Source organism: Amblyomma americanum, chromosome 9, assembly GCF_052857255.1.
Source record: "Amblyomma americanum isolate KBUSLIRL-KWMA chromosome 9, ASM5285725v1, whole genome shotgun sequence".
NCBI classification, from domain to species: domain Eukaryota; kingdom Metazoa; phylum Arthropoda; class Arachnida; order Ixodida; family Ixodidae; genus Amblyomma; species Amblyomma americanum.
The window spans coordinates 135,078,313-135,144,763 of NC_135505.1; the positions used below are offsets into that span (position 1 = coordinate 135,078,313).

The 66,451-nt window shown below is 46.6% G+C and overlaps 5 protein-coding genes and 1 non-coding gene across 7 annotated transcripts in view; 3 read left to right on the forward strand and 3 right to left on the reverse strand.

Annotated features, from left to right (window-relative positions):
- The window catches only part of LOC144105565 (membrane metallo-endopeptidase-like 1), a 4,760-nt gene extending 2,161 nt beyond the window's left edge, over positions 1–2,599 (forward strand). The window contains exon 2 of one of the 2 annotated variants that reach the window (XM_077638685.1): positions 941–2,599. In XM_077638685.1, the coding sequence (XP_077494811.1) occupies positions 1,374–2,174 (801 nt within the window). In that variant the 5' untranslated portion in view covers positions 941–1,373 and the 3' untranslated portion in view covers positions 2,175–2,599. The remainder of the gene's footprint in view (positions 1–940) is intronic. The other variant, XM_077638686.1, reaches the window with a different exon arrangement.
- A 7,765-nt stretch (positions 2,600–10,364) lies between these two features.
- Positions 10,365–12,914, reverse strand: LOC144103701 (uncharacterized). The gene is made up of 5 exons (XM_077636358.1): positions 12,850–12,914; positions 11,016–11,849; positions 10,747–10,894; positions 10,505–10,678; positions 10,365–10,426 (listed from the first exon to the last, which is right to left on the reverse strand). The coding sequence occupies exons 2-5, from the start codon at positions 11,823–11,825 to the stop codon at positions 10,365–10,367; spliced, it is 1,194 nt and encodes a 397-aa protein (XP_077492484.1). The 5' UTR covers positions 11,826–11,849; positions 12,850–12,914.
- A 3,374-nt stretch (positions 12,915–16,288) lies between these two features.
- On the reverse strand, positions 16,289–21,173 carry LOC144103702 (protein bric-a-brac 2-like). Its single transcript, XM_077636359.1, has 2 exons — positions 20,774–21,173; positions 16,289–16,768 (listed from the first exon to the last, which is right to left on the reverse strand). The coding sequence occupies exons 1-2, from the start codon at positions 21,065–21,067 to the stop codon at positions 16,289–16,291; spliced, it is 774 nt and encodes a 257-aa protein (XP_077492485.1). The 5' UTR covers positions 21,068–21,173.
- Positions 21,174–24,715: 3,542 nt separating this feature from the next.
- Positions 24,716–31,267, reverse strand: LOC144103703 (uncharacterized). The gene is made up of 4 exons (XM_077636360.1): positions 31,076–31,267; positions 28,586–28,993; positions 26,057–26,343; positions 24,716–24,866 (listed from the first exon to the last, which is right to left on the reverse strand). The coding sequence occupies exons 1-4, from the start codon at positions 31,265–31,267 to the stop codon at positions 24,716–24,718; spliced, it is 1,038 nt and encodes a 345-aa protein (XP_077492486.1).
- A 16,014-nt stretch (positions 31,268–47,281) lies between these two features.
- On the forward strand, positions 47,282–53,505 carry LOC144103704 (uncharacterized). Its single transcript, XM_077636361.1, has 5 exons — positions 47,282–47,694; positions 49,367–49,889; positions 50,880–50,948; positions 51,574–51,663; positions 53,401–53,505. The coding sequence occupies exons 1-5, from the start codon at positions 47,282–47,284 to the stop codon at positions 53,503–53,505; spliced, it is 1,200 nt and encodes a 399-aa protein (XP_077492487.1).
- Positions 53,506–58,580: 5,075 nt separating this feature from the next.
- On the forward strand, positions 58,581–58,673 carry TRNAI-UAU (transfer RNA isoleucine (anticodon UAU)). Its single transcript is given in 2 exon segments — positions 58,581–58,618; positions 58,638–58,673. It is a non-coding gene; the product is annotated as a tRNA-Ile (tRNA).
- Positions 58,674–66,451: the final 7,778 nt, after the last annotated feature.

A 66,451-nucleotide genomic window follows, 5' to 3' on the forward strand; every position in this document is an offset into this window, starting at 1 on the left:
TTTTACGACCACAGCTGCTTTTGGGACCATTGTTCAATTATTCCAGCTGCGCTTCGCCAACATACACATTATTATGGTTTGGATAGATCAAAACATATTCGCCTTCCACGATAAGGAAGATTTGAATTTTCCAGTTCGTAAACAATCTCATTTAAGATTCCGTCTGTTGCCACGAGAAATATCCATGTCAGCATTCCAACAACCTCGTCAGCATAGGCGCATCTGCAAAAAGATAAGCAGGTGCTCCTCTATATAAAAAAAAGATTGGTTTATGGTTTATGGGCGTTTAAACGTCCCAAAGCGACTCAGGCTATGAGAGACGCCGTAGTGAAGGGCCCCGGAAATTTTGACCACCTGGGGTTCTTTAACGTGCACTGACATCGCACAGCACATGGGCCTCTAGAATTTCGCCTCCATCGAAATTCGACCGCCGCGGCCGGGATCGAACCCGCGTCTTTCGGGCCGGAAAAAAAAGGTTACTTTCGTCACTGAATGGCCACCACTGGCAACCATGAACCCTGTTGGTGTCAAAATCGTACATATGAAAAACGTCACACAGCGAAGCCTCTACCCATTGAACAAATATTTATGAGGCGGTTGTGAGTTTAGGAAGGCATTATATAAAATTCGAAATATAAAATTTCGCTACTATAACTCGGTTTCTTCAGTCATGCCTTTCCTTTCGCTTATTCTTTTTCCTAAACAGTGCAGCTCAGTATAAATTCGTGAACATCGATGCCGACGCAGTAAAAATCAATTCGTTACTCTTTCGTTATTTGGAAGCTACCGGAAAATTTGTGCTGTGCTGTCAGTTGACGCCACGAGCGCCAAAAAGCGGTTAACATCGTTTCTGTACTGCGACCAGAATTCGCATATGTTTCTTGGGGACAAACAGCAATAAAAATAATTAACTTTCCCCCGCGTGCGTCATATCTTTCAGGCTCTCAACCTGCCCGTGTCAAAATGGCTTGCCGAAACCAGATGGAGCAGTTCTTTCACAACGTCCTTCACCTCTCCGTTGTGAGCCGTTTCCACACACTTGTAAACATTGACGCAACACTCAGAGAAACCAAGAGGACAATCCAAATCAGGAGGCAGCCACCGTTCCACGGTTTGGTCCGACCCATGTACCACGACCACCTCGCCAAATACGTGCGCAACGCCGTCAGGATATTGGCAAAGAACAAGCCAGCGACGCGGTTATCGAGGAAGTCCTTAACTTGGACATCACGAGGGCCAAAAGGACCGGCCAGGACAGCACATCCCAGCAGCAGCAGCTGGATGATATAAACTGCCAGGGCTTCCCAGCGAAGCTCTGGAGAAAAGTTCTCGAGAAGGACCTGTCCTTACCAGAACAGGTCGATATCAAGATAATGCAAGCGGACCAAATTTGCAAAGACTTAAAGGTCGTTCTAGTGGATACCCATTCGGCTGCGAGGCCCGTGTATATTTTCACTCTTCTTGTTGGACACGTCTTAAAATACGACTATGAGCTCTCCGAGAATCGCGCTGCCAACGCCATCAAGGACGTCTGCTACCAGGCGACTTCCGAGGCCTACGAAGACATCTGGCTGCACCTTATGAGCAGCTTCCTGTCTCTTAACAAAGAGATAGAAGTGGCCTTTGACAACTACGTAGATTTCATCGCTGCACAGGCGAAGATCCTCGTGCGTAGCCGCTCCTGGATGAGCGAACGGGACAGAAGCACGACGCTGGGAAAGCTCGGTAAGATCCGCATGTATCGCTTCTACGGCGCCCACATGACGGAACAGGCAGTCGAGTGCCACAGTGGTAAACTCATGAAGGTCGACGCCTTCGTTTCCAACATGGTGGCGCTGAGGGCCCGGGACGTCAAGCACTGCCTTTTCGTGGCTACGACTAACAGCAGTGACTACAACGACCGCAGGATCCTCACGGGCTCGGACCTGGTCGTCGACCCCGAATCCTTGAAGGTCCACGTGCCGGCCTCCTTCGCCATTGCTCCTCTGTATTACCGACACGTAAAGGGCGACAGATTCATCAACATCGCAGTGGTAGTAATGCACTTGGCCGCAATGTCCTGTCCCTCCTGGACCGTAAGTCCTTCAACCCGGCGTCGACGTCGACGACGTCTCCAGGGATGGCAGCGGTCGACAACGAAGCGACCAGCGGCTCAGGCTCTCGGTGGAGCTTAAGCACGCAGGCAAACTATTCCTCCCTACAGCAGTGCTACTCCCGAGTCTCGGCCCACTTCCACGAGACTCTCAGGGACGACCAGTTCGACGACGCTTTCAGCGTCGTAGAAGCGATGCGCCTTGCGCACGATGCCAAGTGCGAATACGACCTCCACGCCGCCTCCAAGAACGAGGCTCGCGTCCGCTCCTCGAACGCTGTGTTCTTCAAACGCGCCTGCCTATCATTGTGCACGTCTCGCAATGCATCCCGGGATGGCGCCAACACGCTGGACTTCGCGACGGCCTACGCGTCCTGCCTGTTTGGGGTGGCGAACCTGCCGGAGTTCGCTGAGGCCTTTGGTTGCAAGCCGGGGGACCCTATGTGGAAGATAAACCGCTGCTGTGTTGACTAGAGAAAAGCCTGGCTCCACGGCTTAATTGTTGATAGGAAGCATCGCGTCATGCACTCTTGTTTGTATTGTACACAGTCGGGTTATGTGCTTGTTGATTAGGTTTCTGTCTGTTTAAATTGTCTGATAGATTGTTATAAAGGCTCCGGATAGTAACCGGAGTGTACATTTTTTTTACGTAGTTCCTGTGCAAAAGTAGTTGAAAAGATGGACAAATATAACACGCCCGCCTCCTTAACCTCTTTTGCTGCCACATTACAGAATGTGAATCGCAATCTGTCGTTGACCATATATTTCGTAGTCCACTGCATGGTTAGGGAATGTGGAGTGTGATTGTCTGGATTAATCGTGTGGTATATATAAATAATATTCAAGCTTACTCGAGCCAAGCGTTTTAAATAGTGATGAAGGGTACAGTAACTATATTATAACCAGAACAGCGCGCACTAAGACACGGACCGTCCGTGTCTTAGTGCGCGCTGTTCGGGTTATAATGAGTTACCAACTCGCCCGAGCATCTGTTTTTACAGTAACTAAATTTAGACGTTTGCTATCGCCGAAATCAAACATATGTAGAGGGTCGTGCAACTTTACAATGTGATGTTGATAATTGGGAATAATCGAGACAGAAGGTTAACAGACTGTACACTATAAAATTTTTCAAGCTTAGCAAGCGTGAGTGTCGATGATTTTTTGCACGCATGTTCTAAGCGTGATGTGTTTTCACGCTTAGTAATCGTGAGTGTCGATTGAGAATTCACGCTTCCTGAGCATGACTCACAGGAGGAATAACGCTTATTGCCAAGCGTGAGTGGAGGCAATTTTTTGCACGCTTGTTTTAGGCGTGGCGCGCTTTCAGCGCTCACGCTTGCCATGCGTGACTGGCGATCTCCCGAACGCTAAACGCGAAATAAATGTTTTTGACTTAATCGATGCGGCATTCTCCTGCTGTGTAGGCTGTCAAAAAACATTTAAAAGGAAGCTGAAAGGATGTAATTCTTGTTGTGCCGCATTTATGGGCTTGAAGGCTGCTTGTAAAATACTGATGATTACCATTTAATAGCTAATTACAAAAATTAACTTTCAATTTTCATCTCGCGGCTATATGTAAACAAGAACACTGCGCTTGGTGAACGTAACAGATAGCTTGCTTTTTATAAAATCAGATTTTCATTTTTAGTACAAGTAGAAAGCAAAAAAAATAAGGCATTACTTCATTAAATCGTTGGCTACTCTTACCATTTTGTACTTGAGGGTGCATATCGCATGCTTACGCACTGCTCAAGGCCGGCAATTCGTCATTGTGTGCTATGTAGCCTGAAACGATTATGCCTTCACAACGACGCTTTTTCTCGCTTATGCACTGCGCGTTATTACAAGCGGGTTTCAGAACACTTAAAAAGTGGCCTATCTACGCTTATTCACTGTCGTCGCCTTTCAAATCTTAGCATGAGTCTGAATGTTCTAAATGGTTGACATTTTGTTTTTGCTGAAGCTCTAGTCTCATGACATCTTCCTACATATGGACTGCGTAGCTAATGAAAGAAGTGCACCTCATTTCAATATCGTTTAGGAGCTGCATTATGAAAATACCCATTCCATAAAGTTGGTACGTTTTATATTATGCCAGAAAATAAGCTTAGAGATCGCGAATTTGTTTAGTTTTCTGATGACCCCAATCTCCATTGAAGGCAGTGCAGGAGAAATTTTTATAACGTACGTACCTTGCGCAAGTGCTCCTAGCCAGTCCTACAAAAAAAAACTTCCGATGTGCATTTTTACGATGTCATCACCTATACGTTTACAAAGAAAATTAAGTAAGGAATGTGGTTAGGTTTTACATGAGAAGCAAAGCTGAGGAGCACTATACGAACACGAATTAAAACGAATTTTAAATTTGAGCGCAACTTTCTATTGACAATAAATAACAAAAATGCTTCCCTAGAAGAACAATCCGAGAAAAAAATATATTAAGTAGAAAATAGGCTAAAGATGCATCCTTGAGGCCGTTTTAAAGGAGCGCATGAAACTGCTATGTAAAGCCATGCCGGAATGAAACGCGAGTACGCATACACCGTACTTTTCCACTTTGCAGGCAGATATTAATTTATAACTATTTTATGAATATATACTTCGGTACACCTTTCGCCCTTAAACATGAATCGGGCTTCTTGTGCGCAAGTACACAGGTAAGATATTTTGTTTTTTTGACACGCGCTGTTTGGTTTTCATTCCGGCCTGACTGTATACTTCTCTCAAAGTGGAGCTTCGACAACAAAATTCCGTAGCCCTTTTCGCGCGAATGTAATTTCGACTATACCGGCACATGTTACCACAGCTTGAATAAAATCTCCATATACGTAATAACCTTTACGTAATATACGCAAAAACAATGCACTAAGGTCTTTTCTGAGATGTGTCGCGTTGCAAGTTGATGATTCCACGGGCTCTCTGCAGCACACCAGCTGCTTCCTATCGCCCCGCGAAATGCACGGGCCAACGATGACGGCGGGTGAAACCTGGCAAGGATAAAATTAACAAAAAAGTGGTACCTGATGGAGCGAATTGTTGACAAATCTCACTTAGTGAAGTAACTGCAAATTTATAAAAACTATTTCACTGGCGCTGCCTAACATTGCGACTGCAGCGTTAAATCTTCGTTATAAACGGCTCAAAAATGAGTGTGTTGGCCGAATGAACAAGTTTAGAATTTGGCATGAAACTTCGGTTGTGACAAACGATTTTACTTACCGTTGAGATTGGGGCAGTTAATGCGAGCCTTGGACGCAGGTACGTGTCGAGGCCAGTGTACGACATCCGGTTTCGCCGCTGCTTCGTTTCACGGCTCATCACACAGATGTCCCTTGCAGATCCCTTCTTGGTCCCTAGCGCATCAGCTTGTGTGTAAAGAGTTCCACTTGACAGGAATGTTTCAATAACTTTAGTCGTCATCTGTGAAGAGAGCGCTTAGCTCTGTTAAGAAGAAATACCATTGGAAAAGCTGGCGAAATGCAGGCGTATAGAAACTTACTATCAACAGCCATGGTGGTTGCTCCCCAGTAATTCCCCCTCGCCGTGGCCTCAGAACCCTATTGGTCGCATTTTTCAGCATGTGGTGCAGACTAGTCTGGACAAAAAAGTACAATATTAGCTTGCGCCTTATCAGTTTCCGTTTATAAATGACTTTAATTGCATGTTTTAGTCTTCTACAGTTACGCACAACGTGGAGTTGTTTTGTGCGCACCACGTTTGTGAGTATGTCGTTGATTTGTGCAACCTGCCACGAATTTACTCACTACAAATAACGCCAGATTCTACGTCTGTTTCTAAGGCACCGAGTTGAATCGTTTAAGGACGCAATTCCTCACAGGACTGCAACAACAAGTCGGCAGCAAACTTCATGCTAAGCAGAAATTACGATATATACTACCATCGATTCCAAGCGGACGCTACCCAACGAACTGCAAGGAGTCGTCCCAGTTTTTCTTGACCTCTGCTCTGTTGCAGAGGCGAGGTGTTCGCTTCGTGCTCTTGTAGTCCGCTTTTACTATAGCTTATCATGTGGCTTGCCGAGGACGGTACAAGCGAAGTTTAAAAACATGTCGGTTCATTATAAATTATAAGTTTAGTAGTATAGGAGAGTTCATGACATCCAAGAAAAACAAAAAGATGGTCGCAAATTGTTTAAATGGTTGTCATAAAAGTCCCTATCTTGAAATTCATAGTAACTGTATTCACATCGAAAGAATATGCGTTCAGAACAGGGCCTGAAAAATATTAGTCAATCCGAAAAAATCGTTAATCTAGAGTTTGTTTTGACTACGTTTCGTTGTATCAATAAAGCTTTCCTCACGAATTTCAGGAATGGCATTCCAGAGATAAGCTATTAGTAGTAGCAGTTGGTACCAAACTAAGCACAGGCCGTTTGCTGTCACGGCATTTTTGTGGATTTGCAGTTAAATAAAAATTAATTAATTATTGGTTATGGGGGAAAGGAAATGGCGCAGTATCTGTCTCATATATCATTGGACACCTGAACCGCGCCGTATGGGAAGGGATAAAGGAGGGAGTGAAAGAAGAAAGGAAGAGAGAAGTGCCGTAGTGGAGGGCTCCGGAATAATTTCGACCACCTGGGGATCTTTAACGTGCACTGACATCGCACAGCACACGGGCGCCTTAGCGTTTTTCCTCCATAAAAACGCAGCCGCCGCGGTCGGGTTCGAACCCGGGAACTCCGGATCAGTAGTCGAGCGCCCTAACCACTGAGCCACCGCGGCGGGTGCAGTTAAATGTGCAAGTCCGAATTCACAGCTTTAACACGTCTGCTGTTGTTGAGCTGCTAAAAGAACAGCTTTTCTGCCCGTTCGTATGCTGTCATTACGAGAACACAGCATGACCGCCACGGTGCTGCATCTTTGCCACCGCGACAGCTAACACCACCGCCCGCAGCAGCACTGGCTTTACGTACCAGACCGCGAACCTATTTGTGCTGCCTCCCAGCAATGCAAATATCAATTACACACGACTGCGACTTCACCCAGCTGTCTGAAATCCGGAAAGGTAACAAAATATGCGTTCAGCACAGGGTCTCAAAAATATAATTGTAGGTTGAAGTGCCGTCCTCAGTCACATGCGGTTTCAATACAATACTATTAGATCAATGCGTCGCGCACTGTCATAAACCAAGCGAACTCCAGCCGCGATGTGCAGCACAAACAGACAGGTATTTTGTGTGGCCTTAACGCGCCGGTTCTGTGTAATGACAAGTTTCAACGCGTCGTAATGTTCGCTTCGGCTGGGAATTGAGGTATGCCCTAATTGTCTCATTTAATTTCTATGCTCTCCGCGGAGAACGGTGGGAGCAGGCGCTTTCTACACCCTCGCGCGAGCAGCCGGGAGACTCAAGGAGCGCCGGTGGTACTACCGTATGACCAGTATTCTGGTTCATGCGCCGATAGTTCACAAAGCCGCCACCACGCGCCGCATGAAGTTGAGCTCCTCCTCCTTATTTTCCCTCCCTGGTTGGGTAGAGGGACGCCGATAAGCTTCATTGTCCACTTTGGGCGTCCTCCTTTATAAAGCTATGCCTGGCAAAAGAGCCCCTCTTGCTCAATCACGCTCTTTCTCATTCGCCAGCGCTTGCCGCTCGTGGCGCTGCCAGCTGACACTAGTCCCGTCTGGCCCGACCATGCGCAGGCTTGCTAGGCGCGTTAGTGCGTTGGTTCGTGCGAGATCAACAAAGCTTTAATGCGCTGGTGTCAACGTGCGCAGGAATAAGCCGTGATGTTTGGTTTCCTTCCGTTTGTGTATTGACAGCGTGCATAATGACGTACTGCTGTGTGCCTATATATGGGCACATCAAGTGCAAAAAAAGAAAGACGCCGGGGTACCATTCCACAAGATTCCTGCCGACATCGAGTTGCGCCAGCGATGGCTAAAGATTGCAATGGCTGATTTCCTCGAATACATCGAAAGACTGGGAAAGGACAGCCACCATGACAAATTTTTTTTTACCAATGAAACATACGCAGCAGTGGTATTGACAACAACATCGGGTGTCGCATATGCATTCTTCAGCTCCTGAAGGAAAAGGAGTTCATATTTGTTCCGACTCGAAAGTTTTCGAGGGATCCGATTGAGGCACTGTTCGCGTTCCTTCGAAGGATAGCAGGTTGCAATGATGCTATGGATGTGAAGACTGTACTCTGTAAGACTGTAAAATAGGCGGTCATGGCCACTTTAATGGAGAATACCTAAGTAATTTGCGGTTAACGGATGACATTGCCTTGCTAAGTCACTCAGGAGATGAACTGAAAACCATTATAAATGAGTTAGGCAAGCAAAGCAGAACGGTGGGTCTAAATATTAACATGCAGAAAACCAAAGTAATGTTCAACAGTCTAGCAAGCGAATAGCAGTTCACAATGGGTAGCGAGCTGCTGGAAGTGGTAAGGGAATAGATTTGCTTAGGGTAGGTAGCGACAGCTAATCCGAATCATACTAGAATGATAAGAATAGGGTAGAGCGCATATGGCAGGTCCTCTCAGATCACGAATGGCATTTTAACAATATTCCTCAAAAGGAAAGTGTGAAATTTGAAAATTGGTTTTTGGGGAAAGGAAATGGCGCAGTATCTGTCTCACATACCGGCGGACACCTCAGCCGCGCCGTAAGGGAAGGGATAAAGGCGGGAGAGAGAGAAGAGGCGCCGTAGTGGAGGGCTCCGGAATGATTTCGACCACCTGGGGGATCCTAGAATCTTCCTGCCCATCAGCTTGGTCTGCTGTCGTGCTCGGCACATCACTCACGTGACCTTTTCGTCCGCGCTCCTGTCTAGTAGACCGTGGTTACCGCTCCAAACAAGATGATCAGACAAGAAACTTCACCGAGGTACGGCCACTTGGAGGGTACACAAATAATGGCAAGGTTTCACCGCAAGATTTTGGGCGATTTTCAGTGACAAATTATAAATTTTTGTTTCCTCCGATATCGCGCTGCTCCATTCTTACAATATGGTATCGTTTCGAATATCATCTCCTGACACGTGTTTCGGTCAGTTAAAAACGTCGAGGCAGGGCGTTCAAGTCAAGGCTTTCCTTCTCAAAAGCTGCTGTTTCGATGAAAAGGGGACTGGAGTCTACGTCTCAACTCCGTACCTCCCGATATGCGCGACGAAGTCCTCGCAGAGCAGCAAACCCGAAAGGGTTCGCGCAACTGCCAGGGAGGAGTACACAGGACGCAGAAGAATACCTCCAACAAGTTTTATTTTGAACATAACGATGCTTGGCAGCTTGCTCGTGGAAACAAAGGTCCGCCTGCACAGCACCTGCACATACGCCACCCCCAAAAAAGGGCACCCACCCACCCCCACGCTGCTGCTACGTGAGTAGCGAGTCAATGCGTTCTACGGCCAAATCCACCAGTCATTGACGCCGAGCGAAAGCCTGGCGATCGAACCGAACTAATGACTAGTGAAGCTGGCCGCTCGAGTGGCGCTAGACTGACAACCGCTATTCCCCGTGTAGTAGTGTGTATCGAGACGAGCAATCAAATTATTCGTGTTGGGAATCTTGCAGCCACACACACGCGCGCACACTAACATCCATTCACATTTGCTCGACACGTGTCAAATTCGTGTAAGAACACTACAAACCCCACCAATTCCCCATTTATTTCATGTGGTACAGGACAAATACAGAGCAATACAAGCACAACAAGTACACACGGTTAAGATTAAAACCCTAAGGTCCTAGCAGTTAACGTACACGAATAAAAAAAAGCAGGGAACTTCCAAGGGCGCTGACCGAAACTTACCATCGAAGAGGAGTCTTCACTGATGCTTGAACCAATCGCACGATGCAAAAATTGCGCGCGACGCGAAAACCGAGAGTGAAGACCGCAGGCTAGAAGTCATCCTCGACGTGGCCAGGCACCCTCAGAAAACCAGAACGCGAACGCAGCTTCTTCAGGGCCGCTCCAGGATCCAGAAAACCGAAAGCGCATCGCGACAAAGCGCCGATGATTGAACGACACATGACACCGGACAAATGACTGGGCGTCTTCTGGGAAGCCTCCGTTCCGGAAGCAACAGGCGAAAATAACTTTACTGCTTACCAATTTGTACAGAGTATGGCGATACGTAGATAAAAATGCAAAACAGTACGTCTAGCAGCTCCCCAGCAGAGTTACAAAATAAACGGCGGTCTCGATCAAAATGAGAACAAAGCGTCTCAGAGTGAAATTACAGCCCAAAGAAAGGGCAGTTTAACCAGAGACCGGCGTTCAGTGGGGCCCGATGCAATCATAGCAGCCGCACAGCGCCCGGCGTTGCAGGCAAAGCTGAACCCCGGAGCACCACGGAGGCTAGGATCACCGTGGGGCAAAAGTGAAGCAGAAAAAAAAAGTGGAGGCAGGTTGTGTCGTCAGGGGCGGGATACCTACCATGAGACGGCATCGACTGCTGATAACCTGACGGGCCGGCGATAGCAGGAACGCCAGACGCGTCCATGACCGCCATGGCGGTGGACGCACCGTCCCCGGATAACGCGGCGGCCACAGATGATTTCGTCTGGTCATCATATGGTATTAAACTAGATGGCGACCGCTTGACGTCTACTGCAAATAACAAGTTACGAGGCGGTGTCAGCAACAGGACCGAGAAACTTAAGCAAAACTTTGTTTACCTTGACTCGTGGTAGAGATGCTTGAAGGCAATGAAGGAGGTACAGGAACAAGTGCAGATTTGTAGGATGTGGAACCTGTGTGATGAGACGGCTGTGACTCGTCCCCTAGTGCTTGCGATGATGATGCGACGTCCGGGAACTCTGGAACCTGAAAAGAAATAAAGAAGGCGCATCGTAAGAACAGAGAACCTGTTTGGCATTCGTTACGGGAAATATGGAGTCCACCGCTGACTCTTAAACGTGGAGCACAGCAGCAAGCGGCCACCTACGTTTTCGGTCGTCGCAGATTGTACCGTAAGGTTCAAAGGCTCCACATCGAAGTCCGCATCTTCTCCCTCCCCCACGTCGTCACCAGTCGAGTCCTGAGTATGATGAGAGATGCTGGCCTGAACACCTGAACCATGACGAGCGCCTGAAGCCACGGCAGCAGACGACGACGCCGCCACATAGGAAGTCCGACTCGAAGCAGACGCGGCGGGAAGGTTGTCCACGCGATCACTAGACATACTACCGTCCTCAATAATTTCGGGACTATCGGGCCCCTTGATATGCGTCGCCGGCGGAGGTTCTTCAGAGTCGCTCTTGGAGTCTTTAGGTGAGCGCCGCCGAGGCCGGTATCTTTTCCGTTTATTGATCGGCGGAGATTCGGCACGCTGCGTGCCTACGGCTTTATCGTCAGCAGCACCGTCCACACTGGTAACGAGCCCACCATTCTTGTTCTCGTTGGTGACGACCTCGAGACCCTTGACCTTCAGAGTGTCGGCAGCCTTGAGGAGCGCCGTGAGATGGTCCTGCGACACGTTCACCTCACCGCGGTACATGAAATCGACTATCGCCTTCAATTCCATGTAGCGCATGTCCTTCAGTATCACAATAGGGTGCTTGCAAGGATTCTCCACAAAAAGCGCTTGTAAAAAGGGGCTGCAGGCGGAGAGGACCATCTTGTGCGCCTTTAGCGATTGACCTTCGCACGCCAGCGTAACGTCGACCAGCGCTTCGTTAGACAGCAGTTGCTGGAACGCGGCCAGCATGTTCGACTGGTGGTTGTTAAATTTCAAGCAGAACTGTTGGGATGCCATCTTGTCCCGAAGTGGTTGCCGCGGCTGCAAAGAAAAGAAACAATTGCTACACGCACCCGTAGAAAAGCCATTCCACACTCAAATCTGCGACGCGGAGCAACCTGTAAAACTGGCTGAATGCACAAAGTCCTCAAATTCACGTCGAAATTTCAAAGGAAGCCGACCCAAACACCAGTGTAGGCGTCAAACATTATAAACTAAATCGTAAAAAAAAAGTGACCTTAATACTTTTGTCGCAAGTCCGTGCGGTCTGGGGATAGTTCAAAATTGCGAACGCCAGGTTGACAAGGCGCCACGGGTGTCTTCCGCCATTAAGCTGGCCTCCCGGCCTTCCTCCTGCAAATCTGCACTGAATCGACCATATTGGCTTCCGAAGAAAATATTTCCTCCCGGCAAGTTAACGCACAAAACTTTATACAGCCGAAAAAAAAGCGCCTAAAGAGCTGAAACAATGAAGCCCACCACTCCAGATATTGCCAAAAATCTTGTAACTGGCCTACCAAACGCGAAATCCGAAAGCCAGACGCGGCGAAGGGCACGGAACTGATTAAAAGAATGGAATGTTGCAAACTTAACGAGTAGAACGCGACTAGGCCAAATTTCATTGAATATTCCAAAACGGTCGCTCAGGAGAGCTGAAAAACTCAGCATTCACCCAACGGAACAGTGGCGGCGAGGAGCGTCAGTCAACGGTCGGCACGAACGCAGTTCTCGGGAAAGTGTCGTAGATCTAAAAACAATACCTCACTGACACGAGAACTGTATTCCACTGCGCGGAATTTGTTGGAAATACTTTTGAACGGCAGTCTAGCTTCAAAGAAACCAAGGCGTGAAACTATCAACAGTCTTCCCGAGGAACAAAGCGCCCGACTGAAAAAAAAATCCCGCAAAAATGCCACAAAAACACATCTCAAAGGGACAAATAGCTGACTAAAGCAAGAATGATAATTGCACTAAGGCAAAATTCGTTAATGTTAGCTATGAACGCGCCCCAAGAGGAATCGAATATTTAAGCCTAACATACCTATACAAGACTAGGCGTTCGCGTTGTAGCGGCTCACCACAGTTGCAGCCTCACGGGTCGGCGTCTTCGATTCTACTGACGAAGAACGGGGCCGCCGGAGGGAAGCAAGCAAGCACCAGTAAGCGCCTCGGCCAATCAGCGTCCTCGACGTGCTGCCCTCTAATGGCGGGTACCTCAACCAACACTAAAAAATTGGAGGACGCATAAACTTCGTTGAACGCACGCTTAAGACGCGACAGCGTGTCGGAGCGTTGCCGAGGGGTATACAGATCATCACCGCCCGTTCGGCGCCACGCGTGGCCTGTTGGACGCCTGTCTCACATACCTCGGTGGACACCCGAACCGGGTCGTAAGGGAAGGAAATTTTAATGAAAATTGGTTTTAAGGAGAGGATATGACGGCTGTCACAATTTTTGTCCCTGCCCGTCGCGTTTTCTTGAAAAATTGAAAATTGGTTTTTGGGGAAAGGAAATGGAGCAGTATCTGTCTCACATATCGGCGGACACCTGAACCGCCCCGTAAGGGAAGGGATAAAGGAGGGAGTGCAAGAAGAAAGAGAGAAAGAGGTGTCGTAGTGGAGGGCTCTGGAATAATTTCGACCACTCGGAGATCTTTAGCGTGCACTGACGTCGCACAGCACACGGCCGCCTTGGCGTTTTTTTGTCCATAAAAACGCAGCCGCCGCGGTCGGGTTCGAACCCGGGAACTCCGGATCAGTAGCCGAGCGCTCTAACCACTGAGCCACTGCGGCGGGTGCGTCCCCTTAGCGCCGTCACTGAAATGCAACGCTTGTTGATCCTCGTTTTGAGCAAGTATCGTAGGGATTAATTGCACAACGTCCTCTCCGTGCTTTACCAACATTTGTTCTGGGACACACTGGTATAGATAGTATCGATTCCCCCTTGAGTACCGACTCCAGTGTAGGACTCACCGGCTAGGTCCGCGCCGATTGAGCAGTGGCTTCGGACGCGGGAGGATGTGACACGTATTCAGGCTCCGGAACAGCGAAGGCAGTGCGCGAGTATTCCACGGGATCCACGCTCTCTGCTTCCTGCTGGCGAGGATCTTTCATGGAGGGACGCGCTTCTGAGGCTTGTAGGGTTGTGGGCCCGTCGATAACAACCACCGCAGCTTGAGTAGGGAACAGCTGATCGGGAAGAAACAATGCGGACAAAGCAGAAGTCTCTGCTGGCCATCCTGCGCAGTGTCCTCGGTCAGCGTCCATGGCAGCGTGATGTACCACTACTGGTAAGCGCCGCCCCTGATAGCGACCTCTTCGATCACTGGTAGGATAGAATATAATGTATCAATGGCAATCGCTCGCGATCGGCCCTTAAAGCAGAACGATTTCAACAATTACCAGCGTACGTGCCTACTGCATGGCACGCGCAATGTGTGCAGATTTCGTCCTCCTCTTTGTAGCCAGTGCCAGACGTCCTGGTAACAACAGTGACACCCATATGACGGCTTAGCGCAATTAATCAAATCATGAGCCTTATCATCGTTCTCTCACTAGGTACGCCCAATCCAGGCAATCGAACAAAATCAAACATCACAACTGCGTGAGAAGTGACCTTTTACCTTTAGTGATTGTCAAGCGATCGGTGCGGGTACTTAGCAGTTGTGCGTCTCTCCACGGCACTGGTGAACGAAGCGACAGCGTTGAAGTCATTTGGAGTTGGCCATTCTTCAACGCGTTGCCGAGTTCGTCTGCAATTCGAATTGCCTTAGCGTCGCGTACCTGAGCATCAAAAGACAAAAAATTATAATTTTTTGTTCACGCAACGAATGGTCATTTAGGTGGAAAAATGCGTCTGCTTGCGAAAAGGTAACTCGAACACCATGGCGGTATTGACGACGATACTCTCGAAAGTTATCGCTACTGGCTCCGCCCGGAAAGTGTACAGCTGTATCTTACCGCTGCTCACCTATGGGGCAGAGACATGGAGGCTAATGAAAATGGTTCATCTTGTATTTAGGACAACGCAGCGAGCTATGGAAAGGAAAATTGTAGGTGCAACATTAAGGAACAGGGAGAGGGCAGAGTGATAAACTTTATTGAGCTCTAAATTTAGATGTCTTTTCCGGTGACTGTGGATGGGGTCCTCAGTGCAGGGTCCCAGCAGCCTTTGTCGTCTTGCGGACCCTAATAATAATAATTTTTTTTCTAATAATTGGTTTTTGGGGAAATGAAATGGCACTGTATCTGTCTCATATATCGTTGGACACCTGAACCGCGCCGTAAGGGAAGAGATAAAGGAGGGAGTGAAAGAAGAGAGGAAGTAAGAGGAGCCGTAGTGGAGGGCTCCGGATAATTTCTGCCACCATGGGGTTGTTTAAAGGGCACTGAGATAGCACAGTACACGGGCCTCTGGAATTTCGCCCCCATCGAAATTCGACCACCGCGACCGGGATCGAGTCAGCAGCTGAGCGCCGTAACCACCGAGCCACCATGGCGGCCGCCTTGCTAACTCACTCGGGAGATGAACTGCAAAGCATTATAAATGAGTTATGCAGGCAAAGCAGAACGGTGGGTCTAAAGGTTAACATGCAGAAAAACAAACTAATGTTCAACAGTCTGAAAAGGGAACAGCAGTTCACAATTGTTAGCGAGCTGCTGGAAGTGATAAGGGAATAGATCTGTTAAGGGCAGGTAGTGACAGCTAATTCGGATCATACTAGAAGGATAAGAATAGGGTGGAGCGCATATGACAGGTTCTCTCAGATCACGAATGGCATTTTACCAATATTCCTCAAAAGGAAAGTGTGAAAATTGAAAATTGGTTTTTGGGGAAAGGAAATGGCGCAGTATCTGTCTCGCATGTCGGCGGACACCTGAAGCACGCCTTAAGAGAAGGGATAAAGGCGGGAGAGAAGAGGCGCCGTAGTGGAGGGCTCCGGAATAATTTCGACTACCTGGGGGATCCTAGAACTTTCTTGTCCATCTGCTTGGTCTGCTGTCGCGCTCGGCACATCACTCACGTGACTTTTTCGTCCGCGTTCCGGTCTAGTAGACCGTGGTTACCGCTCCAAACAAGATGATCAGACAAGAAACTTCACCGAGGTACGGCCACTTGGTGGGTACACCAATAATGGCAAGGTTTCACCGCAAGATTTTAGTTGACTTTCAGTGGCAAATTAAAATTAGATTTTTGTTTCCTCCGATATCGCACTGCTTCATTCTTACAATATGGTATTTTCTTTTCGAATATAATATCATGACACGTGTTTCGATCACTTAAAAACGTCGAGGCAGGGTATACAAGTCATGGCTTTCCTTATCGAAAACTGTTGTTTCGCTGAAAAGGGGATTGGAGTCTACGTCTCATTTAACTTCGTACCACCTGTAATGCGCGTCCTCGCACAGCAGCCAACCCGAAATGTTCGCGCAGGTGCCAGGGAGGAGTACACAGAAGCCAAGAAATACGTCGAAGTAGTTTTATTTATTGATCGGCGGAGATTCGGCACGCTGCGTGCCTACGGCTTTATCGTCAGCAGCACCGTCCACACTGGTAACGAGCCCACCATTCTTGTTCTCGTTGGTGACGACCTCGAGACCCTTGACCTTCAGCGTGTCGGCAGCCTTGAGGAGCGCCGTGAGATGGTCTTGCGACACGTTTAGCTCACCGCGGTACATGAAATCGACTATCGCCTTCAAGTCCATGTAGCGCATGTCCTTCAGTATCACAATAGGGTGCTTGCAAGGATTCTCCACAAAAAGCGCTTGTAAAAAGGGGCTGCAGGCGGAGAGGACCATCTTGTGCGCCTTTAGCGATTGACCTTCGCACGCCAGCGTAACGTCGACCAGCGCTTCGTTAGACAGCAGTTGCTGGAACGCGGCCAGCATGTTCGACTGGTTGTTGTTAAATTTCAAGCAGAACTGTTGGGATGCCATCTTGTCCCGAAGTGGTTGCCGCGGCTGCAAAGAAAAGAAACAATTGCTACACGCACCCGTAGAAAAGCCATTCCACACTCAAATCTGCGACGCGGAGCAACCTGTAAAACTGGCTGAATGCACAAAGTCCTCAAATTCACGTCGAAATTTCAAAGGAAGCCGACCCAAACACCAGTGTAGGCGTCAAACATTATAAACTAAATCGTAAAAAAAAAGTGACCTTAATACTTTTGTCGCAAGTCCGTGCGGTCTGGGGATAGTTCAAAATTGCGAACGCCAGGTTGACAAGGCGCCACGGGTGTCTTCCGCCATTAAGCTGGCCTCCCGGCCTTCCTCCTGCAAATCTGCACTGAATCGACCATATTGGCTTCCGAAGAAAATATTTCCTCCCGGCAAGTTAACGCACAAAACTTTATACAGCCGAAAAAAAAGCGCCTAAAGAGCTGAAACAATGAAGCCCACCACTCCAGATATTGCCAAAAATCTTGTAACTGGCCTACCAAACGCGAAATCCGAAAGCCAGACGCGGCGAAGGGCACGGAACTGATTAAAAGAATGGAATGTTGCAAACTTAACGAGTAGAACGCGACTAGGCCAAATTTCATTGAATATTCCAAAACGGTCGCTCAGGAGAGCTGAAAAACTCAGCATTCACCCAACGGAACAGTGGCGGCGAGGAGCGTCAGTCAACGGTCGGCACGAACGCAGTTCTCGGGAAAGTGTCGTAGATCTAAAAACAATACCTCACTGACACGAGAACTGTATTCCACTGCGCGGAATTTGTTGGAAATACTTTTGAACGGCAGTCTAGCTTCAAAGAAACCAAGGCGTGAAACTATCAACAGTCTTCCCGAGGAACAAAGCGCCCGACTGAAAAAAAAATCCCGCAAAAATGCCACAAAAACACATCTCAAAGGGACAAATAGCTGACTAAAGCAAGAATGATAATTGCACTAAGGCAAAATTCGTTAATGTTAGCTATGAACGCGCCCCAAGAGGAATCGAATATTTAAGCCTAACATACCTATACAAGACTAGGCGTTCGCGTTGTAGCGGCTCACCACAGTTGCAGCCTCACGGGTCGGCGTCTTCGATTCTACTGACGAAGAACGGGGCCGCCGGAGGGAAGCAAGCAAGCACCAGTAAGCGCCTCGGCCAATCAGCGTCCTCGACGTGCTGCCCTCTAATGGCGGGTACCTCAACCAACACTAAAAAATTGGAGGACGCATAAACTTCGTTGAACGCACGCTTAAGACGCGACAGCGTGTCGCAGCGTTGCCGAGGGGTATACAGATCATCACCGCCCGTTCGGCGCCACGCGTGGCCTGTTGGACGCCTGTCTCACATACCTCGGTGGACACCTGGACCGGGCCGTAAGGGAAGGAAATTGACATGAAAATTGGTTTTAAGGAGAGGAAATGACGGCTGTCTCACAATTTTTGTCGCTGCCCGTCGCGTTTTCTTGAAAAATTGAAAATTGGTTTTTGGGGAAAGGAAATGGAGCAGTATCTGTCTCACATATCGGCGGACACCTCAACCGCCCCGTAAGGGAAGGGGTAAAGGAGGGAGTGCAAGAAGAAAGAGAGAAAGAGGTGTCGTAGTGGAGGGCTCTGGAATAATTTCGACCACTCGGAGATCTTTAGCGTGCACTGACATCGCACAGCACACGGCCGCCTTAGCGTTTTTTTGTCCATAAAAACGCAGCCGCCGCGGTCGGGTTCGAACCCGGGAACTCCGGATCAGTAGCCGAGCGCTCTAACCACTGAGCCACTGCGGCGGGTGCGTCCCCTTAGCGCCGTTGGTTGGTTGGTTGTGGAACTTTATTTCCAGCGGATATAGAGGAGCGACACGAAGTCGCCCCCCGCTTAAACGGCGGCCGCTATCCCTTGGGCAGCGGCGGCGTCTTCAGCCAGCTGGAGGAGCTTGATCTGTATCCCCGGGTCGGGGCTGAGCAATAGAGCCTCCCAATGAGCCGAGTCGGTAATGAAGTGACTCGCGGGTAGCGACTGCGGGCAGTTCCAGATCATATGATTTAGATCGGCTTTCGCATCACAATTTTTGCATTTGTTTGAGTAGAGTCCTTCCGAATAGAAGCTACACAATTGGGGATTTGGATAAGTGTTAGTTTGAAGTTTACGCCAGGCTTTGGCCTGTTGCTTGGAGAGCGTTTTATCTGCTGGGGGGAATCTGAGTCTTGCAAGCCTGTAGTGCTGCAGGATTTCTCTGTAAGAAAACAACCTGTCCTTGCCAGAGTATAGGGCGGGTGGGCTGCACGACCCAGCTCGGCGGGACAGTTCTCGAGCTAGGTTATGAGCCGCCTCATTACCAGCAAGGGAAGCATGAGCAGGCGTCCAGATTAGGCGAATGCGCCGCGTGGGCTGATACTTTAGCAGAATCCGTGCTGCTTGTGGGGAGATTCTTCCAAACGTGTAGTTACGTATAGCCAATTTTGAGTCGCTGACAATGGTTTCTGCCGAGGATCCCACAATGGCTAGAGCGATGGCTGTTTCTTCTCCAACATGTGTGTGCTGAGTGCGTATAGTGCCCCCAGTTATGAGTGTACCACGTTCCGTGGTGACCACAGCTACCATCTTGTCAGCCGAAGAATCTGCCGCATCTACATATACCACAGAGGTATCATTAAGAAAGCGTTTGCCTAATGATTTGGCTCTCTCTGTACGACGTTCAGCGTGGAAATCTGGGTGCATGTTCCGAGGTAGTGGAGGAATGACCAGAAGCTGGCGTATATGTTTGGGAAGGTCAGTTGTGGGTCCGCCTTGTCGTTCGTATGCTATGCCTAGTGTGGACAGAATGTGTCTGCCAGTTGGTGTGGCCGATAGTCGTTCGTACTGCGAGACGGTTACCGCTTCAATAATCTCGCTTAGGGTGTTATGAAGACCGAGACCTAACACTTTCTCAGTCGCTGTGTGCATGGGTAGCCCAACTGCCTGTTTGACGCATTTTCTGATTATGGCCTCCACTTTTTCTTTTTCAGCTGACTTGAGATGTAGGTAAGGGCATACGTAAGCTATGCGGCTTATCACAAAGGCTTGTACTAAACGGAGAGTATTGCTTTCCTTCAAGCCCGAGTGGCGGTTACTAATGCGGCGAATGAGTCGCATAATTTGCTGCGAGGTTCCCTGAAGCTTCCGAATTACTTCACCATTGAAGCCGTGTTCTTGTAGAATTAGGCCCAAGATTTTAATTTTGGGCACTCGAGGAATGGGGACTCCGCGAATACTGAGTTCGATTGCCGGTGGGGTTTGCGCAAGGGATCTGACGTGCGGAATATGAGAAATTCAGATTTGGCTGGAGAGCACCGCAGCCCCCTAGGGTCTACATAGTTCTCCACGATATCTATTGCATGCTGTAGTCTCTCCTCGATTTCGGCATCATTGCCCTCGGCGGTCCACAAGGTGATATCGTCAGCATAGAGGCTGTGGTGGAGTTGCGGAACCTGCGCTAATTGGTGTGGAAGTTTCAACATTGCAACGTTGAAGAGAAATGGTGATAGGACCGATCCCTGCGGGGTGCCCTTGTTGCCGAGGGGGAAGTCATGCGAGTGGAGACCTCCTACTTGAAAATGCGCCTTTCTACCTGAGAGAAAGTCGCGGATATAGTTGAAGGTGCGGGCTCCCACCCCGAGTTCATGAAGGTTCTCCAAGATCGCATCATGTCTGACATTGTCAAAGGCCTTTTCCAGGTCAAGTCCAAGAATTATTCTGGTGTCCCGCGTTTTTGCCTCAATAATCTGATGTTTGAGCTGAAGCATTACATCCTGCGTAGAAAGTTTTGGTCGAAATCCAATCATGGTTGGAGGGTACAGCTCGTTCTCCTCCATAAACCGGTTGAGGCGGGTATGAACTACGTCACTGAAATGCAACGCTTGTTGATCCTCGTTTTGAGCAAGTATCGTAGGGGTTAATTACACAACGTCCTCTCCGTGCTTTACCAACATTTGTTCTGGGACACACTGGTATAGATAGTATCGATTCCTCCCTCGAGTACCGACTCCAGTGTAGGACTCACCGGCCAGGTCCGCGCCGATTGAGCAGTGGCTTCGGACGCGGGAGGATGTGACACGTAGTCAGGCTCCGGAACAGCGAAGGCAGTGCGCGAGTATTCCACGGGATCCACGCTCTCTGCTTCCTGCTGGCGAGGATCTTTCATGGAGGGACGCGCTTCTGAGGCTTGTCGGGTTGTGTGCCCGTCGATAACAACAACCGCACCTTGAGTAGGGAACAGCTGATCGGGAAGAAACAATGCGGACAAAGCAGAAAGCTCTGCTGGCCATCCTGCGCAGTGTTCTCGGTCAGCGTCCATGGCAGCGTGATGTACCACTACTGGTAAGCGCCGCCCTTGATACGACCTCTTCGATCACTGATAGGATAGCGTATGATGCATCAATGGCAACCGCTCGCGATCGGCCCTTAAGGCAGAACGATTTCAACCATTACCAGCGTACGTGCCTACTGCATGGCACGCGCAATGTGTGCAGGTTTCGTCCTCCTCTTTGTAGCCAGGGCCAGACGTCCTGGTAACAACAGTGACACCCATATGACGGCTTAGCGCAATTAATCCAATCATGAGCCCTATCATCGTTCTCTCACTAGGTACGCCCAATCCAGGCAATCGAACAGAATCAAACATCAAACTGGATCAGAAGTGGCCTTTTACCTTCGGTGATTGTCATGCGATCGGTTCGGGTACTTAGCAGTTGTGCGTCTCTTCACGGCACTGGTGAACGAAGCGACGGCGTTGAAGCCAGTTGGAGTGGCCCACTTTTCAACGCGTTGCCGAGTTCGTCTGCAATTCGAATTGCCTTAGCGTCGCGTACCTGAGCGTCAAAAGACAAAAAAATTATAATTATTTTCTTGTTCACGCAACGAGTGGTGATTTAGGTGGAAAAATGCGTCTGCTTGCGAAAAGGTAGCTCGAACACCATGGCGGTATTGACAATACTCTCGAAAGTTATCGCTACTGGCTCCGCCCGGAAAGTGTACAACAGCGGTATCTTACCGGTGCTCACCTATGGGGCAGAAACATGGAGCCTAACGAAAAGGGTTCATCTTGTATTGAGGACAACGCAGGGAGCTATGGAAAGGAAAATGGTAGGTGTAACATTAAGGGACAGGAAGAGGGCAGAGTGAAAAACCTAATTGAGCTGTAAATTCAGATGTCTTCTCCGATTACTGTGGATGGGATCCTCAGTGCAGGCCCCCGCAGCCTTTGTCGTCTTGAGGACCCTAATAATAATTTTTTTCTAATTGATTTTTGGGGAAAGGAAATGGCGCAGTATCTGTCTCATATATCGTTGGACACCTGAACCGCGCTGTAAGGGAAGGGATAATGGAGGGAGTGAAAGAAGGAAGAAAGAGGTGCCGTAGTGGAGGGCTCCGGAATAATTTCGACCACCTGGGGATCTTTAACGTGCATTGTCATCGCACAGCACACGGGCGCCTTAGCATTTTTCCTCCATAAAAACGCAGCCGGCGCGGACAGTAAAAGTAAAAACGAGAAATAAATACGAAGGGAGAAAGAGTAAATGGAAATGATTTCGCATTTCTGCTCTCAAGACAATTGTTATCGTTATTAATTACTAATAATTGGTTTTGGGGGTAAGGAAATGACACAGTATCTGTCTCATATATTCTTGGACACCTGAACCGCGCCGTAATGGAAGGGGAAAATGAGGGAGTGAGTGAAGAAAGGGTGAAAGAGGTTCCGTAGTGAAGGGCTCCGGAATAATTTCGACCACCTAGGGATCTTTAACGTGCACCGACATCGCACAGCTAGCACACGGCCGCCTTAGCGTTTTGCTTCCATAAAAACGCAGCCGCCGCGCAATCGTGTAATTTTTTGGCAGCCTCCGCTGGTGAACGCCATTAGAGATTGGTTCTCCGCTGTCATGATCGAGAGGTGGGAGCCGTGAACAGGGAATAGAAAAAGAAAAAAATGAGCGCGAAATCACTGAATGCTCTCGCCAAAAAGCTTGCGCCAGAAACGTTGCCGAGCACACACACCAGAATGTGCAAGGCGAAGGCATGCATGACTGGCCGTATATTTTTGCTTTTCTGATGCAAACTTCGCCGCTGCGACTGCGCCATGCAATCGTGCCTTCGGAGCAGGGTGCTGAAGGCTGTCGAGCAGTCAGTCATTCGTGGTTATGTTCTGATTGCCTTTGTGGTGGTTTTATTCCAGATACAGTGCCTGTACACAGGAGCACATGAAACGACAGCCGATACCATTCAATGAAGCAATCACAACTCAGGAGAATGTTTATGGGAAGCAGCGGAGAGCGGCGCCAATGTCGCCCGTGAACTGTGGGCAGTCGCACTCGGTGTTCTTGCATCTACTGCGCGGTACACCAAGCAGGTCAAGCGATGTCAACATACTCATAACATTGTTGCTTTTTCGCCACTCTTCACGATCAGAAACGAGCACACCGCACAGCACACGCTTGAAACGCAGGCAGACACGACGCACAAAGGAAACTGCTATGGCCGGTGGTTCCAACGGCTCTGGCAGTCAAAACACGTTTTCCCGCCAAAATCACTGAAGCGAGCGCCACCTTTCAATGCCTCCGGATGAAAAAAAGAATAAATGAAACGACGCCGCAACAGCAAATCAGAATCGAGCAACGGCCGCGTCGTTTGCCTCCGTTGGGGATATGTATCAGGATATATATATGCGTGATGAGGAGAATGGAGATCGGCCGCACGGGTTTTTTCTTGGCGTGAGTTTTCCGGTCCTCACGCTTGGAATCTTGCATCACGCATAAATGAAAGCGAGTGAGGGTTTCCTAACACGCGTCACGCTTGTATGGACGAAAACAACGCTTATTTTCAGTCACGTGGTGCTCAAAACGAAGTTCGTGCCGCCGAGGAGCACGTTTCACGCATAAAACCGGGCCGTGGCAGGACTCTATGCGTGAAAATTTAGAGTGCCTCTTGAAAAATAATTTCAGATACACAAGATACGCAAGTGTGTAATCACACCGGTTACCCTTCGACTGGCATGCGGTATAGGATTTTGTATTGCAGGTTGACGATGATGATCATGACTATTGAAAGGAAACATCGCAATCTAAAAGATGGATATCCATGCTCGGCCCTAACAGCTGTGTCACGTTGCCAGGTTTCAATACAATTAGCGAAGCACATCATTAAAGGAGAAAGGTAAAGCGCACTGCGCGTTTAATGTCCACGCAAGGGCGTTTATTGTTCGCCGAAAATTACTCTTGGAATTAGAAAATCCAGTGATTTGCAAAATATAATGCGACATGTAATCACTGGTGAAACGCTCAATGCTCTGGCAGCATCTTGAGCAAAAACAGCCGCCGTAGCCTAGACTTTACAGGGTCAGATGCACAATATATTCCAGAAATATTACGAGAAGCAGCACTTCCCTGGAGGTCCTTGACCTCATGTACTGAAATTGTGTAGGTTTGATTCCAAACATTTTTTTTAACGGAGCTTGTACAGTTCAGGCAATAAAGAGTTCTTGCGAAAAGTCTTAACGTACTGGGAAGACAGGACCCTCCCTGCACAAGCGTTTTCCTTCAATTGTCCACAAAGACTAAAGTCCATCAGAAATTCCCTGCAATACACAGACGATACAAAGTTTTCGCATCGTAAATTGCTCGTGCTTGACTACTACATGCCACCAAACATATTTATGAAACTGAAGAGTCGCAGCTCACAACTGAACATCACTGATCCGCGCAAACATCAAACGTGAGTGCATTTTTTTAGCTTGTTGCACAAGTTTAACGCGCTCTATTCACTGGCATATAATTGCTTAGCCAGAATTAATTATGATTATTAAATCACTATGGTAACGCGGGAAAAAGAAAAAGCGATAGGAATTGTGGATCTCACAAAATATGAAGAAAAACGTCGCCACGATGACATTGCGAAGAAAAAAAGAAAACAAGGGAAGGTAAAGTGTTCGTGAGCTTCGATGTCGACGTCACAGGAATTGGGAAACGTGGCACGCGTCGCGGGGAGCCATGGGAGATCCCAGCGTGCAGTTGAAAGTGCGGCCGAAGTCGGCGATGCTCCGCACAGCCGCGTTGCAGTCTGGGAGGCGTGGGCTTTCGACGCGGCGTCTTCCTGCGCACCTGCGCAACGCAGAAATAAAAAATAATTGCATTTTGTAGCGAGAGCTACACTTTGCTACTAGTCGTGCATTTCGCGGTGGCCGGGAGAGGAAAGTTGTGCGCATGCGCTGTTACCATGGCAACCGTAAGGAACAGCAGGTGCGGCGTGCGTTTCGCCGTCGCCGCGGCCGCGCGCCCGCTTCGCCGTCAGAGCGGGCGTCCCATGCGCAGCATTGCGTATAAAAGGCGGAGATTTAATGGGCGGCTGTATCACAACGTTTGACATGCATGCCGAGAAGGCCTATACCACCGTCTATACCACCGTTTAGCCGCTGCTAAACGGTGGTATAGACAAGAGAAGATTAATTCTTCCGATCCCGAGTTTGTCGCCTAGCACGAGCCCATGGAAGGCATCAGTCAATGGAAACCAACAGAAGCAGATGTGAAAACAAGCTCAGCCAGGGAAACGCACCTCTCGCTACGTATATCCTGGCATAGCCGAGCTAAGCCAGTGCCAATTTTTTATCGACTATTTGCTCCCAACCTTCGTTGATTGAACCCCTAAAAATTTCGCTCTCCGTTTCCTTATTCCATCACATATGCGTTTGTAACAACAAACCTTAAGAGCTGTTCCTGGATATCACTTTACACAGTGGTAACCATCCAGTGAGTTTGTATACATTTTGGCTTAATAGGAAACCTTTTCTTGACTGCCCCAGGCAAAGGGCTGGCCACTAATGCCATCGCCACAATCATCGCCGTGGCTAAGCCAAACAAACCCGTTACAAAAGTTTCTTTAGACAGTCTAAAGGCTGTCCACAGACTTCTGTCTATAAAGTCTATAGACTCTATAGACAAAGCCTAGAGAACAGTCTATAGGTATTATAAATCTTATAGTCAGTCTATAGACACTGTATACATTTATGGACATACACTTTTAGTAGACTTTTGTCGATGTACAGTCTATAGACTATCAACAGACAAAAATATCTAAATCAAGACAATAGAGTATAAGAAGTCTATAGACTGTCTATAGACTTCTTTTTGTAAGGGCAGAGAGCGCATGAACGGCGCATTGCGATATGCGTTGACGCACGTCGCATGCTAGCGGCCACGAATGCCCGCGGCTTTGCTGAGGCCTTCTGCACACGCTACCGGCAGCGGAACCAATAACAGATCCCACGTATTGCCCCAAGCGGACACAAGCTTACCTGCTTCGGCAGTAGGAGAGGAAGAAGAGCTGGTCTCCGTTGTAAAAGTGCGTCACGTGATGCTCATCCCTGATGGCCAGGCGGGTGGCTTGGGAGGGGTTGCTACGGTCGCCCACAGTGGTGGTGTCGGCCCTGGTCTGCAGGGCGTGCCAGGCGAGCGCCAAGGCGAGGACGTCCCGCATGTTGGGCAGCACTTCAGCGCTACAATTGGGACTCCCCTCTAGTGTGGCGAAGCCCTCAAGTTCCGGCCATGTTGGCAGGGACACGCCGGGGTCGATGTCGGCAACCTGCTGGCATACGGAGAGTTGCCCAAGGGTCTTGATGCTTTCGGGGCCATGTGATGCTGGCGCCTCAAGTGGTATTACTTTTGAAAGTAGTCTAGAAACCCACAATCGGTGGGCGAGAGATGTTTCAGAGAGAGAGAGAGAGAGAAAGACGGAAAGGCAGGGAGGTTAACTAGGCAGCGCCAGGTATGCTAGCCTACACGTGGGAAGGGGAACGGAGGGAGAGATAGAAAAGAGAGAGAACAAAGGGATATGATCACTTTTCCACGTGACTCATTGTTCACAATCTTGCACTCAGTCCTGAGTCCTTCAAGAACTTTAAAAGTGCCTTCAAAGCTGTCCTCTGCGATGAAGGCTTACTCCAAGGACCCAGAATCTTGGCTTCAATAAGAGGCCGAGGATCTAAACGGCGGAGTGTTTCAGCCAGAAGTGCACGCCCACGCTGAAACCGAGGGCAGTTGCAAAGAAGGTGTTCTATAGTTTCGGCGCACCCACACATCTCACACGCAGGAGAGTCTGCCATTGCGATTAAGTGGGAGTAGGCATTTGTGAACGCCACTCTCAGCCACAGGCGACACAACAGCGTAGCATCTCAGCGGGAGAGGCCGGACGGAGGACTGGATTTTTGTTACTTGGAAGTGCTAAGAATGTTTCCTGATATATGAGCCTAAAGCTTAGCGCACCCCTATGCGTCGATAGGTATTATTTCGCAGCATGGGAATGAATATGAATAATGAGTTGATTTAGATTTTTGATTTCAGCGATATATTGCAAACGCAGACAACTCTATTGCATTATGGCGGGCTGCTGAAAGCGAACAAAGTCGGGGGCAAATGCTGGGCGCAGCTGATGAAATGGGTTGCTCACGGCAGAAAGAGACTGGTCCCTGTGAGATGACATTTATTTTTCTACGGTCCATCGTTTTTTCGTCATTCCGTGTGGTAGCTTAGTGTCCGTGCACCGTTAATTATCGATTAATGCTGGTTTTCATTAGACTCAAGCCATGTGCTGAGTCACACGCTTGTGTAGTTAAGTGCTCCCCACAGAAGCCATGCGACTGAGGCGGTCAAAAAAATCCGCAAACAGTGCCTGCAGTTCGCAACGCAAGTTAGTTTTTCTTTACTTGTTTAACCCTGCTGATGTCTGAATTTATTAGCGACACAGAACAACAATCGACAGATAGGTATAGACATAGCACAGCATACAATCTGCGAAGAGTGTCGTAGGGTTGACATTCATCATAATCATCAGCGTGACTACGGCCCCTGCAGGACTAACGCCTCTCACATATTTTTCCAACTGACCCTGTCCTCTGCCAGCTGCGGCCAGATTATTTCAGGTTATCCCCGGATTATCTCAACCTCACCCCCCTACCTAATTTTCTGCCGCCTTCCGCTACGCTTGCCACCTCTTGGAATCCAGTCCGTTACCCTTAACGACTATCGGTTATCTTGATTTTGCATTACATGCCCTGCTCATGCCTATTTCCTCCTCTCGATTTCCACTAGGATGTCATTAATCCGCGTTTGTTCCCTCACCCACTCAGCCCGCTTCCGGTGACTTGAGGTTACAGCCGCCGCGGTGGCTCATTGGTTATGGCGCTCGGCTGCTGTCCCGAAAGACGCGAGTTCGATCCCAGCCACGGCGGTCGAATTTCGATAGAGGCGAAATTCTAGAGGTCCGTGTACTGTAAGATGTCAGTGCACGTTAAAGGACCCCAGGTGGTCGAAATTTACGGAGCCCTTCACTACTGCGTCCCTCATAGCCAGAGTTGGTTTGGGACGTTAAACCCCATGAATCAATCAATCAATCAATCAATCAATCAATCAATCAATCAATCAATCAATCAATCAATCAATCAATCAATCAATCAATCAATCAATCAATCAATCAATCAATCAATCAATCTTAACGCCACGCCTATAAATTTTCTTTCCACAGCTAGCTGAGTCGTCTTCAGATTAACCCTTTTCATTAGCCTCCATGTTTCTGCCCCTTAGGTGGGTACCAGTAAGATACAGCCGTTGTATACTTTATATATCTGAATTCATCATCCTTTGTGATATAGAGTTAAGGGTAGACGTTATACCGCAACAAACATGCTGAAGACATGCTCAAAGAAGGCCTTCGAGATGCCGACACAGTCTACAACAGCATCGGACGTCGTAGGGTCTCGGCATGGCAAGACATTGACCACAACAAGCATGCTCGTATACTGCAACCGTGAGCATCTCTCAAGACTCACCGGTGCCACGAACATCTGCAGCGCATGAGTCAAGAAGGAGGCCCCGAGTCCTCCGAGGTTCGCAGGGAAGACCTCGTCGCTGTCCGGGTGGTAGAACGGGTGGCGCAGGGCAGAGTGCGAAACCCGAAGCCGGTTGGTCAGCGTCTCGTACCGAAATGCGTCCAGGGTGTCTCCCTGCCACTGATGCTGCATCAGCTCCCGCTGACGGTCTGTCAGGCTCCAGAACATGAAGTTGACGTGCAACCAGGAGTTCATCAGCATCGCTCGGCGGCTCGTCGCATTTGTCTCCGATTCTGAATCTTGGACACTGGTTAGGTTGTCAAGTGGCTGGCATGAGACGCAAAATTTCTCGTACAACTGCCACAGGGTCCCGTTGGAGCTGTCCACTTTCAGCGGCCACAGGGCGACCTTTGGAGCAAGAGGAAATGCAACTGAAGGACTTAGACAAGAAATATGTTTTACAAGACGGAACTCATAGGCGCTGCAAACGGGAAACCGGCCCTTTCGCAGCCATTGTAACACTGGGCGTCCGGCACTAAAATCTACCAGCAATGTTGTCTCTTTCGAAAACGGGCTATTTCAGATGATTGAGGTAATAGTGCATTTATGAAACTTGTCATGCTGCATACTGTATTTAACATGGCCTTAAATGCGCTGGCCACAAGCAAGCATCCTGACACATCGCCACGAACAGTAGTGGTATTTACAGAACTGAATGGTTACAGATAACCACCTGTTTCATGACAACCATCTCTCCATTTCTGTCAATCAAGGTTACGGGCTGGTTGCTGAGTAGATTCCTAAGCAAATGAGTTTCATGTCAGGGGTGCCTGAAAAACCAGTCACAGTAGATGTACTTCAATATTTTCGGAAGTACAGTTTATTGTGTACTTACGAGCATACTGGTAGGTACGCCTTGCCTGTCTTGCGCTGTTCCTGCCTGCCTCTTTTTCTACGTCAGGCGGTGTACGCATCACCGGCCGCTTTGGAAATAGCGCTGGAGATGACTGCTGCCAACGAGTGCTGTATATGTTCATTTTTGATAATAAAAAAAGCTAACGATAACGATATCAAGGACATTAAACAAATGCTATAGGCATTAGGGACAATGAAAGAGCCAAGCAGCCTCTAGAAGTCACTTCTTGTCACGGAGTGCTCGTTCTATCGTGGAGACAAGCTGGAGAACGCAACGGAAGTTCAGGGAAATATGTCACTGCACTGCGCTGAACAACCGTTCTTAGTTTGCCTGGCATATTTTTCAGAAAGGTACGTAGTTAGGGTAATTAGCGAGGCCTCACTAAAGGCCCTTGTAGGCTTGCATAGAAGGCAAAGACATAACTAAGCGCATGCCATGAAAGCAATGATCAGACATGATAGGAGTAGCATTAAGCCAAGACGGGCTATTTAATTTAAGGAAACTTGAACAGAGTTCACAATCCTTCAAGAGAAATTGAATGCAACCGTCGCATTGCAGCATAATCGTACATAGTGTTCGATTGCTTAAAGGGACACCGATGGCAGCCTGAGGTTTTACTGTATCCATATATTATTTTGTTATATTGAAAATACTGAAAACAAATCTATTAAAAGCTAGGAGAGGACGAAATATGAAAGACAGGTGGCGCCACCACCTGCCGTTTCCGCATGAAAGTGCAATGTGTCACGAAAGTTTGTTGTACGCGGACTCTAGAGGTTAGGCTACACCGGCATTCACTGGTGGCGCAGGGTATGCGCTGGAGAGAGCGGCCCCTGATCTATACACTTTATAAAAGCTTCTTGTCCTCTAGCGCACCACCAGGGGCAGGGTATGCAACGCAATCCCTGGGGTAGATTTCCATAACTAAAAATACAGAATACTTACGGTTTACAATGGAGGACACATTCATTCTTGCAAACATGGAAAGTTCTAGAAGTCACTGAGATTTTAACCGCTGAATAGATTCCTAAGCAGATGATCTCCACTATTTGCTAAGGTCAAGACCTCCGCTTTTACGAAGCTCCCTCCTGTAACTAATTGCATCAAGTTACTATGGTTTACTCTGAGAATACGGTTCCGTTGCCAAGAGTAGCCGTTTTGTGTATTCACTTATCGAAATATACCCCTGGTCTTGGACAGCGTGTACTCTCCCATAGAGAGAGTGCGCAAGATGACAGCTCTCTCTCTCTCTCTCTTTACACTCCTATATAAGCTAATTTGTGTAAATATATTTTAAATAAAGATTTTCATCGTTCTCCTCTCAAGTGATATCACGAAGTCTCTTTCGTACGGACATCAATGGGTTAAACCGAATGAGGAGGAAATTTTAAAATCCAATTTTATTCGCTATAAATACGGCATTTGCTGCCGTATAGAAACATCGACATAGCTTGAAGAAGTAATCCTGACGGAACTAACTGCTGTTCACTACGGAACGTCGGCTGTTTAGAGTAATCCACTAGGGCTCGGTTCTTTATGGTAAAAGAAAATGGTACTCCTCTGTGCCTACGTACATCGAGGTCCTGGATTCTCCGGGTGACAGCCGCTCTGGCCTTGTCGCTGAGCCGAGTAGACTTCTCAGCGAGGCCTCCGAGCACGTCGAGCAGGCTCCTTAGGAAGGCCTCCAACTCACGGCGCGAGTCACGCGTGAAGAAGCCGACGGAACTCTCGGAGGCCAGCAGCAAGCCGAACCGGGCGGCCGCCATTCTGTAGCACTCCACATTCACCTCCTTCGCTGCGAACTGCATGAGGCGGTAATCTTTGCACTGACTATTTTGGAGCAAAAAGATTCACTACGCTATGTAAAGCAGACGTCGCGTAGGCTGGAGAATGACCTTGGGCCTAAAAACGTTAGCCATGTATGACCATATGTGGTAAAGTTATGGTGTTGAACACTTGACCCCTGACCTTTAGTAGACCTTTGACCTCCGACCTTTCACATTAGGTGAACTTTGGATTGACCTTTTACCTTAAGGACATCTGATTGGGTGATGTGAATCCCCGTGATGACATCCGATGGGGGTGTCATAACACCATGTGATATTACGTCATAGCCAAGTGGTCGTGTGGGTGTATATACGAGTATTTAGAACGGCTGTCGCTAGCGTGTAGCGGAACCTGCCATGGACGAGTCCCACACACTTAGCAAGCATCCTTCCTTTTCCCTGAATTCTAGGGTTAGCCATTGCCATTTTTAGGAACTATAGGACTTCTCTAGAGACATTGCCAGAGTGATATCTCTGCCCAGCTTTCGCCAAGGTGGTTTTCGCCCTTAAACACGTGATTAAGGACACACGACTACTGATCCGGAGTTCCCTGGTTTGAACCCCACTGCGCCAGCTGCGTTTTTATGGAGGAAAAACACTAAGGCGCCCGTGTGCTGTGCGATGCCAGTGCACGTTAAAGATCCGCAGGTGGTCGAAATTATTCCGGAGCCCTCGACTACGGCAACTCTTTCCTTCTTTCAATCCCTCCTTTATCCCTTCCCTTACGGCGCGGTTCAGGTGTCCAACGATATATGAGACAGATACTGCCCCATTTCCTTTGCCAAAAACCAATTATTATTATTATTATTAGTATTATTATTATTATTAAACACGCGTTTACCGGGCAATGACCACTCTTCCCAGTCTTCAGTATCCGCGAGGACAAGTGCAATTAACAGGTTTCGAAAAGAAAAAAATGGTGGTCGGTTTGAGTACTTAATAATAATAATAATTGGTTTTGGGGAGAAAGGAAATGGCGCAGTATCTGTCTCATATATCGTTGGACACCTGATCCGCGCCGTAAGGGAAGGGTAAAGGAGGGAGTGAAAGAAGAAAGGAAGAGAGAGGTGCCGTAGCGGAGGGCTCCGGAATAATTTCGACCACCTGGGGATCTTTAACGTGCACTGACATCGCACAGCACACGGGCGCCTTAGCGTTTTTCTCCATAAAAACGCGGCCGCGGTCGGGTTCGAACCCGGGAACTCCGGATCAGTAGTCGAGCGCCCTAATCACTGAGCCACCGTGGCGGGGCTGAGTACTTAGGCAAATGCGAATTACGTGCGCTAGCAGTTGGGTTTTACCTTCGGTTCAGGCGTTCAGATCCAGTGTTTCCGGATGGCAGTTGTTCAGACAGCGATAATGGGTTAATGTAAAAATGAAAATTGGTTTTTGCGGAAAGGAAATGGCGCAGTAATTGTCTCACACATCCTGGTGGACACCCTAACCGCGCCGTAAGGGAGGGGGGATCTTTAACGTGCACTGACATCGCATAGCACGCGGGCGCCTAGACGCATAGACGCATAGACAGACGGACGGACAGACAGACAGACGGACGGACGGACGGACGGACGGACGGACGGACGGACGGACGGACGGACGGACGGACAGACAGACAGACAGACAGAGAGACGGACAGACGGATGGACGGACAGACAGACAGACGGACGGACGGACGGACGGACGGACGGACAGACAGACAGACAGATGGACGGACAGGCAGACAGACAGACGGACGGACAGACAGACAGACAGACAGACGGATAGACGGACGGACGGACCGACAGACAGACAGACGGACAGACGGACGGACGGACAGACAGAGAGACGGACAGACGGATGGATGGACGGACAGACAGACGGACGGACGGACGGACGGACGGACGGACAGACAGACAGACGGACGGACGGACGGACGGACAGACAGACAGACAGATGGACGGACAGGCAGACAGACATACAGACAGACAGACAGACGGACAGACAGACAGACAGACGGACGGACGGATATACGGACGGACGGACGGACGGACCGACAGACAGACAGACAGACAGACAGACAGACAGACGGACGGACGGACAGACAGACAGACAGACAGACAGACAGAGATTGCGGGAATGGCCACTATAAGTCCTAGCCCACTAAAAAAATGGACATACGATTACGATAGTCACTAATGTGAAATTTGAGTGCAGTGCTTCCCACGCCACCTGTCACCGCTGGCAGGTGGCGTCTTGCGCTGCTAGCGACCCTCCAGCTCCTCTCGGGGCAGCACCTTCCTGTTGTGGCAGGTGGCGTTTCTGTCTGCTACTACCTGCCAACACGCCCCCTGTCACACGCCACACGCGTCACCTGTCAGGTGGCGCGTAATGCCGACGCTGTCGACTACTTCCCGGAACGGAGGAATGGCCCTCTAAGAGCTCTCTAACTCTAAAACCTTGCTCGCCTTTATTTCAAAAAATCTCAGCCGTATTTCTTGATGCTTAAAGGGTACGATGCTCTTAAAGAAGTTCGTGCTATGCTGATATAGTTCTGAACTTGCGTTTGTTAGAACACACGACATATCTTTCTCTCACTCCGCCTCTGAAACGCCGCGCAGAACTTAAAGCTTTTAAGAAAAATAGCTGAGCGCTGTAGTGGAAAAGTACATGCACATTCTACGCGAAGATTGAAAGTGTGCAATAATCATCCTCCTCTGAGCTTACCTCGTGGCTGCCGGCGATGATGACGTAATCCTAAGGCGAGCCGATCACAATGAGGATCTGCAGCAGCCACCAGGACAGGTGCTGCATCAGGGCATCCGCGCTGTACTTGGAGAGGATCTGGTCTATCGCCCGCAGAAGACGCACATCTTGGACAGACACCAGCGTCTTCTTGTCTACGGCGCTCCCGCCAGGCGTGTTGGTCACTGGCGAGATCCAGTTGTCCACCGTGCAGTTGCTGATGTTGGCAGCGATCTTAGCCAGATGGGCAATCACGGGTCGCTCTATGGTTCCCGGTGATCGCACGGCGTCCAGTATGGACAGGACGTCCTTTTCGGCTTCCAGCCATAGCGCGACCTTTTCGGGCGCAATCAGCGGCGCGTTGTAACGCTTATGGAACATCTGGAAGTACTTCTCGCGACTGCCGACCCCTTCCAGAGTTTGAACGAGCTCGAACCAAGTCGAAGCCTGCGCGGCGTTCTGCGAACGCAACACCGTAATAGCGCTGCTACAATTATGATCGTATAAAACACGAAAACCTTGAGAGCACGGCAGAGACTGCAATGCAGAAATGCTCCTAGAGCATTTGAGGCGGCTCCTAATCGACTTTTATAGCTCTTGTCCAATGACATCATATGGAATGTTCTAGAACTATTTGAAAACCTGCATATCATCCTTAGGCCCTTACAAAAATTTTTTTAGACAGTCTATAGGCTGTCTATAAGTTCTATAGACTTTCTATAGACAATCCCCAGAGAACTGTCTATGGGAAACACAAATCCTGTAGACAGTTTACAGAAAATCTATAGATTTATGGCCATGGACATTTAGTAGACTTTTGTCTATAGACCGTCTATAGACTATGGATAGGCAACAACAAATATATATAGCAAGGCAATAGAGTCTATAAGAAGTCTTTAGACTGTCTATAGACCCTTTTTGTAAGGGGCTTCTCAAGCACCGATATTCAGGGGTCTGTTTTTTACGTTACTCTAATTGGCTGTAGGCGTGACGTCATCAGACGTGTGGGATGACCTCACATGGTCTCACTAATTAGTCCCATCAATTACCCTCAATAATTAGCTACATTAATCACTCCGTTAAGCACCCTCATTAATCAGCACGAATAATTAGTGTAATTGCTTAGTGTTATTAATTACTACCGCGAATTAGGGTCATTAACTGTTGACTAACGTTAATGACCAATGACTCTGACTCGATATTGTTTAATCACTGACTTTATATACTGCAGCACATCAGCCGTCCCGGTGGCTCAGTGGTTACGGCACTCGACTGATGACCCGAAAGACGCGGGCTTGATTCTGGCCGCGGTGGTCGAATTTCGGTGGAGGCGAAATTCTAGAGGCCCGTGTGCTGTACGATGTCAGTGCACGTTAAAGAACCACAGGTGGTCGAAATTCCCGGAGCCCTTCACTACGGCGTCCCTCATAGCCTGGTTTGCTTTGCGACGTTAAACCCCTATAAACCAGTAAACTTCAGCACATCACTCTTGGTTCCACATTTTGCGGACACTTCCGGTTCCGACACAGCCTAGTAATGCTTACGCACAAAAAGTTATAGCTTAACTTGTTCACATTATAGTGCAAGACTAAAGTCTTGGAGACTTTAGAGCGGTGGATATGTGAAACTTTTTTCCAGGTAAAGACGGCTCCATCGCCATCCACTTTCTGTCGTATTGACAAAAGAAACAGTTGGTTTGTCACCCTTTCTTTCGTCGCCTCTTTTTGGTCTGTCGTCTTATTCTGATACCAAAAGGAATCTCATTGTGGCTGTCATTTACCAGCGTTAAAAAAGGCGCCATATTTACCGGAACTGCGTCCGCGCACTGTATGTGAATAAAATTTGCAATTTCGCGCTTTGCGCGCTATCTATCGGTACAAATTATGTAGTATTTTTTTTTCAATATTACCGAATATGGTACAACATTCCCAACGGTTATCCTGTTACGAGGTTTTGGGATACTAGCGCTTGGAGACAACTAACATTTCAAGGCGCAGGTTGCATACCTGGCTCCTGCAGGCCATGTAGCGGGTGGGGAAAATTTCATCAGTTGAGGACGTAACATTTTTATTTATTTATTTTTATTTATTTATTTATTTGTAACATTCAGACACAGACGGTCTATGATGACAGAGCAAAAGGCAAATGCTCTCTGCCTGACGAGGGCCCTGTCACCCGAACAGTGCACAGAAATGTACAAAGGATTACAACATTATACAAGTGCTAATGCAATAACAAAAAATAACATCCAACATAAAGTGTAGTTGGTTTTCAAAACATGTATGTTTGAAGCTTTGAGTTGGACAGTATGTACGTTTTGAAGGCATTTTTGAACGTTTTGAGTGCTCTACATTACTGCGATATGTCAAGAAGAGGTCGGTATGTATTTATAAAGTTGGGGATTAAATACGACAGTGTTTGTGTACCATGGCTCCTTCTTATGGCGGGTAGTCTCAAGAAGTTCTTTCGAAAGTTATACCGTGTAGTACTGGGCTGGCTCAAGTTAGTTAACACTGAAGGATTTCGCATGGTTTCGTTCCTAATATGAGTAGCAAGTTTCAGTTCATATAACTTGTTAATTTTTAGGACATTATGTTTTAGGAACACAGGGGCCGTGTGTTCCAGCCGCTCAAGGTTTTGGATGCATCGCATAGCTCGTTTTTGAAGAAGGATCAATTTGTCAAGGTTAGACTTGGCAGTAGAGCCCCGAATTGGTAAGCAGTGATTGAAATGGGATTGAACAAGGGCGTAGTATAACCGGCGCTTAAGACAGGCAGGAAGCAGGTACCTAATTTTGTACAGCATGCCAACAGATCTGCATGATTTGCAGATTTGCACCAAGCACTCGAAATCTGCTTAATTTCTTTAAAGCGAACCTCATACTTCTAGAAATTTAGCCGACTTGCCTCTATAAACAAGACTGGGGCGTCCCTGAAGTCCTCCTTGTGAACGTAGGCACGAAACCACGTGTCTATGCCCCATTTAAGGCTCAGCGTCAATACGCTCTCCAGAGGGTGTTGCTCCGAGGTATTTGAGGGGTGGAAGGGCCATGGCATGGACACCAAGTTGAAGAAACCGGTGATGCTCTCAGTGGACGGTGATGCGTCTGAGCTGTCCGTGCATTCGCGCAAGAAGTCTGTCACTGCCCTGCAAAACACGAAGAGAGCGACTCGCACTTTTGTCCACGTCAGTGCTGCTTGGGAAGAAGTCCGCACATAGCGACAGTGCTGAACGTACAGCCTTTGTCAAAAGTGACCAGACAGCATGGTTTGCTTCCCATTCAAATAGTGGAGCCCTTACGGCTTCCCTAAAGATCAAAAAGTTATCTGAAGGTGAGTACGAGGGTACTTTTTACCATACAGAGATTTAGAGCTTGAGGGCTGGCATAACAGCTCCGATATACGACTGAGAATCAAACCACGCAGCATGGTTACTTTTGGCAAAGACTGTACTTTCAAATGGTCAGACGACCTTCCTGTTTCCTACCTCGCAATCGCCGTGGGCATTGTCATTCTTACAGTTGAGGCATTATTTGCTGTTCATGCCACATACTCAACGTGAATGGCATACGCTTGAAGCAGCGAAGGACGGGACGCGAAGAAGACTGATACCTCCGGCCTTCACGCTGCTTGAAGCCCGAGCATAAACGTGCAAGCTAAAATCGTCGGCCTTTGCAGCTAACATTTCGAGTCAAACTACAGGCTGAATGAGCCAATCTAATGGTAACAACTTTTCACCCCGAACCGATGCAGAAGGTAGCATCAGCTTTCTCTGCATATCTGGTAGATGGAGAGAACAGAAAGTCGGAAAGAAATAATTGACAGTGGCTTAACTTGGCTAACTCTGGAATTCCATGCAAAGCAAGTACGCTTGCTAAGCGTCTGAGGATCGTCCATGGCAGCTCCGCTGCACGCTCGCGACAGCCGTTCTATATATATTCACACGGTCACGTGGCTGTAACTTGGTATCACAGGGTCTTAAGAGATCCCCATCGGATGTTCTTAAGCTCAAAGGTCAACCGAAAGGTCACCCAATGTCAAAGGTCAAAGCTCAGAGGTCAACTCAAGGTCAGGGGCTGAAGGTCAAATGTCAACTAAAGGTCATGGGTCAAGCTAGCTCAGGGGTCAAGGGTTTGACGCCGTAACTGTACCACATATGGCCATACATGGCTAACGTCGTTGGGCTGAAGGTCGTTCAAGGTCATTCTACGGCCTATGCTTCGCCTAGCGTAGTGAAGCTTTTCGCTTCAGAAGTCCAGAAGAGAATATTTTTCTGAAAACCTTGGTAAACACAGTGAGGCTCTCATTTTCCTCGATGATCATTCTGTGCTTTGAGGAATTCACCTGGAAGCCGTGAAAGTGGTGCTCTCGGCACTGAGCAACAGATCCACCATGGCGAGTTGGTACTCCTTGATATGGTGCGCCATCGAACTGCGCGACGCTACGTCGAAGCCAGAGCCTAGCATGTGCCCCTTGGAGCACACGAACGCGTTCAGGTTAACGCAGGGGTCGAACTGGTAGTTGAGCACGCCCTCGAAAGATGCCGACAGCTCTGCGCACGCTACGGATCGGCAGACGCCTCTCGCAAAGGGCTTGGGTGCGATGCTGATCCACAGGACGAGCGACAACGCAACCACGGCGGAGACTACGGCAACCACGATGCCCAAGGAGCGGTACTGCAGGTGCACCAGCGCAGTCACTTGTTGACTGCCCGGCCGTGCTCGCTCAACCGAATCGACCCTCAGCGTCGTCGCCTGCAAATCGAAGACATCGCCAGGAACATGCATAACCGTCATGAACGGGCACTTACCGGGAACGTCAAAGAAAGCAAACAGTCAAGAAGAGCTTCAAATGAACCTCGTTGGATTGTAATCTTCGACATTGGTATTGCGCTACTCAATGTTTACACAGACAAGAACGACACATACAGAATTGTAGAAGAACTTCTTGCTGGGCGAGTTGGTGCATAGCTTTCTTGGTATGGCGTTGCGCAGACGACGAGACAAACACAGAAAAGAGTGGGACGACAGAAAGAGAACAAAATCGTCGTCTGCGCAGCGCCATACCAAGACACACACAGACAGGGCGCAAACTATCAACTCATTTTATTGCTTGGAAAATTCGTTTTATATAAACTGTTAAGATGAAAAAAAGGGACACCAAAACAAGTAGCATCATGGAGATGAGTTGTCTAATCTTCTTCTGCTGACAGGCAAAGACTGCGTCCTCTACGCATGCCTGTCAGCAGAATATGATTAGAATCTCCATGAAGCTACTTGTTTTTGTGTCTTTTCATCTTAACAGTTTTTATAAAACGAATTTCCCACGCAATAAAGTCAGTTGATAGTTTGCGCCCTGTCTGTATGTGTCGCTCTTGTCTGTTTCACCCTTGAGTAGCGCAATAACAATGTCGAAGAAAACCGTCACTATCGAAGCTAAATACAGCACGCGAACGAGGGACGAATTTAATTTCCTCGCACTGCATCAACAAGTTAAACAAATATACCAGCCAAAAAAGACGAACACATTAGGAGATAACACAAGGAAAGTGTGTTCGTCTTTTTTGGCTGGTATGTTTCTTCTTTAACATGCCATACCAACAGGCCCACTGTACTGCCCTGCTTCAGGACTGCATCAACTGCCCCATGTTCACTGCAACGAGCGCACAAGCCGCACATCTGGCATACCCGTGATATTCTTTTGATGCGCACCTTATCGGATCCCCGCACGAGCTTCCAATAGTGTGCGTCAAAGGAACTTTTTTTGCACTTCATATTATGATTTATCACATGCATTAATCTCGAAATAGCCTGCTATATCCGTTGCCTTTGATGCTGCTGTCGCTGACTGTTCTGTCCAGAATGTGATTGACTTCAGACTGATTTCATACCTTCGAGCCATGGTTTGTGCTTAGCTTGGCAGTGATTCCGTTCTGTTTCTGAAACTTTTGCTGCAGGAGCTTTCCTTAAGCAAAACATGAGAAGCAGGGCACGGTTACACCGGATGTATGACCTGCGCTCCCGCTGCTATAGCGCGCCGCAACAATCTGTCTGTCGTTAACTTGCGGAACCGTATGACATGAAACAATTTAAAATAAATTGAAAGACGATTATACGGTAGTCGATAATGTGAAATTAGAGCGCACCTCTTTCAAACGAACTGTCCCCGCCAAAATTATGTAGCCCAAGGGGTTTGCTTCTAAGCCTTTTAGCGTGGCTCCCTAAGCATACCAAGCAGACCAAACCAGCATTGAGGATGCAAAGCCATTCCTCTTTCCAGAAATTACTGTCGCTGAGGATGCGTAACGAAGCATTTCGAAGGCCTCACAAGCAAACCACTTGGACTATATACTTTTGACGTAAGATGTATACGGCACATGCTACCGTTGGAATGTGGCGTGTTACGATGCTAGCCACCCTCCAGGATGCCACCTTCCAGGGGGCATTCCGCCTGCTACTTGGAGTACCGGTTACGCCGGAGACTACCATGCGGTACGGTGGAACGGGCTCTTAAGATCTGCACTCTACAATGTGTGTGTTCATATGCCGCCTTTCACTGCGCATAAGAAGCTGGCTTTCATTCCCAATTTCGGGGATCGGATCTTGTATCTCCCGTTCATGGTTTTTGCTTTAGACGCATTTCTTCAGTTTGTGTTTGATGGAAATCTGAGTTCAAAGAGCAGCCCTGGTGCCGAATTTTTGTGCTTTTTCATCCTCGTTGTCCGCGTGCTGTTTGCACACCAGGAAGAACTACCACCAAATAGCCCCAATTGCTATTCTTGTGCAGTGTCTCAGTTGGCAATGTTCTCAATTTTAATTCTACGACACCCGTACCTCAGTGGTTGTACAGAAAAATGGGTCAATGGTCTTTCGGTAAGTTTCTGGCTGATCAGCTGTAGTGGACTTCTATTTGAAGTCAGTCGATAAGGGGGCAGGTTGATCATTGAGGTACTAATGATTGTGGACACGCGTTTAGTCACTAAGGAATAACCGCTGAAACAATGCCAGCCATTGTTTTTTTCTTACAGCGTACAGCACCTATTTGGAGGCTACATCGCCTACTAGAGCAGCGAACACGGAGCCGCGGTTCACGTGTCTGTTCAGAGACGTGTCATTTAGGGTACATTGCCCGTGAGAGCGACGTCAGAGAAGTAGTTGACTCGAGAAATGAATGCACTTGCCAGGTCCTTCAGGGCCACCACCGAGTACAATGACCGCAGATCTCCATCCGATTTTCTAACGCGACACCGACCAGCCTGCCTCGACGGTGTTTCGATGGCCGCCGTTCCAGTTCCTCGGGTGCCGCGTGGTTCATCATCCGGGGATTGAAAACTCACGCAGCTCGCTCTTTTGAGCACTTTGGCGCGTTTTCTCTGCTTTCTGGTTTCAGAGTCTTCGTCCTTGAGTCGATCTTCGCTGTCCTCTTCTGCCTTTTCTTGGCTATTGGCGTCTTCTCCCTCTTTGTCAGTGCCATTCACATGAGCTTCGACATCGACGTCTTCATCTTGGCGGTTCCCATTGGTTTCCTTGGCGCCACCATCTCCCCCTTTAGCATCTTGGGCTGAGTGATTACCCTCAGCCGGGGCTGAGGACATCGATGGCTGTGGCCCCGCGAGATGCGAGTTGTCTGCCTCCTGGCCTTCCAACCTCCGTGGATCTTTTCCCTCAGAAGCCGTGACCTCCGTAGGCTTGGATTCTGAGACTTGGAAGGCGCTGGTTTCTTGCTTTTTTGTCGGTTCATTTCCAGCTTCCGCAGTAGGGGCGGGTGGAACTTGGCAAGGCGTGGGCTCCTCGTTTCCTTGGCGACCAGCTTCGCCTTCTGACGATTTATGCTTGTGCCGTTTGACGCGTCCAGTTCCAGACCGTTCTTTGGCAACGTCTTCGGAACTTCGGCGCGGCTTGACTGAGGAACGCCGGCGTTTATGATGTTTTCGGGTTGACTTCTCCCCCATTTTTGAGTCGGTCGGAGCAGCTACGTCCTTGGGGGCTTCTGGAAGCTCTGTGGAGGCAGGCGGCACCTCAGGGTTCACCACTGCGTCTCGTGCCTGGTCTGCTGGCGAAGTTGTCGGACACACCTCAGAAACGACGGGAACTGTCGATTTGCCTCCGCCACCTTTCGCTTCTGTGGGAATTTCGTCTGTGCTTGACAGTCGCTGCGAACCCTCGCGAGGTGCCGAAGGTTTGGCTCCTTCTGTCATACTTAGTGGAAGGCAACGGCTGCCGCTTTACCTTTAGGGCTCGCGTTGGAGCTGATGGGTGGCTGGATAAGGCGTAGTATTCCTGAAGTTGAAACAACAAAAGGGTTTTACGCAAACGCTTGCAGTTATATGCGTTGATTTGACACACTGTTAAAAGATTTACGTTGTCGATAAAATCAGGACTAAATCACAAATGTTCTGAATCTCTTCAAAAGAACGGCATGGTTAAGGGGCTTTCGAGAGAGATTTAGTGACGTGCAAATAGCAATTCAATGATACAGAGCTCCAGCATGTGTGAGCTTTATTAGTTAATCTGGCTGTTAGGTTAACTGCGTCTGTATTAGGCTATTACAAGAGAGACGTGGTCACGGCATCAAACGTGCGTTGGCGGGTCAGGAAATTTTTCATGCTGCTCTGGGCGCCCATTTAAATACTGCAAAGGGTCGCTGAGTCTGCCTGGTTTGCAATGCCTCGTAGTTAACTCAGCGCAGTTTCCTAACCACAAACACAAAAAACATACAGGAACCATCGAAGATGGTTATCTGAGTAACCGAATAACTTCCTTATCCCGCTGAGTCATCTTTGAATGTTCGTTGATCGCTGAAGTACAGCGGACTTACCGGCAAGACTAGCGTTAGAGCTGCGTTCTTGAGGATGAATCTAGCAACACTAGCTTAGCGTTAACATACCAGCAACAATAGTGTTAGCCTACTTTCTTGGCACTTGAGCGGTGGCGTTCTTCAATTATTCTTGTGTGAGGACCCGCTTTCGATTTTCGAGAATTAATCATTTATTACCGCGGACACCGACGCAACACTCCTTCCTGGCACGAAGCAAACACTGTCAATGCTGCACGCCGGACATGAAAAATCACACAATCATTCCATCTCACACGCCGCTAAACCGCCACAATTATTCTTGTGTGAGGACCCGCTTTCGATTTTCGAGAATTAATCATTTATTACCGCGGACACCGACGCAACACTCCTTCCTGGCACGAAGCAAACACTGTCAATGCTGCACGCCGGACATGAAAAATCACACAATCATTCCATCTCACACGCCGCTAAACCGCGTGACCTCGCTCGCTCCTTCGACACCGCCTTCCACCGAGGCCCTTCGTAACCAAAGCTTCCGCGTCTCCGGAATTTTTGAGGTGACATCAGGTCAGATGACGAAAACTTCGCGGTAGGAATAGAAAGCTATTTGCTGTATAAAACGGGCTTATATAGGCTCACTGTGCCCCGGTAGCAGCAGTACCGGTGATATAAGTTTGCTTAAGGGAAAATAGCGCAAAAGACGGGGACAAGAGAAGAAAACAACAGGACCAGCGCTAACTCACAACAGAAGGTTTATTCACAGGAAACCAGGAATATAAACAGCGCAGTCAAACAAGGTAACAAAGCAAACAAACGTGTAGCTATGTGGGATCCAGGAACAGAACTTCACTATCATGCAGGCAAGTGAAGTTCGGTTCCTCGATCCCACATAGCTACACGTTTGTTTGCTTTGTTATCTTGTTTGATTGCGCTGTTTATATTCCTGGTTTCCTGTAAATAAACCTTCAGTTGTGAGTTTGCGCTGGTCCTGTTGTTTTCGTCACTTGTCCCCGTCTTTTGCGCTATTTTCTCTTAAGTATGTATCACCAACTCGCCCGTCTTGCCACTGTGTTGATATAAGTTTGAACATAGTGCTAGAAAAAGTCACTGACGTCCGAAAGAAAGCATCTGTACGATTTGGGGAATGTTATAATTTGCTTAAATTTCATTGGAAGTTGTACATAAGAGTAAAGGCGGGTTCACATTGTCGAGTCGCAAACGTCGCGCGACCCGTTTCGGGCAATCAGTTACGGTTTCCGAAGCACTAGGAAAGCGGGGAGGGAGCGTATAACAAATCGATTTAAACCTGTCGCGCGACCCCCGCACGACCCTCGCCAGTGTGAACCCGCCTGAACAGTGCAATGGTGCTCGTGGAGTAACAGAAAATTCAAGACTAGTATCGTCCGAGAGAGACAGGAATAAAATATGATAAGTGAACAAGATCCCTTGGTGCGAGCAGCCCCCCCCCCCCCCCCCCCTTGATTCAACGGTGTAAATGCCAACGTGTCGCCTATAAACAGCAAGCGCTATGGATACCGCGGCAAGAGAGCTGTACCTTGGGCTGCTACTTCGTCCAGCGAGGCTTATCCTGGTGTGGCGGAGGAGGCTTCGCGAAGAGATACAGGCTGAGGCGACGTAGAACACGAGTTCGCTCCTGCTACGCTTCTTCTTCTGTGAAGACGGTCGCGTGAAACTGTGAGCAACAAAAACGAAGTTAACGACCAGTGATGAAAAAAGAAACTGTACAAAATTTACTAATCGAGTTGTTTAATTAGCAGGTTTAAAACGAATATTATCCCTTCACCTCTTGTCTGCGCGTCCCTCATAGCCTGAGTCGCTTTGGGGCGTTAAATCCCCGTAAACCATAAACGTCTTGCCTGCCTGGTCGCATCAGCTGCGTACAACAATTGCTTTCGTGTACCGCCCGTCGATCCTTGTAACTAAACACGGAACCGTAATTTTTCTCTATTTTCGAGAACTGCACCATTGGTTGTTAATTTTTTGTTACAGTTTTGCGTTAACGGGTCATTGAAAGAAAATTCAAATTCGTCGTAGGTCTCACACTTTGCGTGATAGACGTAGTCGTCCCGCTTAAAATAGAAAAACAAATTTACCTCTTTGTTATTAATAGAGATAATTTGTTGTTAAAAGCGTTGTTAATAGAAACAAATATTGGTACGAGTGAAGTGACCAAAAAACTCAGTGCATAAAACAATACTTTTGTCTGATTTGCCTGCTTGTGTGAAGTTAATAAAAAAAAATATACGGCACCAAAAAAGGGGGCCTCTTCTGCAGTGTTTTAATTAAGTTTAATTAAACCTAATTTAATTAAATTGAATTAAATTTAATTCTCGTGTGTGCAGAGCCAATTTTGGCTCCAGTGGTAGTTATTTAGAACGGGCGCTTAAAAAAAGACCAAAAGAGATGCATATCAGCGGCTCAAAGCTTCCGATCTAATTGACAATACAGATGGATATTTACCAGATTTGTGTCACCGCAAATTTCCTTAAGTGTGTAAAATTTATTTCACCTGTACATAGTAGCTGTTCAATTTTCTTTGCTCAAAGTCAATCGTAAACGCCGAAATGGCACCTTCGGAGTTTAATTGGTACTACGTCACCGGACCTACGTGAGTGATGTTCGCAATTCACAGTCGACAGTTCAATACAGGCATCGAAGTTCACAAGACCTTTTTATGTGCATACACTTTTCAACAAACAAATGATGGCACAATAAACAGAAATAAAATAATGGCAGTGACCTGCGCGGTTGTCTTGCAATACGAATTAAGGATCTGCCCCGTTTATATTGGCAGATGTGTCAACAAAAATATGTGTGCTCCGCTAATATAAACTTAATGTGTGCCATACCAAGCAGTTCTGGACAAATGTATTTTTGAACAGGAAACCTTTTACGAACGCAGTTTTACATATAATGTAAGATCTCACTATTACAATCAATATATCCGCAGATCTCCCGACGTCAGTTTGGTATATTTTTTTTCTATTCGCGTTTTCGCTATCGTCAAAAGCATTCCCCGTTAGTTTCCTATGGCAGCCTTAACTGTTCGATGCGATCGATGGGAACACTTTAAAAGAAAGATTTTGCTACATATCAGAATAATGTACGATTGCCTTGAATATTTCCATAAGAGTGTCTTACATTGTTCCAATTTTCAAAATTTTTGCCAGAGAAAGCTGGACATGCTGCTGCCTCTGAGCGCAAGTCCTGAAAGCATTTTTTGAAGTTTGTGCTTTGGCGAAACGCACGCGCAAGAAATTCATTCCTTACACATGTAAATAAATGCGTACATATAAAGCGGTTAGTGTCATTTCTGAGTCTCGATGGAGTACATGTGTTTGCCGTTTGTAGCAGCCAGCATATGCGTGTAAGAGCAATCAGGCCACAACTTTGGGTCATCTATAGCGGTGCGTTTGCGCGAACCTGAATTATTTATATCTCAATATGCGACTCATTTTCTGTTGTATCGACCACACGGGCAATGCTTTTGCGCTAGTAGCGCTATGAGTGGCCCTAGCGGCGAGCTCCGCAACAGCTCATAGAACAGGAACCCGACCTCGAGCTTTCACCAGCTATGGCAGCTTCTCCACGGGGAGGTTAAAATCTATAAGTTAAGCAGCCGGTCAGGTGAGTGAGTCACGGGTCAAATGATGATATCGGTTTACCTTTTTTGATGCGTCGAGCAGCACATAGGAAAAAGTTGCACTGCACGGATTGACCACTTCGCCAAAGTGAATAAGCGCTATCAAATTTTTGACGATATTTCAAGGTTTTCAATATTTTTCGATCATCATCGCCTGTGTGAACAGTCGCCATTATTGGGTGCGAGTCGTCTCATTTCGAGTGAGCAGCAGCAACGATCGGCAGTCTCGTTCGGTGATCGTTCATGTTCACTGCGTGACACGAAGCACACAAGGACGACAGATATAAAACGACAACGTAAACAGCAGATATACTACGCCGCGTTCAGTACGAAATGACGAATGCTCGGTCATAGCCACGAAGAAAATAAAAAGAAAATTGAGGGGGTTAAGGGAATGATACCATAAAAATGTGGACACAGCAACCGGACAGGGTGATTGACAGTGACAAGGACGGGCGTAGAGAAAACAAAATTACATTTTTTGTGACCTACGTGTACTTGAAATTTGTGGCAGTAGGCGCATATCGCAACGAGTGAAACGGATTATTGCGAGTCCCACAATTAACATGCTCAAAGCAGCGACAACTCAAGCTAGCAAACAAGAATGAGTGAACAGGACTGGAGGGTACAGTTCATAGCGCTAATAGAGCACCGCGCAACTGATTACGATGCCGTCAATCAAGGCTAACAGTTTTTTCGCTTGCTCCGTAGCGTCAGCGCTGTTCCCCTACGAATATCTACTACCACTCCGACCACCGCCGTAAGAAGCCCGCAATGGCCAGCGCAATGGCCGAACGCTTCAAGCCTTACGGATGGCTGTGCCGGGCGGCTGGCGCCTTCTACATACAGAACCTACAAGCCGCCAACACCGACGACATGGTCATCACGTGGCGGTGCTGGTACAGCCTCTACTCCCTCGTCTGCCTTCTGGCCTTCAGCACGGGCGAGCTGGTCTTCGTGGCGAACAACCTGCGTCGCCTGTACGCCACGGTCCGCCACTTCACCAGGTCCCTCGTGGTCGTCATTCCGGCCGTGGTCATCGTGAAGGTGGTCGTGAACATCGCCAGCGCCATCTTTGGGTCCTGGGCCATGCTCGAGTTTTTCAAGAAGTCCGCGGAACACGAGAGGAGGACTGGGTTCGACCGCAAGGAACACCGCTACGGATGCCGGCTCTCTTATCTTCTGAGGTTCGATTCTGTAACTGTCTATGAAAGTGGTCGCTTACCACTTGTGTGCTGGTTTTTAGATTATGCTACATCGTTTTGAGACCTTTGAAAGTGTTCCGCAAACAAAGTTATTGAACATTTAATGAGGCACCAAAAGAGCTTGCAACTCCGAAAGGGGTCGCTCTTGAGCTGGTTTTGTAATGCGGCAAAATATGAAAGGATCCACGAATAAGGGACAATTAATAGAACGGCAAAGACACAGCCGCCACCTTTGATATGGAGCAGAACTTTTTGACAAAGAGTATAATACACGCCATTACTGTTGCGTATCTATGGGAATACTCGTGTAGGTAGTGGCAGTGTACAAGCTTTTACAATTCAGGAGCTGAACAACGTATGTGCATTGCCGACCGCACCAAACAGATATCCTAATATGTATAGCCCTGTGTTGTGACGCAGGTCAGCGCTGGGTCTACACCTTTCTTTTTCTTGTCATACGCTTATTGCGCTTTTAATTTTTTCCACGTAAAAGATTAGAACTACGACGCGATAATGCAAGGAAACCTCGTGGTCTGCAATGTGCGCTACAGTTGTCTACGACAGAAGTAGCTCTTCGGTATTTAAAGTAGCGATTAAGAGTGTGGAACTAATACTGCTACTTCATTCTATCTCTAAATGGTTCCAGACTGCGAAGGCCCAGAGGGATATTTGCTTGTTTGAGAAAGACAGCACACTGATTAAAATGCATTCAGAGAGAGAGAGAGCCAATTCGCTGGCTCGTGATAGTGACGACTACGTGTTTTCTAATTGTGTAATCCTCTTTTCCGACGTCTTTTCTATTTTTCCACTAAATCGTGGGTGACAACTAAGCTTTATACACGTTTCATTTGTCTGTCCACTCTTGCTTCCTTTGTATGAACGCCTTTTCGTTTAAAGCTGAGCTCACTGTTTCGTGGCGGAATATTTCCACGTCACCTTTCTTTTATACTTGCTTCATAGCAATCTTCCCAACACATGCTATCGTGAAAAGTCTAGCGTTAAAATGCTTGCCACTCACATTATTTTGTTGCAATTATTTATTCGCGAACAGAATGTCAAGACGGCTTCTTAGTTTGGTAATCAAGCACCACCAAGATTTGTTGTTTACTCTGGAAAACGGAGAATAAACTCGTGACGAAAACAACAAAAGAGCAAAAAATAGAGAAAGGAGAAAAAGTCACTTCCATGAAGTCGTCCGGTAGAGCCTTCGGTAGGTACGCGTCCCATACCGCTTTTTAGACATCCACGGTCACTATGTGCTAATTATTATTATTAACCAATCACTAGACTTTAAAAGAATGTGCTGATGTAGTCCCGTTGATTAATATTTTGTTCTCGGCTAGTCGGTTACACACTATGTATCATTAAACGGCACTATAAACTAGGGCGGCAAACAAGCAACACAGAAATGATGCGCCATGTCACTAAGGCAACATCAACGACAATGACAGGGAACTCCTGTCGTTTCTGCGTTGCTTCTTGGTCGCCCATTGTTTTCCGCGTTCCTTTATGGTTCTCGACGTTGGGCCATCCGGAAAATGGCGCACTTATCCAAAAGCGACAAATAACCGTGCCTTACCAGATTTAACAGCGGTGTTAACTCGACATTGGAGAATATCTCAATGTGCTCACTTCAAATTTTTTTATAATGCAGGTTCTTCATCGTGGCTTCTTTCCTTGTTCACCAAATCGCCAACGCGAACATCACCGTGAGGATGCTGGATGCTGAGGGCAATTCTTTCTTCGAGTTCGCGCTAAAATCCGGGATGCTGCTGTTCAACTTCCTCTTCTTCATCTACGACATGCTGCACTTCATCGTCTTAAGACCCTGCTGCGAAGGGCTCATCAGCTACGTCCTTCAGGAGCAAAATACGCTCAAGTCTATCCTGGAAAGCGACTACGTGTTCGTCGCCAAGCTTTCTGGAGTCACAGAGTTGGAGAGGGTCCGGATAAACGTGGCCACCATCGCTAACCTGAGGAGGGTGCTCAACGGGGCTTGGCAGTACTCTATCATGACGTCGGCTGTCGTACTCCTCACCATGTCGTGCATATGCATCTACGGCGTGTTTGACGAGGGCGTGCCTACGGACCAGCTTCTTCTCACCATGTCCTACTGTTTCTGTTCAACCGTCGATTTGATTGACATTGCGCGTCTGAGCCAGACAATGGCCAACGAGGTAAAGATGAAGGTAGCAGTTAGGGATAAATGGTTTTTTATGCTAACAAAACAACGAGAATGTGAACACACAAGAATGTCAACACAAAGAACGTGAACGCACAAGACGCTTCGCGTGTCCACTTTGTGCTTTCGTTTCTATCTATTGGGCTGTTTGAAGGTATAGTTAAGGATAAGTTACCGAAGTTTCCAATATAGATATTTGGATACGAGGTATTATCCGAATGATTGCCGACTAGAGCTTGGCGAACAGGAGGTTACTAAAATTTAAAACCGTGGCATCAACACGACACTTTAAAGCTACAGGTACCACCAAACTGAAGTCCGATGTATCGTAGTTAAGAACTAGTTCTATTCCTTCTATCGCACATAACTTAAAAAAAAATTGGTATTTTTATTTAGCACCAAAACTACTTGAAGCTGGTTTCATTCATTTCACGTGTTGGAGACTTAGGACGGTAAATGAGATTCGGATAACTTAATGAATTTTTGAACTTTTCTGTTGAACACGCGGCACTGTTGCAAAGATGGCCACACCAAGCTTTGGCGAAAGACCATTCACGTTCCAATCATAGCATCAAGACGGTGTTTCGAGGTTACAGGTCCACGTGTTATAAAAGGGGACAGTTTGTATTCAAGAACAAAATTTTTTTTTACATCGGCGTCTGACTTTCCAACTAAAGCGGAGAGTCAATATTCCAGAGCAAAGTTATCGTTTCCATTTCATGCTGGCTCAAAGGAGATGTTTATGTGACTTGGGCAAAAAATGTGCGAATATGGAGTGACGTTTGTGGGTTAAGTTTTTCTCAACTATACTTTTTGACGCATCAGTCCTCGCGGCCGATAGAGTAATGTATAGTTTGGTTTCAAGGGTAAGCGAATTTTTTAGGAAGCTCAAATCCAAACTTTGGGGTTTCATCCGAGATGCTTAACCTCTGTAAAATGAGAATGTTCACATTCTTACACAAGGACTTCTTATGTTTTTGGCAAGGTTCAACGGCTGAAGGAAAGCTTGATGAAGGTGACGATGTTCCACGACTCACCTGTGCAGTTCCGTCAGGTAATGTGAAGCTTTCCAGTTGTCACGCTCTCCTGTCTGGCTTCTTAACAGTAAATAAAAGGTGAATGCGCATTACGTCGTCATATATATATATATATATATATATATATATATATATATATATATATATATATATATATATATATATATATATATATATATATATATATATATATATATATATATATATATATATATATATATATATATATATATATATATATACTTATCTTAACTAAGGAAACATTTTTGGGATTGAAAAGTACCCGGGCTTTCGAGCGCATTGACCTTGTATTTCAAAGTGCAGTTAACTATTCTTTGTTTTCTTTTTGTTCTTTATTTATGTCATAGATTCATAGCCATTTGGAAGCGCCTTTATTGGTTATTCCTCGCGCTCATATAGAGCTCGCCTGAGCTCACCTGAGTTTTTTTTTATTCTGGTCAAGACTTAGTTAAATAAACAGTTTTTAATTTACACCATCCAGGATTATTTTGTCGACGACATTCGCCGGGATTGTCGTGATATATCGCGTGACTATAGACCTAAATATTATCTCCTCATATCTGCCCCCCCCCCCCCCCCAAAAAAAAAAAAGCGTTTCCTAACTACTTATGTTCTTCGCAGGTTGCATATCTGCACAATTCTCTCCTCCCAGAAGATATGTTTCTCAGTGGAGGAAACTTTTTCAATCTGAACCTGCCGCTTCTAGTGTCGGTAAGTGTTTTTTTTTATTCGTTTGGATCAAACACTGATAGATGCGAGGGCTGCCATAAATCTCACATTATTTTAGATTCTTTAAGACCTTGCACAAAGCCTTACAAAACCTGCGGACAGATCAGCATAGAAACCAGCATACTTACCCTCTGGTAACGCATTTCAATTGCTAGCAGTCAAGTATCAGGACGGAATTATGAAGTAAGCGACGATACCGGCAAAGCGTCGCAAAAAGTGCATATACTTAAACGGTATGGCATGTGGTGCGTAGAGTGTGACATCCCGAAAATACCCATGAGCTATTGGAGAAGCCGTAGTGGAGGGCTCCGGGCTAATTTTCATCACATGGGATTTTTAACGTGCGCTGACATCACACAAAAAAGTACCAAAAGGAAATATGGGCATAGATAGAGAGGTATATTATCTGCTGTGTTCGTCTATTGTTGCTCTGATGATACACCAATAGGTCCGCGTATTCTACGCAGGAGTGAGCGCCGTGTCTTGAAATCTTTATGATCGAAGACAGATAAAGAAATGATAAACAATCAGCTTATTTCAATTTCCCTTCTCATAAAATGATGTGGCTGATTGTATTCACTACGCATACATTCTGATTTAAATGGCTTGTTGAGGGTGAATATTGCAATTCTGGTCGGTATAGTTGTAGTAGTAGACGCGGATATGTTTTTCGTAGTCGGTGACTGAAAAAAATAGCATCTGTGCAGATCTGTACGAACGTGCTTCGGTAGATGTAACTTTATTTTCTCTAGAAAAGGTGCACGTGCTTCTAGTCCACAAAAATGGAATTTTCTTCCTTTTCTTCAGGGTATGGCAATTCGGGGACAATGAATGAGTTCGCGTGATCTCAGTGATGGGCTGTAGTATGCTGCCGCTTCTCTTCGGAGAACTTTGCTGCTCTGGCATGGACGTCATCAGAAATTTTATTGCATGGTTAATAACTATGTGATGAGCTTCGTTAGTGTTGTTGTTATGCAGCTTTCACGAGCATTTTGTAGTTATGGTTTCAGCACTGAAGTGAAGAGGTTTGTGAAGACTAGAAACTGTGAAGTTGTACATCCACCCAAGGTGCATACATTACAAAAATGGTCCATAGAAAGTTGTACCTCCAACCGAAGCGCATCCCTTACAAAAATGGTCTTATGGACAGTCCATAGAATTCTATTGCCTTCCTGTACATATTTCTTTTTGTTTATTCGCAGTCTATAGACTGTATAGAGACACAAGTCTAATAAAAGTGTATGGCCATAAATTTATCTCAGTTAGACTGTCTATAGGGTTTGTATTTCATATAGACTCCTCTAGGGTTTGTTTATAGAGAGTCTATAGAACTTATAGACAGAAGCCTATGGACTATGGATAGACTATGGATAGGCTAGGAAGTCTACGGATAGACTGTGTAAAGAAATTTTTGTAAGGGATGGTCTCGATATAGCAAATGTTCTTTCAGGACAACAGAGTTCTCTCTCGGTTTATACAATGAGAGCGTAGGGCCTGACTGCGTCTTAATGACTAACCGCCTCGCAAAATCTTCAGAACACTCTCAGGATTCCTTCTTTTTGAAACTAGCCTGCACAAAGTTTGAAAACACTGATTGCTATAACCCTAGGCAAGACAAGTTGCTTTGTAGAAATTATTGCCACCTGAATGGAACGTAAGCACGTTTGCTGACGTCGGGTGTTTCGTTGGCAAGAAAATGACATGAGGTCTGTGTTGCAGCTTGCGGGGTCTGTCATCACCTATTCTGTCATCTTGGTGCAAACAAGCGACAGCATGGAGCATATGAACACTCCGAGAATAAACAGTAGTGCCTCGGAGACATGAGGAGCTCTTTTTTCCTGAAGAGATCACCTGATGGTGACAAGATGACTGTAATTTTTTTGGAATAAACCACGTGACGTGAACGTTTTGACAAACGTTTTTATTCTTGAGGCTCGCCTAGTGACATTCTTCATTCTTGTAATAAACGTCCCTCTATATATTGTTTTAACTCGATCTGTCCGCTGTGTTTTTCTTGTTTCCCACACAAGCGGTAGTGAGCGCAAATTATAATCTAGGAACACAGCAGCCGCCTCACCTCAGTGATTGTGTCGTGTAAAATGGCCAGAAACAAAAACAGTTTTTGTAGCGAAAGCTACACTTTGCTAGCCGGAGCGATTTCACCCGTCTTGGCCATCTGCTCCTACTGCGCATGCGCGAGTTTCGGCACAGGTGCGCCGCCGCCGCGACCGCCGCCTCGCCCCCTCCCCCTCTGCGCGTTGACGCCACGACTAGCTATGCGCGTGGGGTCGAATGATTACGGCAAGTGATGCGCTCGGCCGTCATTTGCAAGCCATGGAAGAAGTCTTGCTCGTTGCGGCAGCTTTCGCTACTTACACTAGGCATAGCAGAGCTGAGCCACGTCCCCCCCTAATTTTTTAGTACGAGGTCCTCCTTTTAACGTTAATTAACATGAAGTTTTCGACTGGTTTCAGCTCAGTACAGGAAGCTGCATTCGATTTTTTTAGTTCTTTAGTTCCAGAAGTAAGGATTTTATTTCTTGATTTTTTTGCAGGGTGAGGACGTCATTTAGACGGCTTTTACACAAGCGTGAAAGTTCGAAGTAGAATTGCAGCGGTTAAATAGAAACCTGAAGTTCACGTTTTTAGATAAAATTCATGTGCTGTGCTGAGCATTCATTTCGCTTGCTTAATGCATTACAGCAAGTGTCCTTTTTTTGTCTGAAAACTAGGTGAAGATTTGGGGAGATTTGTTCAGGCTCTCACTTGTCTGTTGGACTATGATAGCGTACGTTATCACGCTGGCGCCCATCTGTAAAGGAAGGAACAATACCGAACCTTTTTGAAACCCGAATGGTACGAAAAGGTTGCCTTCAAAAGCACGGACGAAGATACATGAAAGAATTATGGCGCTAGTACTTCCTCTTACTTGAAAAAAAGGGCCCGTAATGCAATTTTGAAAATATGCTATCAGCAACAAATGAAACGCGAACAAGAAAACTGAAATTAAAAAAATACTCACAGGACGGTTACGGCTATGTAACGCGAGATTCAGCGATAGCTGTTTAGGGGTTTAGTCACGTGACCACTGGTGTAGTGGTCACGCGATGCACTCCTGCACTAGCAGGGGACTCTTCCAAACAGAGGCACCCGTAGGCTTTTGCGACTGAGGTTGAACGGCGCAACCGGTGGGCGCTAGAGCACCCACCGGTTACGCGGACGGCGCCGACAGCGACGAGAAAGCCGGGGACGGGCGCCTAACAGCTATCGCTGTAAAAAGGCAAATATATATTAGCTCTTGGAGAAAGAATACAAGCGAGGTTGGTTAGCCCTTTCAAAAGAGAATCTGTGGGCGTTAGAAGCGAATATAGAGTCTGTGCGCCTTAGAACGAAAATTATGACGCCCGTTCATAGAACTCAGAACGAAACGCCCGCGCGATGGTCGAAAGCTGTCCGAGATAGTGTCTAGTTTTGTATTATTACGGTGAATTTAAGATTTTGCGCCAACGCTGCCGATAATGTTTAAAGGAACACGCATGTGCTCTGCAACGTCGACCCTACTGTGTTTGGGTTTCCAGTATGATAAAATGTGCAACCTTTCTTATAGGGTCGAATAGTGGTGACGTCAGTCTGGATGAGTATCACATTTATCAATAGGTAATGAAATACACCCGATGCAGAACCCGATGAGAGAACAGAGAAGAACGGAAGCGAATGAGGAACATAATGTGTGTGTTCCTCTTATTGCCAATTGCGTTATAGATACTGTCGAATGAAGTTAGAAAGAGAGAGAGAGAGGCGGAAAATAGGCGCCTTGGTTAAACCTCTTTGGAAAATTTAAAAAAGGGTTGTTTTAGTGCACTTCGATAAATCCTGGCCATTTTATGTAACGTGACTGACAGATTGCAGACAATTTCTAAAGCCATAGTTCTTAGCAACAGGTTTGATTATAGAAAACAAGCTGCTAGGCTCACCATGTTGCAGAGAGGGATGCGCATTATTCACTTTCTTTTTTAGCGATATATAAAGATAATTTTATCCGTCTTCTTGCCATCCAGTAACACTAGTACTCGAAGACTTTTCGTTATGATGAAGTCTATAAAATCGCCTCTCCTTGGCTGCAACCTTTGGGCACTTATACGAAACAAGTTGCCAGTTTTTTTAGGCCATGCTTTTAGCACCTACAGGTACGCTCTCAAGAGAATTTTGCTCCAATTAATGAGCTTTGTCAGTTTCGTTATTAACGTGCGGGCATTAATAGCTCTTACCGAGATCAGAGCAGACATGTTCAGATGAAAAAAGTCGGCTCCTTTCAGACCCATTTCTTCTGGTTCAATGGTATTGTGGAGGTATTGAATCTGAAAGAATTTCGATATAGTGTGACTTAAAGAATTTCTCGCGATGATCTTGATACTTTATGTAGCAATACTGCACTAGTTAGAGAATGAGCAGTTTGTGGATCCGTACATCGTCCAAACAAAGAGGCGACTAGGGTTTCCGCATCTGTTTCACGTGATACAATTTCATTAATTCTATCATGTTACCTTTCAGGGCCAAATGAATTATAAAAAGAAAGTGGTTGGAAAAGAAGATATATATGTCAATTTAAAAAAAAAGTTACCGCGACGCGGATCTAATTTTTGTATGCCTGGCAGGAGGCTATCTCGGAACAGGAATGTTGGTTAAACAACAGTCTTAATCACTTGTCCACCTCGGCAAATAGAGAAAATTCTAGCAGTGATTGTTTATTCATTGCCATGAAAGGATGTTTGGAACCATATTAGATTCATAGCAACAATAATTGCAACAAAAGTAGTATTAGTAATAGCAGCAGCAGTAGTAGTAGGACTGACAACTGTTTGTAAGGGAATAGACAGGTATTGCCATCGAGGCTGGGCTAAGAGCATGAATCGTCCTCCTCACTGAGTCTTGACTTCGCAGTGCTGAACAGCAGTCGCGTACTAACATGAACAATACGCAATGCATACCTTTACTCAAATAAACTATTAGAAATAACTTGGCAATGCAAGAGTGCAATGAGAACGCAGCTTTAAAAAAAGGCCATCGAGAACATACAGGAATTTATGCTCATACAAAAGGAAGTTACGAAAAAACGTACGTGTGCTAGGAATACAAGAACACCAATAAAGACTTCAGTCTTGCAATGTCCTGAAAGCCGGAGTTTTCCTATCACACAGCTACCGCTTTAAAAAGCGACAACTACGTAAGAGTAACAAACTTTCCTCACGAAAACACTTATTATACAAGTCGGAATGGCGGGAACGCTTGAAATATTAAAAGTAACATGCTGTTAAGCTGAATCAGCCATTATAGAAATGGTCTATAGAAAGTCTATACACTTCTTATAGACTGTATAACCTTCCTATAGATATTAAATTTTGTCTATTCATAGTCTATAGTCTTTGTATAGAAAAAAGTCTACTAAAACTGTATTGCCATAAATCTATAGACTGTCTACAGGGTGCCTGTAAGAGAGTTGTATTGGCTACAGACTGTTGTGTAGGGTCCGTCTATAGAGAGTCTACAGACGTTATAGATAGAAGTATACAGACAGTCTATAGACTTTCTAAATAAAATTTTGTAAGTATCCAAAAATTTAAGCTTGCATTTGCACATAATATGTCATAAAAGTGCATGTATAGGGTGCTATTATTTATGCATCACTTACTTGGCTACGGTACGACAGGTTGTCTATACCTCCAGCTGCCTTGCACACATTCTTTACCTGTTTCGCCTGCGAATATAGATAGAGCATTGTCAGTTGTACAGCACGCTGTGGTGAAAAGTATCCGCTACTCCAGCTCTAAAATGAATTCGTTTTATCGTCCTGCTTTCTGCGACATTAAAATTCTGATGAGCCGTGGCTGGTGTGTTATGACTTTTTTCACAGCGAGTTCTTTTGTCGAAACTTTAATTTAGTCCAATAATATTTTTTATCATGGCGAACTAATTAGATTTTGTTTATAATAGGAAAAGTTGGTTACATAAGGTTTTTTAAAGCAGTTATTGAAAAAGCGATGGTTGTTTCTGTCGCAGGTGTTGCGCCGTCCATCACTAAAACCAAAAAGTAAAATATTGCGTGAAATTAGATGTTTTTTCGGCGTTCTGAAGAATGATGTCACAAACTGGAGATACTTTGTAAGGCAGTTGAACGTTTTATCACTACTTTCATAGAGCGCCCTACCGTTATTGCAAATGCACAAAGTAAATAATTCCGGCATATCTTGTCGGGCAACGGAAAGACAAAGAGATCGTGTAGAGTGCACTGTTGTGTGAGCGTCTGCCGCTCCAGTGTGCACTTGGGCACTCCGTATACGTCCTGTGTGTAAGAGTGGCCCTACCCTTTTCAAAAAGATCTGTAGACTGCTCATAGACTTCTTGTAGACTTTGTTGCCTTCCTGTAGATATTTCCTTTCGTCTATTCATAGTCTATAGACAATAGTTTACTGTAAGGTTATGGACATAAATCTATAGATTGTCTATAGACTGTTTATAGGATTTGTATTGCCTATAGACTGTTGTCTACGGTTTGTCTATAGGCAGTGTATAGACTTTATAGAGAGAAGTCCATGAACAGTCTATAGACTGTCTAAAAACTTTCGTAAGGGGAACACCACACAGTGATATTTAAGGGTCAAAAAATTGCGTTCCCTGAAACTCTGCAGTGAATCCAGCGGCCGCTTCACTGCCATTGAAGCAAGTCTGTAAAAGACATCCGCATTCACCAGCAACCGGTAAACAATATAATACGTCACCAAACTGACTAAGAAGTTACCCTGTGATGACGTCGCGAGCGCAGCGCACATCTATCTGTAGGAAAGGTCTGGATTGACGGAGGTCATAAAAGACTTTTATACAAGAGTGCAGCTGAACTGTCGTTCCCCAGTGGCGCAATTGGTTAGCGCACGGTACTTATACGACAGTGCTTCGTGAGCTATGCCGGGGTTGTGAGTTCGAGCCTCACCTGGGGAATGCTTTTTTTTTTCTAAAATTTATGTAATATCGAAGCCGATAAGGCCGTAGGATTTCTCTATAAAAAAGTTTATAGACGTCGCCCTTACAGATTTCTTTAGACAATCTACAGACTGTCTTCAGAAATTTTTGTTAGAGTAACGTAACTGGGACTAATCCATCAAGCGTTATCTGCAGGCCACACCGGAACCAGTGGCTAGAAAGGAGGCTGTTGCACAAAGAGTCCGTCTTTCCTGTGCCTGAAAGGACTGCGCATACTCACCTTGTTAATCAGTGACTGACTCCCGTAGGCGAGAGTAGCGGACTCATACGCTAGGTAGGCGCAGTACACGAATAGACTATAGCGCTTGTCGTTGACGAAGTCGGCCTGACAGGCTTCATGCACACAGAGGCACGGGACCATCAAAACACACAGTGTCGATACCACCAGTGGCCAACGCCAGATGTTGTTGATTTCCTCTTTCAATTGGCACACCGTGGACAGGTTAAGCCTTATCTCCTCTACGAGGGCCGCTTTGTCTACGTGGTGCGTAGAGGCAGAATTGTGGGGATTCATGGCGCCTTTCAACATACTCAGCTGTTTCTCGACATATTCCGAGAGCACTTGGCAGGATGCTCTCAAGGAGACGGCGTAAATGCTGTCATAAGTGAAGTATACAATTTGGGTGAGCAGTATCTGCGTCCACGAGTAGATTTGCACGAGCAGACTGTGCGCCTTAGCGCTGGGCCATTCGGACGGATCGTAATGCGTGTCGATGACGGTGAGCACCACACAGTAGAGCACGCAGAGGCACGCCCTCTGGATGTCAGACCAGAAGAACCTCCTGGGGGCGCAGCAGTCGCAATTCAGCACGCCTATTTTCTTTTCGAAGACGGACGCCCGCTGGTAGTAAGCGACGAGCCTGGACGATCCCATTAGCGTGCAGATAAAGTTCACTAGTATCCTGAAAAAAAAATGCGCAAAGCTTTGAATACAAGAAATGAAAGCAGAGGGGAAATTTCCTGCTTTATCGGAGCGATACATTTAAATGCACGAAATTGCTAGTGTAAAAAAACTGGCAGTAGGGAAGAAAAATTATTGCCCAAGTTACATCGTATCATCATCAGCCTGACTACACCCACTGCAGGGCAAATGCCTCTCCCATGCATGTCTCTCCAATTAACCCTGTCATTTGCCAGCTGCGCCCACCCTATGCCTGCAAACTTCTTAATCTCATCCGCCCACCTAACTTTTTGCCGCCCCCTGCTACGCTTGCTTTCTCTTGGAATCCACTCCGTTGCCCTTAAGGATCTGAGGTTATCTTGCCTTCAATTTCATTACATGCCTTGCCCAAGCCTATTTCTTCCTCTTGATTTCGAGTAGGATGTCATTAACCCGTGTTTGTTCTCTCACCCACTCTGCCCGCTTCCGGTCTCTTAACGTTACACCTATCATTTTTCTTTCCGTCACACGCTGCATTGTCCTTACCTTTTTATATCATATCGTATCATGATATCATATCAGTTGATATCATGTAATAAACTCTAACACATCTCCAATCAAAACCTTTAGTTTGAAACCCAACGTTTCGGAGCCGGTTCGGATCATTCTTCAGGGTTGACGGGGTGGTGGTAGCTGGCGTCTTAGATGTGCTAGAGCCTTCAAACCTAACCAGACAGGCAAATCTGTCAAAATCTTCAGTTTTCAAGCTGGATCATAATATGCTTGATCCTTTCATGGGTCCAGAAAGCGCTTTTTGGGCAGTCGCGTCCAGAGTAAAGCCTTCTAGAGAAATGTGCTCAACAAAAAGCCCATTTCTACCATGGCGCGGTGTCTAGCGAGGGGTGTTTTTCCAAAATCCTCGTAGTAGAAAACAGTGCAAGCCGCCATGCTTTACCCCTCTCACTATGTTAGTCGAAACCATGGCCAATTTTTATGCCCCCCCCCCCCTCCCCTACAAAAAAAATATCTGTAATCCCTCGTAAAGACAGGAGTACACGTTCTCCTATCCATGCGTGCGGCCACTCACGCGGTCGTGGCCCATTAGACAGTGGAGAGAAATCGAAAGAAATGAATGCATTTATGAGCACACACACTGCGCCCTTACCTGAAGAATAAGATGCTCTGTATGCAGAGGCGAAGGCCACTCTTGAATCGCTCTTCAGGTACCGCCGTTTGACGGATCAGGGCCGAAAATACACCCTGATCGATCCATAGGAAAAACGCGAACCACACGGCGCTGTAGAGGGTGTACCAGCTCTTCCAAACCACCCTTGGCACTGCTGAATCGCTGGTGCTGAACAGGTCGCGGATGAAGAACCAACCGCACAGGCGGGCCATTCGAGCGTGGACACGAAAGCTTCGCGCCATCAACGAAGGGCAGTTTGGGGGCTTATGACCGGAGCCAGAACTTCTTTGACCGGCGATAATCGTTGCTCTTGCCTCGAATACTTTCTGCTGCATCTCCCTCTTTCTCTCTCTCTCTCTCTCTCGCGTCTCCAGTCAGCTTGTCTTTACTGCGGGATGAGAAGAAAAAAGGCGTTTGTTCGGTAAGAAAACTTTCCACTTGTCTCTCTTAAGCAGCGGTCACCAGCAGTAGCACACGTATGTTCAGCACTGTTGTACAAAAATTTTGAATATTGGAATATTGTAAGCTACTCTTATAGAAATATTGCAGATAACGGTCCATTCTTCCGATATGCAGAGAAATTTTTCGTTTAAAGTTTTTTCATCACTCGCATCGAGCAGTTAAGACTGTCATAGACGACCAATGGGGAACGTTTTTCACTGTAGCAAAAGCGTTAATAGCAAAAAATACAAGCCTGTTCACGGGATATGTTGGATCACATTGAATGTTATAGTAAAATCCTGTAACATATGAGAAAATTGCTCGTTGAAAATGCTTTTGTCTAGAATTGTTGGGTATGGAGACAAGACGCATTGCGTACGAATGACAAGGTATTTTACCTGGAACACCCTTGTGACGATGCTTTAATGGATTTGATTGAAAACACCAAATCTCAGCTTTAACTCTTGTGAACTTTCCATCCGATCAAAAACGCCCCCCCCCCCCCCTATTCCACCCCCCCCCCCCCCCCGTGGGGGGCAGCTATAGCAGCTCATTCTGTCACATAGTCCGACTGTATACAATCGGGTACAACTCAAGAACGAAGCGGATTTTCTCTGTCAAAGGATACCCTTTCAGCCAAAGGCGTCGGCCGATTCTCATAAGCCCGCTAGCATGACAATACAGGGAGCGGCAGATGAAAGGGGATGGTCGCCTCCCTCCATGCTAGGAGATAGTCCCCTCCCTGCATTATTATGCACTGTCACGCAACTCCCTGCATTGTCACTCTAACAGGTTATTGTGAACCGGCCGACGCCGTTGGCTGGAAAGGGGCCCTTTGAAGGGGAAAAGACGCTTCGTTCTTGAGATGTACCCGACTATGGCTCACTGGGTGGAAAAGACGTTAAGTCCGAAGCGGTTTGAAGGTCATCGCTTTAAGGTCACCTTCAAAACTAACCGTTCATGACAGAGCAACCAAACTCAACGTGGGAGCCACATATCCTCACCAATTTTCTTCTGTCTCCTTTCGGAAACAAAGTGTCACTACAGCAGCTTCTTCAGGCTACATTAAACTTTAATAAAGAGCGTTCATAAGGGTTCGGGCTGTTCTCTAACAACTTCATGCCTTTGTATCACTGGAGAGCGCTGTGACTATAATGACACTAACTATAACTAAGCAACGTGCTAGAACACAGAATTATACACGAATGACTGAACTCTTCGGTTTCTTCCTACGTGAGTGCAAAGGAGAAAAAACCTTACTTTCAAGGTTTTCGCCGATGCCAAGACGTTACCAGCGGAGGTGACTGCGACTCTTGTTATCACCGCCAACGAGAGTTGAATTCGTTCCCTTTGCTGTGATCCAGTTTAATATCAGGTTGGTCTCGACAGCTCTGTCGATGTCGTCGAAATGTAAGCACACTCTTCAGCAAAATAATCAGGCGCACGCAAACTAAATCCTCCGAGTAAAGGCTGTTATAGGCAAAGGCAATTTTTTTTTTGCGTTCGTGTGCAGCCACTTTAGGCCGAATGGTCTTGTTTAATATCCGGCCATTCCACACGCTGCAAAAAACAAAAACAAAAGGTGATCGGGATTGGCAGGTTGCAGTGCTTTTTCGATGAATAGTAGAAGGGGACAACGTGCCCCATGAGTGATAAGTGCAGGTGAGATGAGTATATTCGATCGTTTAGCGCGTTCTCACGTTCTGAGCGGCGAATAAGGCGTTATAACGAAAAGAAATACGACGAACCTTAACGCGCCCAAGGCCACATTTAAAACATGGGGTACTCGTGATGCATACTTCAGGATTAATTTCAACCACCTGGTGATCCTCTAAAGACGTGACCGAGAAATGTATTATGGATGAGCCGTTTTTCTACTTTTTTTTTCAAAAGTGTCTCCATCAACATTCGACCACACTGGCCGGAAACAGAACCTGCGAACTAGTGCTCGGAATCACAATTGCAGGAAGCCGGTGCGCTTAAACTCTAATACCAACTTATTCATTTACTTTTTTCACTTTTTGAATTTTATTTGGGATCTTTGTCCACTAATCCTCCCAGGCCATGCGCAATTGTTCGTGTTTCCAGGAAATTAGAAATCGGGAAACTCATAACCTTTTTTATGTTGTGTGGTGGCATGCAAAATAAGGGATGAAACAAGGCGCAATCAAATTGTCATTAAGCTGTATGAGTTGAATCCAGTTCTGTCAACTCTTATTTCGATTCAACGTCAATACCGAGTTGACACTGAATTCCGTCTAATCAAAATTCCACCTCGTTGGCATACGCTTCTCTTGGGCGTGCTGGGACAGAGATTTTTTTAGGACCTCTACAGTAAATTTCTGATTTTCTGGACATCTGCTTCTACGCCTTCAGCTACTGTAATGCAGGGTGCGGCAGTGCTTCCGCGCCACGTATATCTAGCACTGCACACACTGGACTTTACAGTTTTTCTTTATTGAAATTCTCTGCACTTTTTTCCTCGGTGTAACCTTCAAAGTCCAACCCCTACATAAAAGTATAGAACCCTTCATTTTTGGTAAAACCCGATTTCTTCCCGAAAATGTCCCTTGGACACACAAGCTCAATGGAACGAGGAATACGTTATGGTATACGTATAAATGAATGGGCATAGCGAATGCATACGTTATCTTGAACAAAGCTGAATACTCCGCGCTGAAATTAGAGGATATCCTGTGCTTATTCTAAACAAGTGTTTTTTTCAATTGTGACCTTAAACCTCTTTGAACGCTTGTTATTCATGACGTGGCTTAATTTGAGGATAAGTTCGAAAAGTAAGTTTTATAAACGAGATGCCAAAACACGTGATAACCAAGCATTTATTTTGCATCAACCTGTCAACCGATATACACGATTACGAAGACCTCTTAGGACTTTTGCCCCTTTAATATAGCTGCTCAAGCCGTACACAATAAATACATGGATCATTAGCATGGTAATTCAGAGTAATTAAAAAGTGCATACTTTTTCAAGTTTTTATGGAATGATGCTTCGGTACGGGATACAAGCTGTTTTACACGATATCAATAATGTTTAAAGTTTAGTTTCAGACGCTTTAGATGAACGCTGGTGGGCCCCACTTGGCCTCTATTGCATAAAATGCAAAGGCGTAAAAAACCGGTCACCAAAAGTAACCGAAGTTCCCTAACGATGTCTCGTAAACGCGCCGAGAATGCTTCCCGCTGCCCGAAGTGCCAGTAAAATTTTTCCTAGGCTGATTTATGGTTTCGTAACACTGATTACAAAACACTGATTACAAAACACAAATGTGATGATTTGCTCATAGAGTGCTATTGCTTGACCTGCCTCAGTCAGCGGGTGACGACAGCAGCCTCATCACACAACAACTTACCCTATCCTCAAGAGTACCCAGAATTGTTTTTTCTTTGCACTCGTTATGCGTCGAGCAGTATTTACTTTTCTGCTTAAATATTATATTTATTTATTTATTTATTTATTTTTATTTATTCAAATACCCTCAGGGCCCGAAGGCATTAAAGAGGGGAGTGGGACGGACATACATTAGGTCAGATGCAGTGCAGCAGAAAAACAGAATAGAAGAAATGAAAACGCGGCAAAAAATGAACAAGACGTAACACAAAATAAGGCATGAGAAGGCAAAGGGAAAAAAAACAGCAATTCCCCCACAAAAGACAACATTTCCGGCAGACAACAATAAGACAACGAAAACGAACGCAAAATAAAAGTTACTAAAATCTACAAATAAAGATTACATAGGGCAGTCTTAAAAGAACTTGGCTTAGAAATATCGACAATGTGACTGGGAAGGTGCTTCCAACTGTCAGAAGGTGCGGGGACAAAAGAAGAAAAAGCGTGTTTAGTATGGCATGTGCCATTGTGTGAGGTCAACAACAACAACAACAACAACATGACGGAACACCTACTTTGCGAAGATGATCAATGCGGCCTGAAACATATGTAGGGGTAGTTAGTAGCCGGCTCTTAAGGACAGGATTGTAATAGTAGATCTTATGAAATAGGCATAGATTATGACAGATGATGATAGATGATGATGATGAAAGATCAGATGATGATAAATGGTGCCTAGATGACATCTTCAAGAAGATACAGCGATAAATGGCTTGTCCCTTCCCTGCTGGTGGGGAAGCATAGTTTCGCGAAATGAATTCGCCTTGATTAGAATGGCACGGAAAGAATGATTCCTTCTGTGTTACCTTCGAAGTAGTTTGGTCACAACTGTATCGTGTGGGAACGCAGATAAACGTATTGCGCTTGTTCTCTAGAAACGATGGTCATTTAAATTTGAGTGAGGCAGAAAGCATGAAAAGACGCAAATCAAGATGTAACCATCATGCTCACAATCATTTAGTGCGCTAGGTTACACATACATACCAATACCGACATACATACATACACACACACACACACACACACACACACACACACACACACACACACACACACACACACACACACACACACACACACACACACACACACACACACACACACACACACACACACACACACACACACACACACACACACACACACACACACACACACACACACACACACACACACACACACACACACACACACACACACACACACACACACACACACACACACACACACATACATACATACATACATACATACATACATACATACATACATACACACATACATACCAACGACAATACTGCTGTTGGCTATTTTCTTTCGGTATAATATTTCAGCATTTTTCTGCTAAATTTTTTCCCTAAAACGTAAATTGCTCTGTAACTGTACTAGCACTGAGTTCTTACCATGGTTTTGTCTCCGGCTTCGAGACCTTCCAGCATTGACGCCCGGAAGCAACTGTTTTAGGCACGGAAGACTCAAATCCGAGTGAGAGCACTTTAGCGCTAATGCAGTTTTTTAATGGAAAAAAAAGTTTTATGTTTATCGTAGTGGCCACCCGGCATTGCGTGACCCACACATGACTGCCATGAGGCGAGCCTAAATGCATCGCAGTCATGGAACAAATGCTCTGGGGTTTGTTTACCGCGATGGAAGGATCAAACATAGGCCTTGATGTCCTTTATCTAGAGTATAATGTCCGTGTCCTCGTGATCAATATTACCGTTAAGCGTTATTTACGTTTCCATGTTTCTATGCCTGCTGATGAAAAGCTTTGCTTTACTGGTCACAAGGAAATCGCTAATGAATCTACGTGTCTTC

Excerpts from the sequence above, each read along its gene's own strand:
- LOC144103702 (XM_077636359.1), bottom strand. The coding sequence starts at position 21,067 with ATGGACGCTGACCGAGAACACTGCGCAGGATGGCCAGCAGAGCTTTCT. Across the intron at positions 16,769-20,773 it reads AATCGGCGCGGACCTGGCCG|CCGCGGCAACCACTTCGGGA; the intron begins GTGAGTCCTACA and ends TTTTCTTTGCAG.
- LOC144103703 (XM_077636360.1), bottom strand. The coding sequence starts at position 31,267 with ATGGCGGCCGCCCGGTTCGGCTTGCTGCTGGCCTCCGAGAGTTCCGTC. Across the intron at positions 28,994-31,075 it reads GGAGAATCCAGGACCTCGAT|GTCGCCCTGTGGCCGCTGAA; the intron begins GTACGTAGGCAC and ends CTTGCTCCAAAG. Across the intron at positions 24,867-26,056 it reads CTCTCCTACTGCCGAAGCAG|GTGCGCAGGAAGACGCCGCG; the intron begins GTAAGCTTGTGT and ends TGCGTTGCGCAG.
- LOC144103701 (XM_077636358.1), bottom strand. The coding sequence starts at position 11,825 with ATGGCATCCCAACAGTTCTGCTTGAAATTTAACAACCACCAGTCGAAC. Across the intron at positions 10,895-11,015 it reads AATCTGCGACGACCGAAAAC|GTTCCAGAGTTCCCGGACGT; the intron begins GTAGGTGGCCGC and ends ATTTCTTTTCAG. Across the intron at positions 10,427-10,504 it reads GCAGTCGATGCCGTCTCATG|CCTCCGTGGTGCTCCGGGGT; the intron begins GTAGGTATCCCG and ends CGGTGATCCTAG.
- LOC144103704 (XM_077636361.1), top strand. The coding sequence starts at position 47,282 with ATGGCCAGCGCAATGGCCGAACGCTTCAAGCCTTACGGATGGCTGTGC. Across the intron at positions 47,695-49,366 it reads CGGCTCTCTTATCTTCTGAG|GTTCTTCATCGTGGCTTCTT; the intron begins GTTCGATTCTGT and ends TTTATAATGCAG. Across the intron at positions 49,890-50,879 it reads GCCAGACAATGGCCAACGAG|GTTCAACGGCTGAAGGAAAG; the intron begins GTAAAGATGAAG and ends GTTTTTGGCAAG.